This window comes from Solanum stenotomum, chromosome 5 (genome assembly GCF_019186545.1).
Source record: "Solanum stenotomum isolate F172 chromosome 5, ASM1918654v1, whole genome shotgun sequence".
Classification (NCBI taxonomy): Eukaryota; Viridiplantae; Streptophyta; class Magnoliopsida; order Solanales; family Solanaceae; genus Solanum; species Solanum stenotomum.
In genome coordinates, this window is record NC_064286.1 from 43,905,315 (window position 1) to 43,977,403 (window position 72,089).

The 72,089-nt window shown below is 33.8% G+C and overlaps 3 protein-coding genes across 3 annotated transcripts; 1 reads left to right on the plus strand and 2 right to left on the minus strand.

The window, feature by feature from the left end:
• Positions 1-6,707: 6,707 nt before the first annotated feature.
• On the minus strand, positions 6,708-10,418 carry LOC125864023 (putative disease resistance protein RGA3). Its single transcript, XM_049543975.1, has one exon. The coding sequence runs from the start codon at positions 10,416-10,418 to the stop codon at positions 6,708-6,710; it is 3,711 nt and encodes a 1,236-aa protein (XP_049399932.1).
• A 4,232-nt stretch (positions 10,419-14,650) lies between these two features.
• On the plus strand, positions 14,651-23,869 carry LOC125865120 (uncharacterized). The gene is made up of 17 exons (XM_049545291.1): positions 14,651-15,002; positions 16,807-16,911; positions 17,033-17,104; positions 17,210-17,357; positions 19,177-19,259; positions 19,370-19,425; positions 19,515-19,651; positions 19,764-19,854; positions 19,937-20,002; positions 20,088-20,310; positions 21,299-21,400; positions 21,650-21,735; positions 21,829-21,951; positions 22,626-22,695; positions 22,769-22,860; positions 23,090-23,194; positions 23,376-23,869. Exons 1-17 carry the CDS (start codon positions 14,678-14,680, stop codon positions 23,487-23,489), a joined length of 1,998 nt encoding a protein of 665 aa, XP_049401248.1. The 5' UTR covers positions 14,651-14,677; the 3' UTR covers positions 23,490-23,869.
• A 13,289-nt stretch (positions 23,870-37,158) lies between these two features.
• On the minus strand, positions 37,159-39,891 carry LOC125865811 (ADP-glucose phosphorylase). The gene is made up of 3 exons (XM_049546063.1): positions 39,338-39,891; positions 37,884-38,174; positions 37,159-37,529 (listed from the first exon to the last, which is right to left on the minus strand). The coding sequence occupies exons 1-3, from the start codon at positions 39,803-39,805 to the stop codon at positions 37,260-37,262; spliced, it is 1,029 nt and encodes a 342-aa protein (XP_049402020.1). The 5' UTR covers positions 39,806-39,891; the 3' UTR covers positions 37,159-37,259.
• Between the last annotated feature and the right edge of the window lie 32,198 nt (positions 39,892-72,089).

Sequence of the window (72,089 nt, forward strand, 5' to 3'; positions counted from 1 at the left end):
TAAAGAACTTGACTGACTTATTCCATCGAACACAAATCAGTTACAACTAACATCTAACTAACTACCACTACACTGATTATTGTAGCTTAACAGTGTTTAACTAACTTTGTCAACTAACTTTTGAATTCCAAATTACTGTAACAGTACTCCCCCATACAAAAGATCCTTGTCCTCAAGGATCAAAGGATGGAAACCTTGTCTACAAGATGGTAGCAAATTCCCAAGTGGCTACATTAGCGGGAAAACCAACCCATTTAACCAATAACTGAGCAACAACTTTGTTGCCCTTCTTGACCATTCTTCGCTGTAAAACAGACTCCGGAGTAGGGCAATTTGGATTGGCTAGGTCAATAGTCGGAGGATAAGAAACGTGGGAAGGCACTTCATAACACTTTTTTAACAACGAGACATGCACAGTTGGATGAATCTTAACAGAACGAGGCAACAAAAGAGTGTAGGCCATAGGGCCAACCTTCTTAATGATCTGAAAGGGACCATAGTATTTAGCAGCAAGCTTATTAGAAGAGTGATGAGAGATAGTCGCTTGTTTGTACGGATACACCTTAAAGTAGACCCAATCCCCTACAGAAAAATGCCTCACTTCTATGAGGATCTGCCTGTTGCTTCATTCGGAGTTGAGCTCTATGCAAATAATGTTTAAGTAGTTGCAACTTAAGTTCACTGTTCACCAAGGTAGTGTCAACTTCGGCAGAAGCTGATTCACCAGGTAAGTAAGGTAGATGTAGAGGGGGCGGCCTGCCATATAAAGTTTCATATGGTGTGATTTGTATGGCTAAATGGAAGCAAGTATTATACCAATACTCAACCATAGGCAAATAAGCCAACCAATTGGAAGCATCATCACTGCAGTAGTATCTTAAGTAGATTTCAAGGCATCTATTCAGCACTTATATTTGTCCATCAGACTTAGGATGATAAGCTGTAAATGTATGCAACAATACCCCTTGAAGAGTAAATAGCTCCTGCCAAAAAGAGCTCAGGAACACAACATCTCTATCACTGGTTATAGCATCAGGTAAGCCATGTAATTTCATAATAGTATCCAAAAACACATGGGCAACTGATTGAGCAGTATAGGGATGTTTCAGTGGGAGGAAATGACCATAGTTGCTGAGTCTGTCGACGACCACCAAAATCACCTCACAACCATGAGATTTGGGAAGACCATCAATGAAGTCCATACTAATTTGAGACCACACCACCTCAGGAATAGGTAATGGTTGCAACAACCCAAGGTAAGCAGCTAAATCAGATTTGTTCTTCTGACAAACATCACACTTTTGAATGAAATCCTTCACTTCTGTTCTCAGGTTCTTCCAATAAAATAGTGTCAACAATTTCTTAAGGGTAGTTTCTACACCTGAATGACCTCCTAGAGGGCCAGCATGCCATAGGGACATAATGTCATTCCTTAAACTTTGTACCTTGCCAATCACTAGTTTTCTTTTCCTTCTTAATTGGCCTTGCAACCAAGTAAACTGCCTATGAGAGTCAGGATTAGCTTGTAAATCTGCAATCAACTGTGTAAGCTCTGGGTCTGAGTGCCAACTATCCACAATAGCTTGAAAGAGATCAGTGTTGGTTGGGGAAATCACCAAAGCAAGTAACTCAGCCCCGGTAACTCTCGACATTGCATCAACGACTTTGTTCTCAACTCCTTTTTTGTACTTAATAAAATAGTCAAATGGCATCAACTTTGTTAACCACAATAAATGTGAGTTTGTGTGCAACTTCTGTTCCATAAGGTACTTCAAAGCTCTTTGATCAGTCCTTATAATAGACCTCTAACCTAATAAGTACTGATACCACTTAGTAACAGCTTGGACAATGGCCAATAACTCTCTGTCATAAACTGACATAGCAGCATGTCTTGGAGATAATGCCTTGCTAATAAAGGCTATAGGATGTCCCTCTTGCATAAGAACAACACCAATTCCATAACCACTAGCATCAGTTTCAACAATGAAAGTTTTGTTGGCATCAGGTAAAGCTAATACAGGAGATTGAGTCAAAGTTTCCTTTAATTGCAAAAATGCCTCCTGAGCTGTGTGGTGTCATTTGAATTTATCTTTTTTAGTTAGATCAGTAAGAGGTTTACGAATAACTCCAAATCCTTGTATAAATCTTCTGTAATAACCAGCCAAGCCTAAAAAAACCCTTAATTGCTTAAGAGTAGTTGGGACAGGCCAATCCCTCACAGCTTGGATCTTTTAAGGATCGGTAGAAACACCTTCTGATGTGATAAAGTGACCAAGGTATTCAATTCTATGGACACCAAAGAAACATTTACTTTTATTGGCAAATAGTTGATGCTCCGCTATTTTCAAAAAAACAGACCTCAGATGTAATATGTGTTCCTACATAGTTCTACTATATATTAGTATGTCATCAAAAAACACCAAGACATGCTTCCTTAGAAAATTCTGGAACACAGTGCTCATCAAACCTTGAAATGTAGTTGGGGCATTTGATAAACCAAAAGGCATAACTAAGTATTCAAAATGTCCCGAGTGTGTTCTAAAAGCAGTCTTAGGCACATCCTCTTTTGCCATTCTTAGTTGATTGTATCCAGACCCCTTAAGTCTATTTTAGAAAATATTTTGGATACTCCTAGTTCATCCAATAGATATTCTACAATAGGGATTGGAAACTTGTTCTTTATAGTAAACTTATTCAAGTCTCTATAGTCTACACATAGTCTCCAGGTGCCATCCTTTTTGCCTACTAATACCACTGGTGATGCAAAAGGACTGTAACTAGGTTAATGATCCCTTGATCCAACATTTGTTGTACAAGACCCTCAATAATATCATTTTTCACTGAAGGATATCTATAAGGTCTCTTATTCACAGGTTCAACTCCAGAATGCAACACAATCCTATGATCAAATACACCTCTAGAAGGTGGTAAACCAACAGGTTCTTCAAATAATGCAGAAAATTCTGACAATACCTCTAGTAGTGCAGGGTCTTCTTCAAGATCTTTATCAGCTGCTACTTCTAATAGATGCCACTTGTCTTCATCACTTCCCTGAGGAATTACTTGAATCATACAAAGCTGAGACTGATTTTCGGAGTGTTTGGTCAGTTTCCCAGCACTAGGAGTTAACACTTGACTGCCAGACCCTCTGAGTAAATGCTTCCTTCCCTTGTACCAAAACTCCATTGTTAAATTTCTGAAATTCAACTTGATATCACCCAACGTTAATAGCCATAGGACCCCAGCACAACGCCATAAGAACCTAAAGGTAATAATAGCAAATCAACAGAAAACTCTGCTCATTGTAGTAACCATGTCACAGACGTCATCTTGTCCACCCGCATGCTACCATTTGTTGCAGCTACCATCTCAGGTTTAATAGACTTCACTTTACACCCCAATTGCTTGACCAGATCAGGATCAATGAAGTTATAAGAACTTCATGTACCAATTAATATGTGTAATGCCATTTTTGAGTGATAACCAGTCATCTTCAAGGTTCTGAATCCCAAAGACCCATTTAACGCATGCATAGAAATCTCCATGTGTTCCATAGGTGGTCCCAACTCTAGTTGTTCATTCTGTTCCTCTTGTAATTCTCCACCTTGTTCCTGCATTGAATCCTTCCCTTCTTCTAATTCTTCCACTTCCAACAGATACAACTGCTTGGAATTCTTACACTTATGCCCATACATGTACTTTTCATCGCAAAAGTAACATAACCCCTTTGCCTTTGTTCATTCATCTCCTCTATGCTCAAAGTTCTTCTATTTACTGCCTAAGAAAAACTAGAAGTATTTGTACCAAATGTAGATAGCAGAGGCTTATTGTTACCAATCCTTTGGTCTATGAATCTTTTTCCACCCATCTGAGACTGATTAGATATTGGCTGTCTCACAGTAGTTAAGTATGCTTCTTGCATTCTTGCAATCCTGTATACCTGTGATAAAGAAGTCAGATTGGTGATCTTCACAGCAATGTTCAGCTCATGTTTTAACCCTCCAATAAAGAAACTAATTGCATTCTCTTATGACAAATTCACCCTAGTCAGATGTCTTTCAAACACTGATTGATATTCCTTAACACTCCCCACTTGTTTGATCTTCTTGATCTCCTCCATGGGATCATCAAAATCTGTCCCAAATCTCTCCACCATAGCCATCACATACTCATTCCAAGTAGCTGGTTGTAAATATTGTCTATATCTCATGAAAGAAAGATGCCATTGGATGGCTTCTCCTTCCAGTTGCACTGTAGCTACTGTTACCTTTTCCTCTGCAGCTACATTCTCCATGGAGAAAAATTGTTCAATCTTGAACAACCACGATCTCAGATCTTCCCCTGCAAACCTGAGGAATTCCATTCGGGACCATCTTGAGAAGTTTGAATGATGGGTGTTGTAACTGGTAGGACTCCTGGGTCTGTGACTTCTCCCTTCAGAGTGGTGAATTCTCTCATCAGAATGTCTTGCAGTCGAAGGACCATCTTCTATAGGAGTTTTCTCCCTCCCAGATTCTCGATTAGTGACCAAATGTTCCTTCAATTCCATGACCACCTGATCCAATCTCTTCAGGTTTGTAACTTTCCCTGCCAACGTTCTTATTTTTTTTGCCAAATTCTGCATCATTTCCTTCAATTCCCCCATTTATGTTGGAGAATTATCAGCAGATCGTGTTCCTTTCACCATTAAAATCCAAGGATAGAGTAGCTCTGATACTAATGTTACTCGATTGCAGGAATTCACAATGAATTTGAGGATCGAAGCACTGTTTCAGGATTTCTCGAGAAAATAGTTAGTAATGAAGAAGAAGAAGAAGAAGAAGAAGAAGAATAGAAATAGAGATTAGAAAGAGAAAAAGAATTATGTATATTCCATATATAAATGTAACTGATGATTACAATGTCTATTTATAAAAAACTTGACTGACTTATTCCATGCAACACAAATCAGTTACAACTAACATCTAACTAACCACCACTACACTGAATATTGTAGCTTAATAGTGTTTAACTAACTTTGTCAACTAACTTTTGAATTCCAAATTATTGTAACAGCTTTATAGATAGACAATTAGTTATGCTTCATTTTGGATCTTAAATGGAAATCTTGATTCAAAAATCAGAGTAGAGAAACCTTCAACTTAATGGACGGATACCCCGCAAACTAGTCAATTCATTTATGTCCTTCTCAAGGGCTAAAACTGCCACCCCTATCATCAATTAAACCACTGGATTATATGGACTGAAGTTGTGGCAAAAGAAAAACGGAAAGAAGAATTATATGGAAAGAAACACCAAATCAACCAAACTAATGTATCTCTTCCTAACAGCTTACACAATAAAAAGTTACACAGTGTAGACTTCAGCTCTTGGAAATGGTTATCAGAACCCAAATACTCATGAAAGTGTCCCATAATGAGTTTACAGTTGAAGATTTTGTTCTTCATACAAAATAAATGTGTTGGTTCCTCAGTGAAACATAACAAACCTTGTTAAATTTGTATCATGAGAAAAAAGGAACGCAAAAACCATAAATTTTCATGATTAAATCATATCATGGGATTTGGCTTGATTCTAAAATGAAAACTTACCTAACGTGATTGCCTGCTGCTCATGAGATTTGGCTTGTTCTAACATGACCTTGGAACTAGTCATCTATAAAAAAAACATAAATTTCATGATTAAATCATATCAAGATATATGGAAATGTTAGCTGAGCTGTCTATGAGAGAGAAGGAAGCAAACATTAAGCATGATCCTGATGTTGAAATCTTTACGAAGGTAAAGACGTCTCAATAGAATATTTAGTCATACTCTTTCTCTTTGTCAATTTTGATTAGAAATGACTCGATTATTGGTTTTTTGTCCAACAGACAACTTCAATAGAAGGGCAGGGTGCTAGTGTTGTAACAGACTATAATCTCAAGGTAAGATGTCATTTCCTAAATTACAAGTTCAATGAAGAAATGTTTCCTACAATACAATGTTTCATTCTACAAATTTTACAGATATTGTGACTTGGCATTTGTGCTGATACCCTCATTGGAGATGAATGTTTCGAGGCAATGGCATTTCAGGTGGACAATAAAAGCGAGTTACTGCAAGTTAGAGCAAAACCAGATAATCCAGAACCTAGCTACAATAACTAAAGGTTGAGGGAATAAATTAATGTACTTTGAGGTTCTAAATATTTGATGATAACATATCCTACAAGGGAGATGACGATTGGACCAGCTATAGCACTACTCAACGATGAGATTTCAACATGGCTTAGATAGTTCAACAACATTTCAGATAGTGAATTCAATCAGGCAATCAATCCACATTTTTCAAGGAACTACTAAGATCTCAGTCTTGCAGCCTGCACTAGAAACTTATAACTTAATAATTCGATGACATAGTTCTTCTATCAGATGGATAAATTATTTCCCAACGTCCACGTGAAAACATCTTAGAGCTCTTTGAGTACATGGGATTCAAATGCCCTAAAAGGAAACGAGAAGCTGATTTCTTCTGGAAGCTTGAAGAATTCGAAGAAGAACAATTCGTTGAAGTGGATAGGACAAGCAGAATATTGAAAGCATAGCACATATGCAATTGATTCTTAATTTTGTATATTTTAATGTCAAAATAATTGTAGGAAAAAAAATATTAAATTATATACAAAACTTCTTTTCTGGAATTCATGAAAAATAATAATTAAAAAATCAATTCAGATGGTGAATATTCCTCCCGCCTATTTCAATTTTTGGTATATGGGAAATGTTGAACCACTTGGAGTTTGGGCCACTCCGATTGATGCAACTTTCTTCTAACAGTGGGCAGCCACCAATTTGCAGGTTCCATAATTTAGTGAGGCGTAGCATGATATCTCTGGATGGCAGATTCTCTAGTTTTTCGCAGTTCCAAAAACTTAACTCTTGCAAAGAAACAAGATTGCCAAGCTCATCTAAGACAACTTCAAACAATGGAGAATCACGGATCACCACATACCGTAATTTGGGCCTGGCATCTGAGAAGTCCATATGTTGTAGCCGCTTGCACCTCTCTAGCATTAATCTTTCAAGAGAAGTAAGGTTGTGAAGTCTATGAGGAAGACCCTCAATTCTGAATCCATGTATTTGGATCGTTGTTAGGTCAGAAAGTTGCATAAGCTGATAGGGAAGAGAATCCCAGTGCAAGTGTCCCCACACCTCCAATGTACGAAGGGATAATAGATGGTGAATGCCATTAAAAATCAATTGGAATGCCTCAAAATCCACCATCTCTGAGAAAGAACCAATTCGCAATATCCCTAGGCGGTGAAGGCTCCGTACGGGTAAAAAGAAGGGAACCAAGTTGTTACAATTGATGACATTCAAGGATACCAAAGACAGACAATGATTTAGCATTCCACTTGGTAAACTGGTCAATCTATCACAATGACATAACTCAAGACTTTGGAGGGAAGTCAAATAATTATCTCCAGTGGGAACAGGAAAAGAACTGAAATTGGGGCAGAAGGATATTCGTAAGCTCTTAAGAGAATGGAGATTGTACAAGTTTTGGGGCAATTCACGAAATTTTCTACAGAGTGAGACCAATAGGTGTTGAAGAGAAACGTTATTGCGTAGAATCTCATTAGGAAGACATGTGAGCTCTTTCACATCATCCACAGTTAGCTTTACGAGAGATTTCAAGTTGCTACACAAGTTCAATAATGGCATTTCACTGCCAACTCCTTCAATGCTTAGTTCATAGAGGATTTCAAATTTACTTGGAGTAATTTTTAACAGTGGACACTTTGTAATCTTCAACTTCTCAAGCCCAGAAAACATTCTTACTCTAAGTTCATCTCCCTTCCACTCAATAAGGTTACACATATTCTTCAACACTAGTTCTTTCAATGATGGGAACACTTGGATATTGAGATTATTGCTGCTTGATCCATTATCATTAACATCAACACCATAAAATGTTGGTCCGATGGATTCCAATTCAAGGAATCCTATCAGCTGAAGATGTCGAAGGAACTTCAATTGGCCAAGCGATGGAATATCCTTGCACCTTTTGCAACCACTTAATTTCAATACTACCAAATTTGGTAGCAATCCTTCACTGAACCATGAAGGAAATTTAGTTCTTAAATAGTCCACTATTGTTAAGGTTTTCAAGTTTGGATGTGGTTGAAGACCATCTAACACATGCTCATCATTGATCTCACAATCTTCTGATTCATCATGGGACCATAAATATGCCAACTTGTAGATATTTGATTTCTCCTGCAAATATATTGTTCGAGCCTCTTCTTTATTTACGACTAACTGGAGATGTTTGATGGTCAATTCACCTCTAAGGTATTTCAAACGACCTAATTCTTCTATTTGACGACCTTTCTCTAAACCTAGGTAGAAAAATGGTAGCGTCTGAAGACTTGTCAATTGCCCCATATTAAGTGGCTTCTGAAACTGATCAATAAACCTTGATCCCCAAACCGCAAAATAAAGATTTGATTGGTAATGATAGTTGAAATATATATGTCGCAAACTTATCATATTTGTCATTTCTTCTGGAAGCTTCTTGAGTGAAAAACAGCTATTAATTCTAAATGTTTGCAAATTGTAGAGCTTGCAAATGGGTTTGGGCAAGACTTTGATCTTGGTGTCGGAGAGATCAAGATATCTCAAGTATATTAGCTTGCCAATTTTGGCTGACAACACCTTGATTCCTGAACTGGACAAATTTAAAACTCTCAAGAACTTAAAGCTCAATAGTATATCTTCAGACACATAATTGCTTCTCCATAATAGTGTGCACAAACGTTCTGGCGCATTTGTCCTATCTATTTGATCCCTTGGTGAGTCCCATCCAAAGTATCGAACTTGAGAAAGTTTTTCTCCTCCAACGCTCTTTGGATCAGATAGTTTAGATTTTAAGATATCTCTAGCCAAATCATGCACAAGATCGTGCATCTTACAGTGTGTTGTATTCTCTTGCTCATCTAGCTTAACATCTTGCAGCAAGAAATTTTGCAATAAAAGTTGAAAAAACTTGTTCCCAATGTCTTCCATCACAAGGGCCTCTTGACATGGACGAAGAAAACCTTCTGCCATCCAGAATTGGATTAGTTGATCCTTTTCAAACTCAAAATCTTTTGAAAAAATGGCAAAGTAAGCAAAACACTTTCTCAGAAGTGGAGATGGTAGATAATCATAGCTGAGTTTTAGGATTTTCTTTAAGCTATTTTCCCCGTTATCATATTCACCTGCAACAAGGGGGTTGTCGTCAAGAATCGCCTGCCATTCATGTTTTTCCTTGTTGCGTAAGAGGCCTCCCAATACACTTGCAACCAGTGGTAGACCCTGACACATTTTAACAATCTTATTCTCCATGCTCACTACTTCCTCTGGAACTTCCCCATCAACAAATGTTCTTTGTTTGAAAATGGACCAACAATGATCTCTTGCCAATCTTCCCAACATATGAAGATCTACTGCTACTGTGGATGCCACTTGTTTAATACGAGTAGTCACGAGAATGTGGTTTCCTCTGGATGTATTGATTCCTCTCGAGGTGTCTATGAACTCATGCCATGATGTAGAGTCAACACGCCACAAATCATCCAAGACAAGCGAATACTTTTTTTCTCCCAATGCATCTTGTAGCGTCTTGACTATTACATCTCTGCTTTGGACCTCAACTTTCCTCTTTGTCAGTGATTCGAGGATCAGTTCAAGAAAGCTCTTTGTTTCCAACATTTCAGGTAGACACAACCAAACTCTCTTTTCGAACTGTTGTTTGATGTGTTCGTCGTTGAAAATTCTCTTAGCCACAGTAGTTTTCCCTAACCCCCCCATACCCACTATGGGAATGGTGCACAGAACAACATCCCTTCTCATGTTCAAAATCTTCTCCTTTATTTTAGCAACATCCATGTCTTTATCAATAACATCTGAAGCAACTACTACATAATATGTTTCTCGAATTGGTAATATTTGCCGGGAAGGAACCATCAGTAATTGGAGACCAAGATCGTTAGCTAAATTATTGATAGCCCTCAACTCTTCATTGATGTTGTTGATTTTTCCAAACATTTTATACTTACAAGCAGTATGAGAAAAGAAGTTACGGATATTTTGGATTAGTTTGGCTCGGATGTTCATCACTTGTGCTTTGAGAGATTCATATCTGAATTCATCAAACACATTTTCAGCATCTTCAGCAACTCTCTCAAGCATCTCAAGCCATTTTTCAACAGTCTGATCGTCAACTTGTCGTCTTTCAACATCATGAATCAGAGCTTGGATCATGGATACATACCTTGTCAGTATTTTGAGATTTTTCTTGCAATTGTTTAAACTTTTGGCCTCCTCAATAGTGAGAGAAAGCAGTTTGTCAAGAACAACTTTAATAGTAGCACCAATTCCAAGATAGTCCATCGTTGAGATGCTCTTTACAAAGTTACTTTCTTTGTCTACACCAAAATCTTCTCAAAGTTGTTGCAAACGTCTTTTTTGCTAGTTGTTTGCTGGCCTCTACAAGAAACAAAATAATTTATACACAATAATTTGAATAAATAATGTTTTTGTGGATCAACAGCTAATCATCCTTTAAATAAATAATTTTGGGTGGTAGTTGTGTGTTTTTTTTAATTTCTAATGAATGACAGGTTGTTATAAGTCTGCCCCAAGAAAATAAATTGGCATGATACATGAATATGTCATTTAACTTACTTCAGGTATCTATGTCCTTCAATTTTTAATGTGTACAAGCAGACACTTAAATTTACATAAAATTAAATAAGTAGACACATACGTCCTATGTGACATAATACAGATAAAATTCCACACGTATAACACAAATTGTCATGTATGATGTCACAAGAACTATAAGTGAATCTATAAGGCCGCTACGGCTTCATTTTATACACTAATGAAGGTCTTGATCTTAGTTATTTATATTTCAATTATTAAGTATCTGTTTTAGGTATTAACTTTAAGCATTTAAATCTCAAACATTTACGGCTTTTTTATTATTATTTTATAACGACTTAATGATTTCAAATAAATATAAATGAAGATTATAACAAAAATCTAATATCATTTAAATGTTATTCTTGGAAGATTTTTGTAGAGATGTATTTCACTATTCATGGCTAATCACCAGTGACTGTGGTGTCCTTGCTATTATCGACTCTGCCCCCACTATCCATGACCACCATCTTCATCACCATCCACCATTATCGCCATTCATTATAGTTGATTGTTACCATTAGTAGCCTATAATTATTATTACCAATCATCATTGCTATTATAACAATCAATCACTATTATTAATTACCGTCATCATTACTATCTATTATCAACCGCCAACTTGCACTCACAATCATCGTAAGCCATTGTTCCCACCAATTACTATATATTTTTTAAAAGTTGATACAATATTAGATTAATTCGTATTTATCAACTTCATATTTGTTGATACTCATATATATATATATATATATATATATATATAAAATAAGCAATTTTAATTATTTCACATTCAAATTTTAATACAACATCTTAATATTTATATGTAATTTAATATTCAAACATCTTAATTTTGAGAAATAAAGCAAGTGGGGCTTACAGCAATGAAGGCCTCATTTATAATTACTTCATATAATTATAAATATTATTAATAAAAAAATAATATATATATTTATGCTTGTTTTTTAATTAAAGTGTGATAGATGTTATTTAGAAGAAAAGATATATGCTTCTTTTTTTAATTTAAGTATGAAAGATGTTATTTAGAAGAAAAGATATATGCTTCTATTTTAATTTAAGTGTGACAGATGTTATTTAGAAGAAAAGATAGATATTATTTAGCTAAATACTTGAATCATTTAATATAAATACGCTATATGTGGAGGAAAAGGAGAACAATTTGATGATGATGTTGATAATAGAAACATACAGACGATATTGAATTAATTATTGTTTATTAACAATGGATCAAATTATACCATGTGGTCAAATAATTTTTTTTTTAAAAGGCACCAAATTATTATTCAATTTCAAATAGACTTGAATCATTCTTAATATATGTATTTATTTTAACATCTATTAGTTAGTAGTACTCCTCCATTCCATATTAACTTAAGCTTTGAGTCATTTTTTATTTTTCAAATTAATTTAAGTTTTCAATCTTCAAGACTATTTTTAAAATATTCTTCCAATTTTACCCTTTAAGTTAGTATTGGAATTAGTTATTGTAATTAATGTTTAGTTATCTTTGACAATAATTAATAAGGGTAAAAATGGAAAATTATGTTCAATTTATGTCCTAACCTACTTTTTTTAAAGGGTGTGAAACACCTCAAAGCTTAAGTTAATATAGAACGGAGGGAGTGCAAAATTGGGATAGTGAGAAGAATTAGGTGATGAGAACTTATAAATGTCATTTTGAATGTGGATGCTTCTTATAAAAGTATTGTTGAACCCTTGTTTATAGATAACTTTAATGATGAGAAGGGTAGATAATTAAATAAATAATCAAATATATAAAAGTTAATTGGGATATTATTTTTATAAAAAGAATTTAAGAAAATCACATGAGATATATATAAAAAAAAAAATTATCTTTGGGCATTATTTTAACGTTTGATTTTAGTTATCAATTTTGTTGAGTTGCTCTTACATTTTCTTGATCCTACATAATGAAAACCAATTTAAAAGTGATAAAGAGCTTAAAAGAAACTCTAACTTTCCTCACATATTATATAGACTCACATGTTATACAAATCTACAGAAAAATAATTGATCCAGTTTCAATAGTTGATGATGTTTAGACTGTCTTTATTAATATTTTTTACTTATTAGTTCCAAGAGGCACGTGCTAAGTTTAATTTAGTATTTAATAATACCAATTATATCTTGTTGATATATTTAGGTCTCATAATTAGGAACTCTATGAAAATTATTCATGAGAAAGTGATTTTTGCCACGTTGAGAGGATAGGGGAGAGAGGGGAAAATATATAAGATTTTTGTGTAAATAAAATATTAAAATTAATATCATTAACATTAATCTTAAATTAATCACTTCTATTTAATAATTTTAAAAAATATATATCAAATTTTCTTAGTTTTGAAACTTTTTGTCACCTTTAACTATTCTTGTCTATCAAAGCCACTTTGAGGACTAAATTGTCCCTTATCTTTACCTTAAGACTCAAAATGATTCTTATCATTTCATATGGAGCACTAATGAAAGCCGTTTACATGTGCGTCATGCATTAAATAAATACCGCGTGCTAAGTTTAATTTAGTATTTAATAATACCAATTATATCTTGTTGATATATTTAGGTCTCATAATTAGGAACTCTCTATGAAAATTATTCATGAGAAAGTGATTTTTGCCATGTTGAGAGGATAGGGGAGAGAGGGGAAAATATATAGGATTTTTGTGTAAATAAAATATTAAAATTAATATCATTAACATTAATCTTAAATTAATCACTTCTATTTAATCATTTTAAAAATATATATCAAATTTTCTTAGTTTTGAAACTTTTTGTCACCTTTAACTATTCTTCTCTATCAAAGCCACTTTGAGGACTAAATTGTCCCTTATCTTTACCTTAAGACTCAAAATGATTCTTATCATTTCATATGGAGCACTAATGAAAGCCGTTTACATGTGCATCATGCATTAAATAAATAATTTATTATGAGTAGATTTATTTATATAATTATGTTAGTGTTGTCTCTGATCCTTTGGTAGGGTTGCTTAAAATTAAACACAATCAAAATTAATAACTCAAATTGGCAAAATATTATTGGTTTATCCATAATGATTTATTAAATTTATAATTTGGTAAACATAATAGCATATCAAGTTTAGTTTCATAAGTGGGATATGAAAAGAATAGAGTATGCACACATCTTACATACCTTTACAGTTATAAAATTGTTTCTGAATGATCCACCGTTCAAAAAGTTAACAATTTGGTAATGGTTTAGATTTTTTTTTTGAATTATCAATTCTACGACGATTTATGTTTTTTCTTTACGAGTAACCATAACCCGATAATAATTATAATTTTATGCTTAATTGATACTAACAAGCTCTTGTTTTAAACATGAAGCGTGTTTCTGAAATTCTAGACAAAGAATTTAGTATATTTATACAACTAAAAGATGTAGTGTAGTAGATAAAGTTGTTTCTCTCATAACCAAAGGTTTCATATTCTAACCCTGGGTATGCAAATCAAATGGAGCCCTACGCGATGCGATTCTAACATAGCTAGATTCCATTATGGATATCCCGACATTAAGTGAGAAACTAAGTAATTTTTTTAATATATCTGTAAATGGATAAATGGAGCCAATAATACAATGGATCCTGCCAATCAAAATTAATTCATTTGATGACCTTGATAATTAACTTTCACTGTTGCTTAATGAATGGACAAAAGGAGCTAAATGTTGTAAATTGACAGAAAATGTTAGGAAGACTAAAACTGCACCATTTTTACAAAGAAGAAGGACTATTGGTGCTACTTATGAAAAGCTGAGGATCATTTTGAGTGTTAAGGCAAATTCAAGGGACAATTTTGGTCCTTTTCTCGAATATTTTGTTCTGTTTGATCCCCATATAAGAATTAAGAGCTACTTCACTTCATTTAACCTTTAGATCATTGAAGATACTATGGCTACTGGTGAAAAAAATAGTGCTCCATATGGGTCATGGAAGTCACCAATCACTGCCGATATCGTCTCGGGTTCCGATAAACGCCTTGAAGGCTTCACTGTAGACTCTCATGGCCACTTAATATGGCTGGAGACTCGCCCTGCTGAGTCTGGACGAGCTGTGCTTGTTAAAGAATCAGGGGAAGATATTACACCAAAAGACTTCAATGTTCGAAACACTGTTCATGAATATGGTGGTGGATCTTTTGGGGTTTCTGGAGATGTACTTGTTTTCTCCAATTTTGATGACCAGAGATTGTACAAACAGACTCTCACTTCTTCAGGTTAGCTATCCATTAATAATTTTATGTACTATTAAACTGATTATACAAAATAGAATCGAAGTGTTAAGCTTTTCAATGGAACAGTATTAGTGTAGTAGCTAACAAAAGAGTAGAAGCTATTCTAGGGTTGAAGATTGATGCCCTCCATTCCCTTGGAAAAGGGGGATTCGCAGTTGAAGCATCCTTCTCCCTTCATCAAATTGGCGGAATAGCTTTAAATGTCAAAGCCTATATTGTGTGATGAGTAAAATGCAATTAGTACAACATAAAAGCGAAATGATTATTGAACTCAAAATAACATTGTAATTAGTTACCACAAACGCTGATGGGAAGCCATAGAAGTTATAAGTGGCTTTGGTTGGTTTCAATTCTTTCAGTAGATATTCAACGGTGAGGTTCTAGCTTGTTTGATAGCATGATAGAATTTCTTCTTTATGTTAATCTGATCCAATCATCTTCAACTACCTTGTTTACATCTTTTACACACACAATGTTGTTCAAGAAGCAAACCAAGCTCAGGGAAGCTATGTGCCTTTATTTGAATGTTGGATCATCGATCTTTTGAAGGATCACAACAGCATAACACACTTCCCACTAGATTCAATAATCTCTTACCCTCCACTTGTGCTAAAGCTAATTTCCCATTCTCATAGGGGGAGGAGAATGGCATCGGAGTCCAAATTACGAGGGCAAATTCGTTCTTGCTAATACAAGCAGGGCATGCCATTGTAACTGCACAAAAACTCCTTGTTTTTCTTGCAGAAGTCCAGTGAAGAAGATCATGCAATAATCTCATTGAGAACCGTACAGCTTCAGATCTAAGAATTGCACGAAACCACTTCCCTTTAAATCATTTTCATTGCGATGATCCCTCGACATTTCTCTGAATCCCTTAAAACCTTTTCCTAGAACATATCCATAACATTCCCTCCGTTGTAAAGGAAAATCATGGGGATTTGCAAGGAGATAAATTGTTTTTCTAGTGTTACAAGAATAGGGTGTTGATCAAGCTAAGAAGCAGCAACATATTCTTCTACCATACTTTTTAATGTCAATGCTCTTGACAGATTCAGGAACCAAAAGACTCTCGAGATCATTGCCCGTACTAATTGCATCATCAATGTCAGTCCCTATAAATGACTGTGCATCCTCATCGTCATTTGATCTGTTGTTTCTTCTTTCGGAGATCATCGTCAGATCCACAACTGATGTATCAACTACTTCTCTCTCATTTAGTTCTTGTTGTCCAGTTGGATTTTACAAATAATTGCATGTCTTTCTTCTTCTCCAGCCAGCACCTCACCATTTTCCGACTCCTAAATTGTTGTTTCTTCGGTTGCCGGAGCCTGAACTGCGAGCTCATCTTTGTTTGCCTGGTCAGCAAGGTCTTTTGCTAGAAGGAGCTGAAGATGCCCTAGTTCTTTTTTTCACGTGTATGGCTCATTTGTCTACATACACATGACATAAAAAATTAAACAATTATTGATTTGTTCCAACAACTACTGTAGTTATTGGAAATTATTATTCAAAGAGGTAGGACGCAACAATCCCACAATAATAGAGAACTCTAAACAACTACTCCCACCACAATAACAACTTCTTGTTTGAAATCCCTATTCTCTACTCTATCCATACTCGGCAGTTCAATTCTCCCCAAAACCCTAAATTCCTGGCCCAACAGTTCAAATAAGAAATAGAAAAAGAAAAATACTGTGATGAACTGAAGTGATGAAGTAGCAAGTCTATTAAATTTCACAGAAGTTGAGTGATAGGGCAGATTGAATTGATAATTTGTTAATCATAGATTCAGGTCCAGTGCCGATAACTCCAGATTATGCGGGACCTCATGTAAGATATGCTGATGGGGTCTTTGATGGTCGTTTGAACCGTTATATTGCTGTAAGAGAAGGTACATATATCTTTACTTATAATCACAACATGTTTTATTTAAATAATTCTGGAAAGGATATTTTATCTACGGTCTTGTTCGCTGTAACTGTATATTCTTGCTCTTTTCTGTCTACAAATAGATCATCGAGGGGTTGATGCAAAGCCAACTAATGAGATTGTGAGTGTGGTCCTAAATGATAACACCACTGAAGGTATGTAAATTGTAAGTTGCAAAAGCTTTGAGGTAATTGTGAATCAATTGATCTATTATGTTAAAATGATGAATTTCTGCTTCTGCTTTTATTTATGAATTTCAGAACCAAAAGTCTTGATTAGCGGGAATGACTTCTATGCATTCCCACGGATGGATCTGAAAGGGGAACGTTTGGCCTGGATAGAATGGAGCCACCCTAACATGCATTGGGATAAAGCAGAGCTTTGGGTCGGGTATATATCTGAGAGCGGGTGAGTAAGTCTTCTTACATTCTCTCTACTGATTATAGAAAGTCGTAAAAAGAATATTATTGAATTGTTGTTATGTCTACATTATTACATTGAGACCCTATTTATAGACCCTAGAATACAATCCTTTACCAAGTAGGATACTATTTAGTATTCCTATTTCTATTTCTATTCTTATTCCTATTCTAATAGGATTGTATAAATCTATTCCTATTCTAATAGGATTGTATAAACCTATTTCTATTCTAATAGGATTGTATAAACCTATTCATATTCTAACTCTCCCCCTCAAGCTAGTGCATACAATTCATGTACCTAGCTTGTTACAAATGTAATTAACACAAGGACCGATGAGGGGCTTGGTGAGATATCTGCAAGTTGATCACTCGCCTTCACAAAATTGACAATAAATTTCAATGTGCTTGATCTTCTCATGAAATACTGAATTTGATGCATAATGCGGATAAAACACAGAATGATAAAATTACAGTGTTGGAACTTCCCAAACCAAGCTTGCAAAGACTGTTTCAGACCATAGAGTGACTTACGTAATCAACATACAAGGCTACTAAACTCCCCCTGAGCAACAACATTAGGTAGTTGCTCCATATAGACTTCTTCACAATGCAGCAAACATTGTAAGTGCTCAAAATCTAGTATAAAGTACATGGTTCATGTTGGAATCAATAGACAGTCGATATTAAATAAGTCACCGAAAAAACTGGCCAGAACATGCTCATATGCCGGAGTATTAGATTTGATGGCTAAAAGTAGTCACAATCTAAGAAATAAAATTATATGGGTAGGGTCAGAATGATGTCACAACCCAACTAGAAAATAGAAATAATATAGGATAGTTGGAATTGATGGAACGACCCTATTGAAAAAAGAGAAATAATATGGGTAGGGTTGGAATGATCGCACAACCCTACGCAAATCAGATTTGAGGAGTCACCGGAAAGACGAATGGAACTATGCAAATCAAATCTGAGAAGTCACTGAAAAGACACATGATGCTATGCAACTCAGATATGAGAAACTAGTTCGGAAAAATCCACGGTACTACACAAATTAAATATGAAAAGTAGTCCGGAGAGATGTACGGTGCTACGCAAATTAGATATGCAAAAAAAAAGGTAGTCACTGGAAGGATGTCACGGTGCTACACAAATTATATATGAAAAAGTAGTCACTGGAATGATGACACAGTGCTACACAAAAAAGTAGACACCAGAATGATGACATGGTGCTACAAAAATTAAATATGAAAAAGTAGTCACCGGAATGATGGCACGGTGCTACACAAATTAGATATAAGAAAGTAGTCACCGGAATGATGGCACGGTGCTACACAAATTAGATATAAGAAAATAGTCACCGGATAGATACACGGTGACCCAACTTTTGCTAACAAAATCATTGGCCAGATGGGCAGCATATATGGGTGCCACCCTCCAGCAGCGGAAGCTCTTTAATTCTCTACCAAGTTCGTAGAGGCTCTGATACCATGTAAGAAATATAGGAAAAGAATATTATTGAATTGTTGTTATGTCTACATTATTACATTGAGACCCTATTTATAGACCCTAGAATACAATCCTTTACCAAGTAGGATACTATTTAGTATTCTTATTTCTATTCCTATTCTTATAGGATTGTATAAACCTATTCCTATTCTAATAGGATTGTATAAACCTATTCATATCCTAACAACAACGTTCTCCACATTGCTAGTCAGATGTTCTTCCTGCTTTTGTTTTCATGCACATTGAATCCAATTTTGCTATAAGTTGTTAACAATTGGTTGAATTAACTAATATAGAGACATCGAGAAGCGAGTAGTAGTTGCTGGTGGCTGTCGTGCTCTGGTGGAATCGCCAACTGAGCCTCTATGGTCGTCCAAAGGCAGGATAAGTTCTAATATTCTGCTGTTTACTCCCCATTCCAAAAGCAGAATAACTGCCACCTTCAATATGACTTTGAATATCTGAAGCTGCCTCCTTTAATTATTGCAGGGGAACTATTTTTCATAACAGATAGAAATACAGGGTTTTGGAACATATACAAATGGGTAAATACACTACACCTCAAGAGTTTTACGAATTATGCACTTCTTGGTGTTGGTTGATAGTTCATCTTTTTTTATTACTTCTACATCAGATTGAAGATAAAAATGAGGTCCTTGCAATTTACTCTTTGAACGCTGAGTTCACAAGACCATTTTGGGTTTTTGGAAATCGATGTTATGACATCATTGAGCGGAAAGAGGAATCAACAATTATTGCTTGCAGCTACAGGTCACTCTCTCCACTGCAATGGCATCACAGTTTGTTTCATTGTTTCCCCAGCCTTTCTTCGAGTTAAGTTGACATGTCTAATAAAATCGCTTTCATCCATGATGGCTTGCAGGCAACATGGAAAGTCATATCTTGGTGTTATAAATCAAGCTAAGAACTCTTTCTGTTCAGTTGACATTCCATTCACTTACATATCAAATATTGTGAGTTGCAGCTTATATTGTTTATTTTCTTATTGGTGTAACATTCAGAAAGTGTAACTATCTGCTTAAAACGTTGGTTTAGGTCGCAAGTGGACAGATCCTTTACATTGAGGGTGCATCTTCTGTTCTTCCTACTTCTTTAGCAAAGGTTATCTCTTCTTTTCTGTAACGGTGTCTTTTTCAAATATCTATTTTCCACAATTTGACTTAATGAATTCCATGCTTTGCAACAGGTGATACTAGATGATCATATGTCAAACGTTGTAGATTTCAGTATCATGTGGTCATCTTCTTCAGACGTTGACAAGTACATACCATATTTTAGCCGCCCAGAGTTTATTGAATTTCCAACAGATGTGGCTGGTCAAATTGCCTATGCATACTTCTATCATCCGTGTAATCCAGAATACAATGGTAGTCAAGAAGAAAAACCTCCACTGTTGCTAGAAAGCCATGGTATATGATTCGTAATTCCTTAAAGTCATATTCATAATGCACCAAGTACTAATTTAGTTTTCCATGACATTGATTGAAGCGCTGAAAAATTAAGGTACTAGGCATTGGACATTAAAAGCTTGTTACATGGCAATGCTGTTTGCCAGTTTCACATCTTCAAAATAAGAGTCATGAATGGAGCTGTCAATGAAAGGAAATACAACGTTTTTCTTCTCTTTTCGTACTGAAAAGTCTCTCTTTTTCAATAGTTAGTGGCTTAGTGTGAAGGGAAGTGCTTGTCGTCTTCTTAGCTGTTTTCTGGCAGAACATATTCCAAAGGCTGACCTTTCTACAAGTCTACTAACCATTGAGAGCGCGCGCATGCACACATGCTCATGCAGATACACACATGTATTGTGAATACAGGGCTATCCAGATAAGTGTGTGTGTGTGTCTTTTCTGTGTGTCCAAGTGAGAAAATAATTCTGTTTTCTCTTTTATCCTTGTCAACCATTATGTTGCTTCATGGTGAGACTGATTTTATCATCTCAATGGCAAGATCACTTCATTTCTCTATTTAGCTTTGTTGATAGTTTCCAGATTCTAAATGTGCATATGATTCATTTATATATAAAATTCGGTAGCAATATGAAGACTTGTTTAAAATAATAACCACATTTACTTCTAGCTCATAGTTTGATCATTAAAATGTGGAAATTATGTAAGCCATTTGCTGTTCGTAATTGTCATATGAAAGAACGTACTTACACCTTACAGCACTTCCTCAATTGAGCTTGAATACAGTGAATGACTCCAGATTATTAATATGCAATTCTGTGGTTTGGTTTCATAATATCTCTTGTTTGGTTCAAGCAAGGAATATAGCCAACATAAACAGAGAGATGGAAACTTCCAAAGATGCTACGAGTAACTGCTTCATTAATCTTCTATTCATTCCGAGTATGCACAAGGTTAACTGATTTTGAACTGTTGCTCATGTGTGTTACAGGAGGACCAACAGACGAGGCACATGGAACCTTAAATCTTAGCATCCAATATTGGACTAGTCGAGGATGGGCATTTGTGGATGTTAACTATGGAGGAAGTACGGGTATGTTATCAGAGGTTGAGCAATTTATTTTATTAACTTCTATATTTCTTGGATCCGGACAAACTTTTCATTTATTGTTTATTGGTTATCCAACTCTGCTGTATCTTATCTACTGTGCATAAACTTTCCAAATTTATCCTATATTTCAGTCCATTAAGTTCAGATACATTACACTCCATTAAGGTTTTAAAGTTTACTTGTCCCTCTCTCTACATAAGAAAACTAAGTCTTCATAAATTTGAATTCAAGGTTATGGCAGGGCATACCGAGAACGCCTTTTGGGGAAGTGGGGAATCGTTGACATCAATGATTGTTGCTCTTGTGCTGAATATTTGGTAAGTTAAAGTAAATTGTCACTTGCCCTTAATTGTTAACTTTTCTCATTTCTTTACGTTAAGAGTTTTAACTAGGAAGCTTTGTTGATTTAGGTGGATGAGGGGAAGGTTGATGGAAAGCGCCTTTGCATAACTGGGTGTTCTGCTGGCGGTTACACAACATTAGCTTCTCTTGCTTTCAGAGATACATTCAGAGCTGGCGCTTCTTTATTTGGAGTAAGTCAATATGCAACATCAATCTAGTATTAAGGAGCGCATGGTTGTTATTATGGTATACTAGTGCTAGGTTCAGCCGAAGTAAAATGCTTTCACTCCATGAACCATCATGCAAGCGTATCTAAAGGATAAAACGGGAAAAAGGACAATGAGATGGCATAATTTGAAGTTTAAGTGATGGTTAATCATATTTACTAATGTTTGTTTTCCTTGGGAATAGCTGGCTTAATTTAATTGCATTTACTTGATTCTCTATGTCCTTTCTTGTAGGCTATGCAATGTTTAGTTTCTATGATTTCTGCACTGTTTTCTTCTTTTTTGTACTTGGATTTGTTGCATTTCAGCTGGGGGTCTTTCGGAAATTGCCTCTCTACCTCCACGAGGTAGTGGTAAGGTATGTGTGCACTCTACCCTCCCCAGACTCCGCTTGTGGGACCTCACTAGGTATGTTGTTGTTGTTGTTGTTCTATGACTGCATCTCCTTTTGAATATGCTGAAAAGTTTATTGGAGAACACTGTTTACATTATGCTCAGTTTTTCAGCTCTCTTGTCACAGACTTTTACCTCCTATGCTCTACTGCACTAGTGGACTGGGGGAGGGGGTGAGTGGTTTGGAAAACATGATTCTGGTGGAATTTGGTCACAAGCTGACACTCTTTCTGCTGTTTTAACAGATTGGTGATTTGAGGTCATTGAGTGATCATATGCACAAATTTGAATCCCACTATATCATTAATCTAGCTGGTAATTATTTATTCACAACTAAATAGTTACAACTATTTTTGGTCACAATTTAACATTGTTGTTCCTAATACAGGTAATGAAATCGCTTTAAATGAGCGGTCCCCTATCAACTTTGTTGATCGATTCTCTTGCCCCATAATAGTGTTCCAAGGATTAGAAGACACGGTAAACTGTTGCAACTTGTGCTTTTTCTTTTTTTCATTTTACTCTGCATTATTAATGGCAGGAAACTGCTGTTGTTGAGTAAGTAACATTCTTATTTAACTAAACTCTTTTTAAGAAAGGAAATTGAACCGTATTATTCAATTTTGCGATGAAAAACTAGTATCTTGCATCGAACAACTATACAATTATTGAAGCACCTTGTAAGGAAAATAGAAACATTTGTTTACAGGTTGTCCAGCCAGAACAGGCCCGAAAAATCTACGGGGCCTTGAAGAAAAAGGGGTTACCTGTGGCTCTCGTGGAATATGAAGGAGAATCTCATGGATTTCGTAAGGTAAGAACTAATCATCACATGTATGTATTTACTTCTACCATTTCTCCACATTGATAAAACATTTTATGATGCTACTGCTACTTATTAATGTGGTTTGTCATTGCGCAAAGTAATAAAATGTTGTTATGCTCAAATTGAAGCATGGAATTTGGGAGTTCCTAACTGACCAGATTTTTCACAGGCGGAAAGCATAAAATTCACTCTGGAGCAACAAATGGTGTTCTTTGCTCGAACAGTTGGACAGTTTGCCGTGGCTGATGATATAACTCCCACACACATTGACAACTTTGATTAAGTACAACCAGTATCGTGACTGTCCTCATTGGGTGAGAGTGTGAGAACTCCAGTTGCCATTTCCATCAAATCTTGGATTCCGCCACTTAATAAGAAACTTGCAGTTCGCCCTTGTCCACATCTCCCTATAGATGGTGCTAAAGAATCAAATTTTTGAACTATGCTGTGTTGTTAACCAGACAATAAACATGAATTATGTTTAAACTTGAACCTTTTCTCATTTATGTCCTTTTTGTTGTTGGAGTTGAACATGACCTGTGAAACAAACTGGTATTAATTCCTTAGTAACGAGGACGGAATGTAAAACTCTCATGTTTTATTGTACTTTTAGTGTAAACAAAAAATAACGAGTTGCTGTATACAAGAATTTACTCAGTGATCCAATGATTTCACAATTGTATGTGGCAAGTTTTATACTTTTGACAGATATCATTATAGCATCATTAGCTACATCCCACTCTATATAACAAACTCAAGGATCGTTTTCACTCATGTTTTGCATTGCATTGTTATGCACAATTAGTTGGACAGGAGGTGCTTTCTACAGTTTACTATTACAAAGATCATCAATTCCCTTTTAGGTTAACATGACTAACCTTTTCGTACATAACTATGAAATTCTCTAAAGCTTGCTTTAACTGAAAACATTTGGACTATACTCAACCAAATTTCATTATACCGGTTATCATTTACAAAAGAGGGACTCAGACTAGGCATACTAAAAGTAACAATAAGTAAAAGAGGTAAAAAGGTGCACCTCTTCACATATCCAATTTGGTAATTTTCAAAAGTTGAAATTAACTTATATACTACTCCCTCTTTCTCAATTTATGTGACACATTCAAACTTCGAGTTTCAAAAAAGTCTATCTTTGACCGTAAATTTTTCGTATATTTTTTAAATATTTTGAATTGTCAATAATTGTGACTTAAAATACTTTTTACGTAGTTTACAAATATATAAATTTCATTTTAAAAAATTCGAAGATTCAATGAGCAAATTTTTGATCAAAATTAAAGACTCTTGAAAAATGAAATGCGTCACCTAAATTGGGACAGAGGAAGTACAATGATTAGGTGTATTTTAACCTGTTCAAACTAAACCAACATTACATGAATACAAATCTATAAATATTTATAATGTATAGGGTGAAATTCAAACTGGACAGATGGGCGAATCATAAGATGACATGTGGAAGAAGCAATCAGTCAAACATGAGTCAACATGTAGTCATTTTATGGGTCTAGAACCTAAATAAGCCACAAAAAAGATAAAAGTTATCAAAATAAGCCACTATTCTAGTAAGTAGCTAAAATAGGTTTAGTGGAAGAAAAAATTATGTTTTATGCAATATTTCAAACGTTTTTCGTTAGTCTCATAACGTGTATATTTTAATAAATAACAAAATTATTTTTTACACCTTGTAAAATGAAACTATTTCTTACACTTTGTAAAGTGGAAGAAAATCTGACACTTTAAGAAAAGTTACTTTACCTTTTCACTTTCTTCTTCTTCCCTTTCATTTTCATGGTTCACTTTCAACTTCCAAACGATTTTTCAATTCGAAGATGTTAATTTGATGGTCCCAATCCGACAACTGAAGCGACCCAACACTAAAAAATCAAAATCTTGAAAGATTAGAGTAGCACAACTCGACAACACAACAATTCGACCCTACAAATTATATAAATTAGATTTTTTTTTCCACCTCATATTCATCACTTTGAAATGATGTTGTAATTTGTTCAAAATTTCAACAAGTCTTATACAATGTGCATTCAATTACTAAATATTAAGTTAGAAAAAAAAATCTTTAATTCGAATGAAACAAAAGGAATTACACTGTTGAATTGGTATTGCAAAAATAGTGTTTCGCCACTGTTGAATTACACCTTTCCATCTCATGTTTTTTTTTTTTGTAATATTTAATAATTGAGAGTCCTTATGGTTAAATTGTGGTGGATCCATCCTCTTATTTTTGGCTTGACAATTTCACACGAGTAGTAGGTCCCTAAAGTTGACATTTTTGTACTCAAGTTCATACAATATGACATTTTCTGCAAAACAGTAAATGTAATATCTAGAATTTGTTTTGGTAACATAAATGATAAAGCCTTATATGTGTTTTATGGTATGTGGCTCTCAAAAGCCCATGATTGATCTATTTCTCTTTCTCTTTAGGCATATGTTTCTTTTGGTTAATTTTTTTCTATTTTATTTTCTTGTGGTTGACTCGACAAATAACACATTGAATTGACTTGCTGAAGTTAGAGATTCTTTAACTCTCGCATAATTATTTGTTTGAAGATAGTTCACGGTTTAATTTGTCAAGATATAATTATGTTGAACGAATTAATAGAATTTTTTTTTACAGTATATAATTGAGCGTGTTGTGGATCCCTGGATCGATTGATCATACACTTCTTCTCTCTCAGCATGAGCTTAAATCAGAATTGTTATGGAAAGGTGAGATATCATTTAGTAGCCTTAGGAGGATGGTGCGCATGAATGATGCCTGAAATTTATTTCATTTGCACCGACCTCATGGACGTGTTGAGGAGATCTTACGTAGGTCCGGACTGTATGATGTAGTTTGTGTGGGCAGGATGCAGTATGATTGTGCCCTTGTTACAACTATGGTTGAGCGTTGGAGGCAGAGACTCATTGCTTCCACTTACCTTTTAGTGAGGTCACGATTACATTGCAGGATGTGCAGGTCTTGTTTGGTTTGTGCATTGATGGTGATGTTGTGTACATACAGGATGCTGCACGGAGGATTCGTCCATGGAATACTTTATTAGAGACACTCACAGGATGCGCCATAGCACCTACTGATATGGATGGTGCGAGTCAGGTGAGTATACATAACATTACCGTCTACTTGCGAGATCAGTTGCAAGTAGATTTGATAGGAGATACTGAGTCACATCATGTTCTTATCCCGATTAGAGACCAGCTAGACTGCACGACGGAGGATCAGGTACATCAAATAATTTCTGCAACTCTTTACTAATTTTTAAAAAACAACATAAATTACATATAAAAGTAAATTATATAAAAGTAATCAATAATAATTTTATTTGTATCCTAAGAGGTTAATGTTGATTTTATCTAATTGTTATATTTCAAAAATAGTTTTGATAGACACCATATAATGAGATTGTACATACAATGCCTCGTTGTTGTATGGTCGATGAGCCTTTATGGATGGCATGTGTGCCTATGCTTTGCCTAGAGATTGTTGAGGTGCACGCGCCTGATAGAGTAATGTGTCAGTTTGGTCGTCCCCAACACGTACCTGGGATTCCTAGTTGGGGAACCAATCACCACGTGCATGATCAGCGTAGGAGGCATGGACCGAAGGTTCTTGAAATGTTAGATAAATATTTTCGTGATTGGGGTAATCGACATCAGAGTTTAGCGGTTGAGGTAGATGATGTACTAGCGGGGCAGGGTATAGATTGTAGTACATGTGGTATGGAAGGTTGCTTATAGGTAAGTCTACATTAGAGGTTGATGTACCATCGGGATTTGTTCATTCCGCTGGTACTAGCATTACAATGTCTAAAGGACTATTTAAGTTGCACAATATTGCATTACAGTGGCAGAGAGACACTGCCTGACTTCACATGGTGAAAAGGTATCTCAGATTGTTATGGATACATTGCTTGAGGCCGGAATACAATTTAGAGAACCATTTTTTGAGGGGAATCCTTTGTTTGAACATGTACGTGCTAGAGGAGGTCGTTTCGACATTTACTGAGGATCCCAATGTGACACAGGTGTATGCTATTTATTATTTATTTATTTTAAAATATTTATATTAGTTATTAATGCTTTGATTTTATATTAAATTAACTTTTAATTATTAGATTCATATTACGGGGCCTTCATCCACCGTGGAGGATGTCGTTCTGACATTTACTGAGGATCCCAATGTGACACATGTTTACATTCTAATTCTCCACCAGTTCCAAAGTAATAGTATTTGCGTCTATTGTTATATCCCATTTTAACCGGGTCAAAATAGTGTACAACATTTTGGAGATTTCTAAAGTTAATTGACTAATTTAAGAAGTCGCCACCTAATTATTAAGGTGAATTAGGACACCTAAATTGATTAAAGTCATGTTTAAAGTTAAACTTCATTTTAAGGTCTACCAAACATGAGATTCTAGGTAAGGGTTCAACTTATCTAAAGGGAAGGGTTAGACATCCTTTAAGATCCATTAACAATGGTTAACCAGCCGAACTTAACTAATTAATTAGGCTAAGTGTAAGAAAGTAAAATTATTTATAAAAAGCTAACTTTTTTTTAAAAAAACTTTAGATTCAATAATTGAAAATATATTTTTTATGAAAAATGCATATAGTTGGAAATGTGTGGAAGTAAAATAGTTTTGCTAAAGTTAAATTAGTTTATTGAATAATGATGACTTGAATCCGTTTGAATTTAATAAGAAATAGGAATTTTATCAAAACTGAAGTATTAGAAGTAGTAAAAGAAGATCTAGTAAACTTAAATAAATTTAGAGGGAAAAGTTTAAGATTTGAATAAATTCAAGAACTTACAAGTTAAAGAATAAATTTTATAATAAAATCTGTAAATGTAAACCTAAAAAAAGAAGGAGTTGGAACAGAAAACGCTATTGTGGTTGTTTTGACAAAAGTATTTGAAACCAAAATTAGCAATTGCAAGAAAATTTCAATAAGAAATATTTCTAACTTAACAAAGTTGGTTTCTTAAGCCCTTTTTGTTTTTTTAAAGAAATAACGGCTCTCTTTTATGTGATAAAAGCAAGTGTTCATAGCTACTGTATGAGGGTCAAAGGGAATTCCAACTAAAGCCTAGCTATTGGTCATTACATATAAGGGAACACGTAACACATAGACAAAGATAAAATGTTAATCACACCAATACAATCAAATAAAACAAGCTAAAATAAATGAGAAAATTAGTAGTTATGCTCGACTTTAACAGAAGGAAAGGATCTCCTCTGTTACTAGAGGTCTAAACAATATGAAGCTAGGAAGAATAAGGACGTGCCGACTCCATGTATAAGATAAGCAAGCTCCATGTGAAAATGGTGTCGTTGAGTCTCATAATGGGACTCTTCGGCTCCGGCGTTCATACAAAAATAGATAAACAAGATAAAAATGATTAGAAACCTTGAGAGAACATAAGAGCTAGATAGTAAATAAACTACAAATTATAAAGTTAACATGATTTTAAACTCATACCGAACAAACACTTCTTTTCATTAGTGATACATTACACTTACTCTAATTCATACAGTAAGAATCAAGTTTTCAGATGACATATTCTCAACATAATCACACTAGACAAAATCTTAAGTTAGTGATTCAGGAAATATAATATGATATCTACAACAAAGAAATAAGATTCTTGATTCCAATTATAGCCACATGTACATGTTAAAAACAGAGATTAAAAGGAACTAAGAAATAGAGTTGTTGAAGCAAATTAGATACTAGAAACTGATTCATGTATGTGAATTGTTTTGGCACATAGAGCATATTGGCCTTACAGTCCCACAAGTTTATAGTACAGAAGAAACAAAGTCATTTTCTAGTTACACAATTACACCACTATGGAACCAATTCTGGTAAGTGCCAGTCCAATACTTTATGCTACAGTTATGCTAATAACTTAGACTCCATGACATGCAATCTTTTCCCAGTTCCATACCCATACACTGCACACTGGTTAATGAAACAAACTGACATCTCAAACGCTTATAACATGATGCATTCAAGGAACAAAGTAATCACCACTACAAGGTTTGAACTATATATCATCGTTCGTCATTCTTTTTTTAAATTCGGAATAACAAGAAAATGACATGAATTCCTAAACTAATACAAGCACAATGAATAAAAGGGTAAAATATAACAAGGAAAGGGGGCCGATATTACCGATTGTGGTGCAGTGAACCAAGTCGTCGATCAAGGATCTATACTCGTTCCTCCCACAAAATCAGCAAATAAAGACTAGAGTAGACTCGTTAGATGATATTGAAGTGTAAAATAGTGATGTTCTTGTGAATGTTCAGCCTTTGAGAAAATAGTTTTGATAGTGAAATGATAAGAAAAAGTCTCATGTTCTAAAAACCTCCTTTAGATGAGAGTTTTGAGATGCATTTATAGGAGAATCACAACTCACAAGGCTTCTATTCTCATATTTTGAAATTCGAATTCGCACAGATGAGGAAAAGTCACGGGTTAAGATTTGGCTTCAAAAAGAGCCGTTTGAATCTGCTAAAGTGATTCTCTGCATAGAAAATCAGATTTTCAAAAAGTCTTTTGGCTTCTTCTGTTGACTGACCGGTTGAAAATGAAATAGAGTGGTTCATAGCACTACAGTTTTTGCACAAAAATGGAAGAACATAGTCCTGCCATGGTGAGATACGAAATGAAATTTGTATAGAATAGGAAAAGAGGAAGAAGACAAACAACACTCCTAAGAATAGGTTAAAAGGTTATCCTTTTGAAAAAATCTGATATGATTTCAAAGGGCTTTACGGTTTGGGCCTATTTGAATCAAATGGGCTTTATTGATTAACAAGAATTGGACTTCGTTTTTGGTTATTATAATAGCTGAATTTTGTAGTCTTTCCTTCTTTAAATTAATTTGTTTGAGCTTCTAAGTTAATAACTAGTATAATATATATTACGTAAAAAGTTTAGAAAGTAAGAAACTTGAAATAAAGTAATGACATACTTTTTTAAACAAGACGACATTAAAGTACTAATAGTAACGTTGATAATAAAAAGTATAATTTTGAAATAGTGGAACTGATAATAAAAATATGATAATCGTTAAAAATAATAAAAGTTAAAGTAATTACGATAGTAATAGAGATAAATAGAAAATAATAGCGAATTATAAAGTATTCCACTTATTAGCAATTTAGAAGCTCAACGAAATAAATTAGAAGAAAGGAGGGACAAAATTTGGTGTCAACACCTATCATGGCCTATTTGTTTGCACGTTGAGCACTTGCGAGTGAGTGTACTTGCTGGAACGTCCATTTCATTATGTATACGGGTGATTTTATTTACACCCACTTTTCGTAAATATTTTTTATTTGCTATCATAATAAAGGGACTATCGGGTCAATACTTTTCACCGCCAAGTGGATTGAATTGTCCGGAGTAGGCTTTTTTGTAGTTACGCACGTTGAATTCTTGTGCCATATGCTCCCATGCTTGATACCCAATTTGGTCAAATCCCTTTATTGCATGAGAACACAGAATGTGGTATGATTGCCATTTACCACATTGACATATTTCTTGCGATGCATTTACAATGTGCTTATTACCACCACGGTCATGATGCATATCTGTCTGCACCTCAAATATGTTTTCCCTTTGTTGGTGATAGTTGATGAGTGTGTGACGCTATGACTTTTTTCAATTATCCTCAAAAATCTTGAATAATTTAGGCATCCATGTGTATTGCCTAAGATATCTGGACCATCTGGGAGATGATCAAGATAAGGAATTTCATGATTACAAAATAGACTAATGGACATTGGTCTTGGTGACCGATTGTGCATCAAAAAATCATCATCACTAGATGATGCCTCAAATGGAACATTATCTCCTGATTCCTCAGCATTAGGCAAATCATCACTATTACTAGCTGAAGGTGAGTCGTAATTTGAAAGGTCACGATCATCGATATTCACAGGATCAATGGGCTCATCTTGTGTGATATTTTTTCTATATGTGTAAAAAAGTATAAACATTTGTCTCATGCAATTAACTTACTTAAATAAAAAAAAATCAAGTATTGGACATACCGATAATCATTTGCATCAAAAGTAGGCAAGACATGAAAATTTGAGGATGTCCCAACATTTTCCGTCATTTCAAAGTGTGAGGACTAACCAAAATAATTATCTAGTCCATAACTTGGAACAACAACAACAACAACAATAATATTAATAATAACAACAACAATAATAACAATAATAACAATAATAATAATAATAATAATAATAATAATAAAATCATATAAATTAATAAATAATTGACAAAATCAACAAATAATAATTGAAATATAATTATTGAGCATTACCGGTCACTTTCATTGATAGTTTCGTTCTAATCAAAATCATATCGACCGGTAAAAATATTTTGATAATAAGTCATGTTAGGAAAATCAGTAGATTGAGTTATCGGAAATCCATCAACGCTATTACGATTTTCTAATCGGGGATGGACATCGACCGATAAAGGAGAACGTTGTTGACTAGTCTTAGGCTCCTTCCTAACATAGATTTCAAGTATTGTTAACTTGATTTGATCTATGTAGTCATTTGGAACCCTCAAAAAGTCGGTCAACAATTCGTCATGATAGATAATCCACTCTCCAAAATTTACTTGTCCTTGTGATAAAAATGAAGTAGGCTATTTTTCGACTATAATCAAATTATAATCAGTACTATTTATACCCATTCTTTGATGAAAGAAATTATGATATCGGACATTAATTGAATATTTAGCATTGGGAGGACAATTATAATAAACGGTATTTCCGTCATGTATAATTTCGCCATCCCAATAAATGGAAACTCTAACTTTTGGTTTAGAAGACATTTATTTGTGATTGAAATGAAGAAAACTAGAAGACTAAAGATGTTGAAGGTGCTATGTTTGAACATCCTTAAATAGAGCTTGGAGGAATTTTCAGAATAAAAAATAAAAATACATAATGTAATAATTTTTTTCATTTTTATGATATGTCAAATTAATATAATTGTATGACAAACACTGCAAAAGCTTCATAAAGAGATACAATTTAATGCAAAACGTGAAAAATATTCCTCTTTGTAAAACATAATTTTTTCTTTCATTTTATAAAGTGTACGAAAAATTTCCACTTTACAAAGTGTAAGAAAAATTTACACTTTACAAAGTGTAAGAAATAGTTTCATTTTACAAGGTGAAAAAAATAGTTCCGTTATATATTAAAATATACACGTTATGAGATTAACGGAAAACATTTGGAATATTGCATAAAACATAAGTTTTTCTTCCATTAATCCTATTTTAGTTACTTACTAGAATAATGACTTATTTTGGTCACTTTTATATTTTTGTGGCTTATTTAGATTCCGAACTCTCATTTTACAAGAAGTCAATAAGGAACATGTTCAATACGAAGTCATTTGGATCTGATGTTAAAGTGAAAGCCCATATAACATCAATACATATATCAATCAACATGTACGGATAATGTTATTATGAAATTCACATGATTTTCGAGACTTTATTTGTATAAATGTAGTTAGAAATTCCAGATGATAATTGAATTTTCTAAATTCATTATTCGAATTACAATTGCCAAATAATAACAAACAAGTTTAATTGAATCAATGTAATCAACAAAATAACGTTTAAATTGCACTTGTAGACTGTATTTATATTTTAGATGAAGAAATCAAATCAAATTTTGGATTGAATCGTGAACTATATGTATTGATGTTCAACGATGAAGTTCAAAAAAGACTACTAAAAAGGAAGATTTGTACATGATTTATGGAAATCTTCCGTTTTTAAATAGATTTTGGAGGCGCCAATTATACCAATCATGAGTAAATCTGTTTGTAAATCTAACAAAATTTTAGAGTGGAATACATTTATGAATCAAATAGCACATTAAACTATACCTACAAATTTTAATTAGGAAACTTTAGTTAATGAGACTGCATTTCTCTCTAAAGTCAACTATTTCTAAAATGTTCTCCTAATTTTATATTTATAATTTATTTAAGTCCTAAGTATGTAATGTTTGTCTTTTCATTATGGGTGCTTAGGACCATAGAATCGTAGAATATGTTTCCATGAGTCTTAAGTTGATAACAATCTGAAAATGGAAAACTGAGTTTGAAAAGTCATGTTAGTGAAAAATAGTGATTTGCGATTTTAAGTCAGTTTTCGTCTTGCCTTCGCCATAAATTAGAATATTCGACCCGAGAATCTAGGGGTAACTTTTCCAAGGCTTAGGGTTTTTTCTCTCTCATGAGGTAAGTGCTTCTCTTTCATCTTTTCACTCCGTAAATTCAATTTCTTCCTAGAATCAAAGGGTATGTTTTACATAAGATTTTATGGGTTGATCCTTAGGATTATTATTTTGGTGGAATAGCATGTAGGGCAATATAATTACGCATGTTTAATTTTCAATTCTAGATCGTTAAATTCTATCTTCTAGTGGAATTATGAACCTAACATTTAACTATGATATTGAGGAACCTAGAAGAATGATAAAAATGAATTATTTGAGTATATTAACCACTTAAGAGAGGTTAATGGGGCTAAAACTCCATGAATGATTAAAGTATCATTATATTTATTGGTAAGCCATGGAAATCTCTAATTTAATGAAATAACATTATACTAATAGTTTGACCCTCTAAAAAGGTGAAATTAGTTGGGTTTGAATTTTCAAGACCTTCGTTTGATGAAGTAGATGATTAAAGAATCATTATATTTATTTTGTCTTAGACTTTGAACATTCTGAGGCGATGCGAAAATAGATGGCTTCAACGATTTAACTTGCTTATTCTCAGTTTTCAATTGAAGTAAGTTGCGATTTACTTGGAGTTATACTTTCTTGTAATATGAGCTGTATTGCATGTTGATTTTTTCTTCAGACATAGTTAGTGTTTGTTATGATTGAATTAATATTTGCTGGTTTGAATAAGCATGTAAACTATTGAACTTTCTATTTCACTGATGTTACGGAATATGAACTTGTGATTATTTAGTATTTATCGTGTTATCTTGAGAGGTAACTGGAAAGGTTAGTATATTGAGATATTCAGATACAGTGAGAATGCATTTACTATTCTGATGATAAATGACTTGAGTATGGTGTGAGCGTACGAGCGAGCAATTATGTCAGCGGTTTGATTGGGTACCACATCGATATGGTACATGTTGATGGACACCTAGGATCCCTTGTAGGCAGGGGCGAATTTAAGTGCCAAATTTGGGTCACCGGAACCCATGGTCATCCGGCTAAACTCGATATATCATTTGTATTATTCTTAAAAATATATTAAATATTAGCTAAAGGAACCCATGCCCAAAATGACCAGATGGTTCACTGGTCGGAGGGCTTATTATCGAGGTGGTAGTCGCTGGTTCAAATCCCTCCAACGCTCGATTTGTCCATTTTTTTAAAAAGGTCTATTTTGTTATATAATTAATAAAAGAAATGGCATTACAACTTTAATTAGCCGCATAAAATAGAATAAAAATATATTTCAATTAAACGTCTTCTCTTTAGCTAGCTAATTTTTTGTCTTTGTAAAATTTTGGAAATCTAACGGAAATAAAAAATAATAATTTTAAATTTATTATTTTTATTTTAATTATAAAAGATTCATGTAGGTGTATATTTGATCATTTTCACATGAATTATTTTTTAACTTATTTAATTAACATTTTTTGAGTTTCTTATTCTTATTTCTTTGTTTTTTCGTTCATTTTAGTGTAAAACTAAGAGAAATCAAAAGAAAGAACTGTGAATGGAAAAAGTAAAAAAATTAAGAAAAAAGTTTTAGAACAATTTTTTTTTGGGCTATAGTGGAATTTAAATATTATTATTTTTGTGGCTATATTGAAATTTAGTTTTTATATCTATAATTTTTTTGGAGCATCTAAAATAAATTTTACAATAAAATTAGTGAAAATAAATAAATTTGACCATTAAAATAATAAATTCAAATTAGTTGTTGAATAAAATAATATATGACAAGGATCAAATATACCCCTATATTAATTTAGGGATATATATGAGTTACTTTCATAACAAGGTGCATGTCAACTCTAAATCACAAAGTTGAGGGCAATATTAGGCCATTTTCCCTACAATTTTAGATATTATCTTTAAAGTAATAGTGCACCCCTTGAAATCCGGGATTCGCCTCTGCTTGTAGGTCATGATTAATTAGACAAGATTAAGACCCTTTGATATATGTGTTCAAATGAAAGTGAGACTTAAGATTTCTGAGAGTGTTAGATTTTACCGCAAGTTGCAGAAACTATACAACTGCAAGGCTAGGATGAATATGATTTTTATGATTTTATTGACTTATTTGTATTTTGACAAGTGTGTTGATGATTTATATTGATTGGTGATTGTTTGCTCATCACTTGATGATGTGACATGCTAGTTAAGATCTAGCATTGATAAAGGATATATTATATTCTAATTTCTAAAGAAGGGGATATACTAATATAAAGGGTTACACTTATATTTTCAGAGTGTTGAGTCAGATACTATGTACTTATTTGTTCAGTAGGTGATGGATTGTAATATGCTAGAAAGATGATGTGTAACTATATATATTTACATGCAGATATGTTAGTTATTTATGATGATTTCAATGACTTGTGACTTGACTATGAGGAATGAACCTGTCTATTGCTTTATGGAGGAATTTATATATCGCTACTAATCTTAGTCGACCTATTATGCCTATTCATACATAGTGTTTGCATTGATGCTACTCATGCACTTTGTTTGAGCGCAAACTATGAACCAAAGGCATCTACGTATTCCTGTATTTAGCTCCGTTACTTTCAGATCAGAGGGTGAACTACTTTCATTCAGACTGCCGCAAATCTTTGTTGATTTTGATGTCTTCTTTTCAAACATTGAGACTATTTATGTATTCGTTTGCTATTCTTAAACAATTTTAGTTAGAGTTGATGAAACTATTGATCTAACGAGCAAATGATAGCTAAGATGATGAAGAATTGTGAAACTCCATTGAAAGAGAAAAGAGAGAATGTCTCAAATTGTATATAGAATATGAATGAATTAATTGTGTATTACAATTGAGTAACAACTATTTATAAAGCTGCTAACTCTAACTAACTCTAATTATCAACAACTAACTAACTTTAATAAACTATGGTGACGTGGACAATAAAACCTTCCATCCTCTTCTACAACTATCATCGCAACAAGAGTTTTAGCACATCAACTTTCGAATTCTATAAATGTTTTGTTTAGGCTTTCATTGTTTATTTATTTAATCACTTTGGAGACTTCTACTTATGTCGTTTTATTTATATGTCTTGTTTAGATATTTAGATATTGCATGAGATAGATGCTTAGTTTTGATTCATCCCAGTAGGGATTGGTGTGAATGTCGATCACGACAGCATGATTCGTGAAAAAGTACAATTTATACTAATCTTATTATATCTAGAATCATCCTTATACAAGTATAAATAGGGGTACCCTTTGGAATTTGAGCAACCCGAAATAAACCCATATCAATCCAATTCAAAGCAACTAACCTTATTCAAGAAGTCTTCATCTATAACCAAGTTCCTCTATCTAAAATCTTTGTTCTCTTTGCATACCTTCTCTTCTTTAGTTAAACCTTTCAATCCCAATGAATGATTTTGCACCGACAGAAGACCTCTCCAATTATATTTTTCTTCTGTTATTCTCTATATACATTTGGAAAAAGGAAATAATACAGTCTAGAACTGAGAAAAAGAATGAGGAACGATGCAAAGCAAGAACAAGTTAAAAGAAATAGAAATGGTCAGACTGAAGAAGGAAGAAATGGAAAGTGAAATTAAATGAAGGAAGAGGGACAAATAACTATGATTGAAACAGGTGCCATCGAAACAACATATGATGGATTCACATCCTCTTATTTTCTTAGCTACCGTATCTAAAGATAATACATACATAATTAGATTTAATATATTTCCTCTAAATATTGTTATTGGAGATTCTCACATCCCTTAGAATTTTGGCAGCATCCTCTGGGAAAACAGGATTTATGTAACATCCCGTTGCTATCTCGAATCCACCAACTCCACTCAAATGGGGAGCTATTTGTAAAAACCAGTGTGTGGAAGGTGCATTTGAGGGGTCATCCTGAAATGGGGAAGTATGAATCAGAAGGTTGAATGGTGGATTGTTCAACTGCAAAGACATCTTCAAAAGCATGAGTTTCAACAACCCTCCAAGATCGACTGCCTGCATATTTGAACGGTAAAAAATTAGACAAGCTATTCAACTGAGTGGTTGTTGAGAAAGAAAAACAATTTGAAAATTAGTACGACCAAGAACATTGTAATCTTTTTCTTGAATCAGTTTCCCCCTCCTCAGCCACATATGCTACGAGATATCTTTTATCTTTTCACTAATCAGCAATTCTACTTGAAAAATGACAACACTTTCATGGTTAACTTGACAGAAGTCGTAATCCATTAAGGTTGTAAGTTTCTCATGTAGAATTTGCAGATAACTGACATTAGTAAAGTTAATCCAGGGTAATTTCACATCATTTTCTCATGAAAACAAACCATGGACAAACAAAGCTTCCATTACCTTCTCACTATCTATTTCATTAAAATGAGAAGAGTGATCACGAGGAATTATCCAAATCTCAAAAGCAAACGTTGCAGCGAAGGGAACCAGTGATATGAAATGGGCTGATTCAGCAATTAGCAATTCATTTGGTTGAATATCACACAGGCTGCATTTTCCAGTCTGCTTGTAGTATTCCATCATACTGTCAAGACGGGCAGAAACTGTTGGAGGAACAATGGGAAGAGCAATCATCTGACTGTGAGAATGGCTCATCGAAGCACCAGCAGAGGCTCCATGGTTTTTGAACACCTTTAAAAGCCAGTGAGTGAATCAATATTATATAGTGCAGTAGCCTTTGATGGTACAAACGTGCTGACTACGAACAAACCATTAGTACTCAACAAGAAAGAGGAAAAAACAATAGATGTTGTTACATGCTGCAGATCCTTTGCACATATTCAACAACAACAACAACAACATACCCAGTGTAATCCCATAGGTGGGGTCAGGGGAGGGTAGTTTGTACGTAGACCTTACTCCTACCTCGTGGAGGTAGAGATTGTTTCCGAAAGACCCTCACCTCATGTAACGCATATCAAAGCAATTTGGACAAAAAAAATACAAAAGTAAAGAGGACATAACAATAATAGGGAAGGCATAACATAGCATTCAGAAGATAAGGGACTTACAGGGAAACAATGAAAAACTTGACTTTATAACCACCTTGCATCTAGAGGCTGAACATTGGGAAAAAACAGAAAGTCACCCGATTGCCTTACGGAACTTAACTTGGGTGATTGTGCTGGAATCATCCCAACATAATGATCGAATTGGTATGAAGAAAGATGAATGTGAAGACTGTCAGATCAGCTGACAATTGCCAGTAGGCTGTCATACTGCTACTAAATCTCCGTTGTGCTCATTCATCTCTAGTTTCATGATACTTAATCAGTTCTCTTGCATATATTTGGGATGACTAGAAGATTATCAATAACTAACTAACTTAGGAGTGCATTTTTTAGAGAATTCAGCGAACAGGAATCAAATACGTAATAAATATGAGAAGCTAACAAAGAGAACATACCCGTTCTCAAAAATAGATTGTAGTTAGGATGCTCAACTTGATACCAAAAATATGCTACACTATTTACAAGTTTCAAGTGTTCTTTCATTAAATAGTTCAAATTGACAGTCCAATGTGATATTTTAGATATTTACCCTATCAAACAAACTTCATTCAAATACTACATTGCTTTTCTCCTGTCACTAAAAATACAAACTCAAAATAATCTACCATGCCAATCAACCAGTTCACAAAAAATGGATGGAGAGTTACGTATCACATGCTCCTGCTCAGATTAGCATAATCTACCTCTTAAGTACTTCACCTAAATACTTATTAAGAAACTGTTTTAACTGTAATGATATCCCTCAAGGGATTGATAGACAATGAAATGGGATCAGAATAAAACCTGAACATACTTGATAGAATCACAACTCCGGAGCTGCTCGATCCTCTTCTTACAAGCTAGCAGAACCTCCCCAACTTGAGCCGGAGAAAGATCACTCAAATTTACTGAATGAACCGGCGATTCAATAACCACATCGTGAAATCCGAATCCACTAACTGCTACATCACCGACGAGCGAAACTGGATTTTGGAAATCCAATTCTCTGCTGACTGCCGGATATAGGTTTTGGATAACTCTGATTTTCCAATCGTTAGTGGAACCTGCTGGTACACGGAATATCTCCGGCGCACACTCGTGCTCGTGGCCGGCGCAAAATGGGCATTCTGTTTGATTGTTCGGTTGTGGATTCGATTTGGCCTTGAAGTCCGACGGTCGGCGCGATCTCGCTGGAGAGAACAGTACCCACCTATTGTGGATTTTGTCTTTCCGGATTTCGGGGCTCCGATTTGGCGTTTCTGCCTCCGCCATTTTAGTTTCGGGGTTCGATCTAATTTGGGGTGAGGATTTGTACTACTGGAAAAGCTCACACTGTGACAAATATTCGGATCATTTGGCGCTGAATTTTTTTTTATAATATTAGAGATAATATATATAATATTTTATTTAAGTATTAAATTGATATAAACGAATAATTTAAAGTTTTTTTTTTTTGCTATTAATCTTATTATATTTTATGTTCTCTTCTTCTTTTTTTCTTCAAGTTTCTCCCAGATTATTTATATAAGGTGAAAATAGATTTTTAAAAAAACATGATCAAGTTAGCTGGAGACACATGAAAAAATAAATATGCAATAGTAAAATATCGTAGGAAATGAGTTTACTTCACTTCGGAAAATAAGACCGGATAGGGATATAGCATCTAAAGAAAGATTGGATAGATGAGATTAGTAATTAAAAGATTTGCTCCAAAAATAATGCTAAATGTTATTTTTTTATAATTAAATTCTATTCATTCAATATATTAATAGGGAAATGATTCTCGGTCATTACATCCCGATGATAATTCACTCCTATAAAATGAGCTAGACGTTCATATTGAAAGGGGTCCCATTCTAAACTTTACAGCTAGCTCAGACTACTTGCTAAATATCAAGATTCTGTTGTAAATAATTTATTTGTGGATGTCAAGTGATAACATCACCTTGCTACAATAGCAATATGTATTTGTGGATGTTAGGTATTAACATCATTACTTGCTACTATAGCAATATTGTAAATTTTGAGTCGTGGATCGTCAATGTGGACTGACCCGATCCGAAATTATTGTCTATAAATGGATAAGTGTTAATTTTAAATAGGGGTGGGAACAATTACATAGTAACTACTCCAACGTAAACAATCCCTTTTTTAATACTCCCTATGTCCCTAATTACTTGTCCACTTTTCCTTTTTTAGTTGTCCCAAATTACTTGTCCATTTTGACAAATCAAGAAAGGACAATTTTTTTACCTATTATAAACTCAATTAATTACTTTGAAAAATGTAGAACTTCTTGAAAAATTGAAGCTTTTAATTCATCCATTTCATAATTAATAGGGGTAAAATTGGTAAACTCACTTTGAAAAATGTAGAACTTATTGGTAAACTTACTGAGGGAGTATACGTTTTACGCTTTTCAGAAAAGAGATTGATAACAAAAACAAAACATAAAACTCAACAAATAGGTGACATCTTCTTCTAAGAAAAATGCATCCAACAAAAGGGGCATTTAGTTTATAAATCATTATCTTTGTTTCCTAGTGATACGAAGATGGATCTGGAGCAAGTCATTTAGTTCGTGAAATTCATTCTATTGCAATTAGAGGCGAATCTAGGATTTCAAGAAAATGGATACATCATTGATTTAAAGATAAGATCTAAAAATTTATAATAACAATAACTAAGCGAGCAAAAGATAAAAAAAAATTACATTACCACAAAAAATATCATCAGTTTACAATTGTACTCGGCGAGACTTCATATTTTGAAAACAATCTTTAATAGCATCATTACTTACATTTTCAAATATCTTATGCTCTATCTTACAAACTAAACAACCATTCAAAAAATTCTTCACCAATGTTACTACGTAGATAATTTTTTATGAGCTTCATTAAGGAGAATGCTCTTTCCGCACTTGCAGTAGCGACATGCAAAGTCAAAGTCAGCTTTACAAGTAAATAAACAAGAGATCAAGTTTGATCCAATTTAGTTTGTGTCATCATCATAGCAAGATCCTTAATCCCCTTCAAGTTGAGAAATTTTCTATCACACTCTCGAGTATAGACAATGAAACTATCAAGCTGATAACTTAAATCTCGAAGTTGATTATCACCAAACTCACTTTTATAATATTCGGTCAACTTCATCATTCTGCTCTTACTGAAATTGGCGAATGAATCAAAACCGAATTCAAACTATCCATGCCAAGGAATAAGTCACTAGTCACAACATTAAAATGATTATTGAGCTCCTGAAGTTGCAAATCAATAATTGCATAAAACACTTCCACACAAAAGAGATGTAAATATGAAACCTCTGACTTCTTACGCTTCAATCTTGGATAGTCTTCATTCATTTCGGGAATCAAAATATCACGTTTACCACAAAATGAATAAACTCCATCCATCAAAGACTCCAAACCACTCTCTCTCATTGTTTGTAATCTTCTCCTTGAAAGATTAAGCAATCCCATAGCATTGACGATATCTAAATCTTTCTTTTGTAAAGCTTTTCTCAATTCATTTGTAAGAAACAACATCTTGAACATCAAATGCAACACAAAGATATATAGATTTAAATTCTTGAATTTTATCTAAAAGATTACTTGTTGCAAGATTATCAAGATCGCGTGGAGAATCTTCTTTCATATCTTTAAGCACATTAGCAATTGAAGAAATTATAATCATGAAATTTCACAAGGTCTTGAAATGGGATCCCAATGAGTATCACTCGATCGATGAAGGCCACGTTCTTGATTTAATCCTTGCCTGCCTAGTAAGAATTTCTCCAGATTTAAGCAATTCGTCCAACTTCTCAACTTGGTGTTGTTAAATCCGTCATTTTGCTTCTATTCTGACCTATTAACAAGCTCCAGCGACTTGCTTTTTGGGTTTCACGCGTGTCCTTCCCCTCTTGCCATTGCTATTGCAAATGCAGAGCTTTCTTCCCACTAACAATTACCAAAGGAGGAAAAATGGCACTCCATTTTTCCCTTTTCGGTTTGCTGCTGCTTCTTCTTTGTTTTTTCTTTACTAAATTTGATCATACTCATAGTACCGTATAATATTTTGCTACATTTTCTATATGTATGTATTACTTTTTTTTTTATCCAATTGCCATAATTTTGGGGGAAGATTGATGAACCCAAGGTGTTCGATGATATGCATGGAACAACTAAATAATTATGTAAGATTCTTTGCAATATCCTGAACAAACGAAATATTGATGAGTCTTGTCGCTCATCCCTCTGAATTATTTTCCATGCTTTTGCTTTTGGGGACTCCAGATGTAGATTTTTATTTGAAAATTAACCGTTTTAGTTTCAAGGTTATTGAAATTTGAAGGGATAAGACACAAGTATCTCCTAGACTATGACCGAAATCCCAAAAACACACCTTAACTAAACTAAGGTCCTATTACCCCTGAACTTATTTTTTTTTGTAATTTTGTACACATTTTATCTTACGTGGCACACTTAGTGACTCCACACAATTGAGGTGAGTGGAGATATTTGGATGTCACGTAAGCCAAAAAGGTGCACAAAATTACAAAAAAATGGATTCAGGGGTAATAGAACTTAGTTTAATTAAAATGTGTCTTTAAGATTTCGGTCATAGTATAGGAGATACTTATACATTTTCAATGAACGTGTTCTCGGTTTTAATAGGTTCCTGCACAAACCAGCTTTGATCACAGAAGAAGATAAGAAACCGGACAGAGTCGCTGCTGAGCTATGGAGACTATGTACAGTGCAACAAGTAGAAGATCTCAAAATCCTGATAAAGTTTTTTCCAATATGGACTACTGATTTAGTTCCTCTTCTTGGAACCCATCGTCTCCAATTACCTGTGAGTCCACTCTCAGCAATACTCCTAAATGTTATGGCCAACTAAATCAAAACTTATAGTTGAAATAAAAATCTAGAAATTACAATGGAATAACCCCACAATGATGAATATACAAACAAAGAAACAATTAGAAGAACAGCCCATCACAGGAGTACACAATTATTTATATTTCAAAAAATTGAAGATCCCTAGGCTTTACTACAATACTATTTATTTAAAAATATTAGTCATACTTGGATTGACTTTTCTGTTATTTTTGTTATTTAGGCTACACTGCATTTAACAAAGTTTGACGAAGCAAATTTGTGTAGATTTTTGAGAAGTCATCTGCTTGATTTTCAATGTACATGTCAATGTTTTTTTGGCTGATTTAGTCATGGGTTCGATTTGACAGTAATTAGCTGATCGAAAATAAGTATGGGTGGAACCGATTGGAGTATTCATGTATGGCAAGGTGAAAGAAATTCTGCCTCTCATTACTTGTGTATTTCTAATTCAGAAACAAAACTTCCAACCTTTAGCATTAACTGGAGTAATAGTGTAAGTTTGATTGCACTTTCATTACCATACCATCTTGCTTTTCCTGGCCTGCTATGAGAGCATATATCGCAGGGTGAAACAAATTTCACCTCTCATTTATTTTTACTATTTTTCTAATTCAGGAACAAGACTTGTAACATTTAGCTTTAACTAGAGTGATAGTTTCGTGCATGTGAGCACAATGCAGTTTCAAGATCTAATACTCTAAATCAAGTAATCGAAAGCTGGTAAAGATTAGCTTAAATATTTATGAATGTTCTATTATAGGATATCCTAATGTGAAATCTTAATTAGTATAGCTTGAATTGTTTTGCAACTATCTCATAAGATTTGCATCATTCGGCTAACAACCTGTTATTTGGCATATGCTTTGGCAATTCCCCAGTGGACATTATGGAACAAATTGCCACTACAATGGCAACAACACACTGAAAATTCAATGGTGAATCGTTCCAGATTGACCACTAAAAGGAACAAGATATAGCCTTCAAACAAGAAGTTTGTAGTACTGCTTCCACAACCATGGGCTTACTCGAAAAAACAAAAAACACTATATGTTTTAGCCTTTCTAGCAAGCTCCCAGTATAATGTTCTGCATTTCTTGCAAACTAAATGTAACATACTTGCAATGACCGGGTTTCATCGTTATGGAAAAGTCAACGGGAAAATTTTTTGGACCGAAAAACTTTTTTGTAGTAACTTGGAATTTCCTAACCTAGTCCAGATTTAGACGAAATTGGAGTCATTAAGATGTAGGAAAATCTGGTAGCAATTGGGCGATCTAATTATGATTTTGATTACATGAGTAGTTAGATAAGTCGTTAAGGAATCCGTACGACTTTACAGAATTAAGTTCGGGTGATTAGAACTCCTGGAATTGATCTTAGCGTGAACGGTATTTTTTTGAACGTCGTTGGTTAAGGGTGTGTTGTGAAATGGGGGTCTTGAAATTATTAAAATAACTCACTGTTTCGTGTAAGCCACTTTGGCGGTGGTTTTGGTCGCTCTGGCGAGCCCGCTATAGCAGGGTGAGGGCCGCTGCGGCGGGCCAAACACGACTTAAGGTCGTAAATAAATCCCAAAACGTCTTTATTTTGTAATTTTTGATTTTTAGAGCTAAGGAACGAACCCCAGACGATTCTTGGCAGTTTTCACCTATCACGCCCCGAGACTACCCCCGAGATGCGGAGACGGGACCTAGGACCACAAATGATCCAAATCTAACCCTATTGGCATGATCATGAGCATACTAAAGATAAGTTGAATAATAAACTGATGCGGAAGCTATAATCATAAATAAAATTAAAAAAATGGGGAATACCCATATACTATAACTGAGATATATGAAAACTGATGAGTTTAATACAAAGAAGATATTAACTCAATTCTAAGCTGAATCTAACTATGTCTAAAATAAGCCTCTAAACTGATTAGAAATGTTGGGACATGCCCCAACTAGATCTAGCAAAACTGAAACTAAAGGACTAAAAGTACTGAAAAGATAAACATATCACGGTCATCGAAGAATGAAGACTCACCACTGATATGCTATTGAACTGACGATCGGGAAGTGATCTAAGCGTGATCTGAATGCTGCAGGATAGAATAAAGTTGAAATAACATATAACTGAACAAAGCAAATAAACAATGATATACACCCTAATTTATAACTGAGCTAACTGAATGCAGTGACCAATTTATAACATGTTAAAACTGAATGTTGGATATACTGATAAATGGTCAATGCAATAGAATCCGACTGAACTGTGGGAGCTACTAGAGCTAAATGTGGAATCTGATGTATACGCCCCATTGAGAGGACGCAATATACCCTGCCAGAAGTATAGAGGCATGCTGGCGTGATCACTGAAATGATTCCCGCAGAGGGGACTTACAACCTATGTGGCTAGTAGTTCTGGGACTATTTGGGTACGCTGAACCCTAGTCCAATTCGATGTTATGCTACTCCCAATGGATTGAGTAATTAACACATTATGACTGAATTTCTGTAAGTTACTAGATAGCTCAAACTGAATATGCAAACTCAGTATGCAACAATTAAACTGATATTGAGGCATTAATAACATAGGCATGTATAACTGAATAACTGAAATATCTTACCTAGCATGTGTAATTCAAGGACTAAAGAAATACATAACTAGGGTTCTGGAATTCATGCAATAAACTGAATATTAACATACTAATCTGATTTGGATCATTCTAACAGCTAAGAACCCAATAATTCTAACATTCAAGAAACCCTAGGTCTAGTCATAATAAGGGAATCAAGAAACTGACTGAAAACTAGGGACCTAATGGGTGAAAGGAACCCACTAGTGAAATCCCACATACCTGGTGACGAATTCCACGAAGAAATCTTTCAATTTCGAGGTTGGAACTGATGGAACCTTGTTGCATTCTTGAACTAGGGTTCTTGACCTCTTTTCTCCTCTTACGCTCTAACTTTCTAAGTTTTGATTAAAGAATTGACTTAGGTAAGTTCTAGTTATGTTTTTAGGCTTAAACTGACTAAAACCTTATAATTTAGAGTCTAGACGACGTAGCTTAGGGGTTAAATGAAATAGGAAAAGACCAAAAGTCCCCGGACTTAACTGTTGTCGGAGTGACCGATAGACGGGACCTACGGGCCGTAGGTTGGGGTCGTAGGTCAAGTCTATCGATAGGGCTTCACTAAAATGAGCATAACTTCTTACTCGGAGATGCGATTTTAGCAAACTCGGTGGCGTTGGAAAGAGAATTCAATTATCTATAATATAGTAGGTCATTTGACAGCTAATTCCTTTTTTGATAAGAATGATGACCATTTGAAATTGATCCAATTAGTAATTTCCCCCTAATTGGTTGCTGACCTTCACCAACGAGCAAACTTACGGATGGTGGATCAAACGACAGTCCGTGCTGGTCGGCCGTCGTTCGCGTTAGAGGCTGGGTAAAGGGGGCCTTGATCCACGGACACAGATCACAGACTGTAATCTGGCATACGGACCATGGGTCTATCCGTGGATCGAGACTTAGCCAAATTTTCTAAGCTGGGTTTGTGGAGGGGTTACAGTGGTGAACCCCGGACCCACAACACGAGCCGTGGGTCAGACCATCGTCCGTGGGTGGTGACCGTAGGTTGCACCTGCAACTTCTGAAAATATGAAATTTAGTATGCTTTCAGATAAGGGGTGTTACACCACCATTCTTGAGGCTGGAGATAAGATTTTAACTTCCCGAATCCATTTTCGATCCATAGAATGTAATCTAATGGGTAATTATCGATGGGGAAATGTTTTGATCTAAAAACTATGGTGGAAAAATCCTAATTTGGATACTTGGGATCATGGGTATGGCCTAGGGTTGATAATGTTGATTATAATCCGGGTAATTAGGCCTCGTTTATTGATCGTTGCGTTAATTATATGTTTTTAGACCACGAACAAGCGGAAAGAATCGGGAAATGGAAGATTCAAGTGCCTTAGGGAATTCAAGCTTGAATTCGAGGTAGGTGATGGTTGTGATTTCATGATTGTGTGATATATGTTTGTTCTTGCTTCATTATAATACGTGTATGTATGCGAATGTTGCACTATTGAACACACTACTTGTGGATGAGGATAAATGAATGATGAACGCCATGAATCATGACTTGATTGTATGATTTTTGAGAATATACTTGTGATTGTGGCTTGTTGAATGGATCGGATGTTGCATTTCAACACACTAAATTGGATGGGTTGCCACGTTCTGGCATAAACATTAGATCGATTGCCACATTCCTTCATAAACATAGGATCAGTTGCCACATTCCGGCATAAATATTAGATCGGGTACCACGTTCTGGTATGCTAACAGTATGGGTATGGTTTCCATGAGAAGACCATTGATTTGACATAATTGTACATCTTGATAAATGTGAAATTGTTTGTTTTTCGTAAATGATATCTATATTGTGTATATTCGGTGTATGCATGTTATTATATTGTTGTAATAACTTATGTATGTTGCACTTAATGGGATATCAGTGTGATCCTACTAGTACACTGTGGTTGTGTACTGATATTGCACTTGCTCTTTCTTTGTTGAGTACAAGACACGTTCATGTGGCTATTGATAGACCTCAGTTAGGTGACTATTGAGGGTGACCGAATTCAAGGGTGAGCAGTTCTTTCAGGCTGCCATGAATCTTTCTTGTTTAAGTCCACTCTTTTTGGACTCCGACTTTTGTTTAAGGTGTTGTTTAGTTTCGGGGTTGTACCCCTTGTTCTTAGACTTATCGTTAGTAGAGTTTTGGTACAATGACTTTCAGGTTCTAGGGGTTGTTCTTCCGCATTAGTTTGGTTAGTTGTTTGTTAAAACCTTAGAGTTTATGGGGACTCCATTTTTATTGACATTTAAACCTGCTTTCATATCTTTAAATGCCTTAGTGTTCATAATATTTGTTAGTTGGGCTATAGTTTTGGTTCTCCCATCGGAGGGTTGGTGTGGGTGTCACTCACGACAGTCTGGATCGTGACAAAGTTGGTATCAGAGCCCTAGGTTTGTTGATCTCATTGTACCAAAACGAGTCTAGTAGAGTCTTGCGGAACAATACGATGACGTTCGTACTTTTCTTCGAGAAGCTATAGGACTTTAGGAAAAAACTTAATTCTTTCTACTCCTTCGTGCTACTTGAAACCAATTGATATCTGGGTGATATAAATTAGTATCTTTCCTCCTTCACTCTATGGTCCGAACTAGAGCAACAAAAATGGTAACACCATCACTAGCAAGAAAGCATGTGTATAGACTACCGACAGTTGAATAGGGTCATCATTCCGAACAAGTATCATTTGCCTCGAATAAATGATATTTTTGACCAATTGCAAGGTGCATATGTTTTTCTCTAATATTGATTTAAGGTCTGGTTACCTTCAGTTAAAGATTGAGGTGGTTAAGAATTGGGTTCGACCAAGTTCTATGATTGAAATTAGCAGTTTTGTGGGGCTCGCTAGCTACTATTGTCGCTTGTGGTATGAGTTGAGTCCAATTGGTATCTCCCGATTCCAATTGGTATCTCAATGAAATGAACTAGACATCGCAGTTCCGGCTAAAAGGACACAAGAAAATTAATTGGAACTGAGAAGGTTCCAATTGGTATCTGGCCTTAGGGGTCATATAAGGCATAGATGATCAGTAATGGTCGTCTATGGAATGAACTAATTAAAGAATTTGGACTTATCTGCAAGTTGTAACTACTTGAGTATTGTGGAACTTGTTGTGAAAAGAAGGTCACAACTAAGTTCGATGCAAGGGTCTAGATAATGTACAATGTGATTCGTAAGAAAGATCTGGACGTGTCTTATGATTGAGTAATAACTGTGAGAGTGTCTGGGTGTATCCTGGGATGTATGGGTTATGGTGTTGAATTAATAAGAATGACTTAGATTGTGTATCGTTGGATTGACTCAGGGTAGACAATGATTATCCTAGTTTAGAGGATTATCCTAAATTGCTCAGTAAATCTGAAACCCGTTGGGAGAGTTAGAAAAGAAAAAAACCCCAGAAAAATTTATTGCCTGGGTACTGTTTCCGTCAGAGCCTCTAGGGCGGGATCTTTCCGCCAAAGCGGAAATTCTCCGGTAGAATGGGATAGGGCGAGACAGAACCTTAGCCTTGTCTCTTCTGTTTTTTTCAGGTCTCCTTATAGAACCTAAATCGAATTCGAACTAACCCCCACGATCTAATTCAGTGTTCAACAATCTAATATAAGTTATAAAGTGTGTTAAAATTATGGAGAACCTGGGCATATGAAGAGGAAATCAGCGAGGACGTAGAGGCTAGGGAAATAGTAATACTGGCAGATGAGTAGTGCAGCCAGGCGAGAAGGTTGCCCGTCAAGATGACAGGGCTCAATTATATGCTTTTTCGGGCAAGACCGAGTTTGAGGTGTGTGATGCAGTGGTCACTAGTGCTACTCTTGTCTGTGCCCGTATGACTATTGTTGTGTTTGATCCAGGTTCTACTTATTCGTATGTGTTAGTTCAATTGCCTTGGGATTTAATGTGGTTTGTGATATACTTGATGCCCCCATCCACGTTTCTACCCCAGTTGAAAAGTCAGTCATAGTCACACATGTATATCGTGTTGTCATGTTGTGTTTATGAATTTTCAGATTTGGGTTGATTTGGTTATGCTGGATATGACTGACTTGATATAATCTTAGGCATGACTTGGTTGTCCCCCTATTATACCGGGCTTAATCGTAATACTAAGTCGTTAAATCTAGAGATCCCCGGTAGGGAAATATTAGAGTGGGAAGGGGTGTACAAGCCTAAGTCAGCTAAGGTCATATCGTTCGTGCGGGGTAGGAAACTGGTGGGGCAGGATTGTTTGGCGTAATTGGCTCATATTCTGGATGTTTAGGTTGAGTCTCCTTCTAATTGAATCTATTTCCTGTGGTGTCAGAATTTAGAGAAGTGTTTCTTACTGATTTGTCTGGTATGCCTCCGGATAGAGATATAGATTTCTACATTGACTTGGAACTTGATACTCGTTCCATTTCCATCCCACTGTATCGTATGGCTCCGGCAGAATTAAGAGAGCTTAAGGCTCATATCCAAGAGCTTCTGGATAAAGATTTCATCCGTCCTAGTGCTTCCACGTAGGGTGCTCCTTTCTTGTTTGTTAAGAAGAATGAGGGTAGTATGAGGTATGGTGATTTTATCTTAAGCCATAAATGAGTGGATTGATACCGAAACGACAAGCTTATGGATAAAGAAAGTCCCATTGAGTATACTTGGGTGAAGAAAATTTAAGATTTTAGTAGGAAAGTGAGTATAAAAATTGGGTTAGTCCTTTGAATTTGATAAGTTTACCTGAGTTTGAGGTGTCGTGTTAATGAAAAGCTTGACTTCGTAGTGATAGTCAAGCCTGACTGAGCGTAATGGTCATAAGAGTTCGTGATGGATTGTGACGGGATGCAACTATATAATAAAATTGTTGGTGAAGTGAATTTATGTATAGTAATTATGACTTGCGAGTATCTAAGGTTGTAGTTTTCTAATATTGGTGAGTAACGTGGTTGTATGGAAAATTTTAAGAGATGGTGGGACACCGTTCGAATAAAAATTAAAGAGCTAGAGTCATAACGAATAAAAATATAGTACAAGGTAGTACAACCTTTAAAGAGAGGCGAGAGCAAAAATATATTTTTTATTGCAAAGGCTAAAGAGATATCTTTAGAGGGGTAGATATTGGGTTCAGAGACGCGTGATTTCATTAGTTTTGTTGTGGCTATGGTAATAGTGTCACGGATCCATCAGGTTGGTCAAAAACTATCACAAAAGACTTGAGAAAGGAGTGTGCAGACATTAGCTTGAGTATGATGACAATGCTTGGTTTTGTTTTTTTGAGTCTAGTAATGAGTATGATTGAAATTTTAGCAAAATATATGGTAAGATCGATGGAGATGCGATCAATGATAAACGGAGATCCATGAATTCATAAAAATATTCAAGGTACAAGGTAATGTTGATAGACAAAGGGATTGTGTTATATGGTGGAAATTACAATTTAGATTTTACATTGTGAGTCTACATTCGTGGTGATGTATTTTGTCAAGGTATGAATTGGCAAGGTGAGAAATGATCAATTGTATCCGGTATTAAGCATTTGAAAGGACTTACACCTAGGGCGAGTCGTAAGTTTACTACTATTGATTGTTAAGTACCTAAGAAAGGTTTCATTTTTTAAAAATTGTTGGTTTATAATAAGGTAAAAGGTCGGAGTGTTGATGATGGTTGTTAGTGTTGTGAGTATGATTCACTAGCTATGCTCTAATGTGTTTTCACTTTTGTGGGTGGATCCCTAGTGGTGGATCAGGGGTACCAAATCCTGTGATGTTCTCTTGGTTGAGTGGGAAGATTGGGAAGATTTGGTTATTTCGAATGACATAATTGGTGTTGTCTTGGATTTGTTAAAGTATTTTAGTGATTCTATATGTACCACCTTGCTTATGAGAATTTATAGAAGAGATACCATACGTATTTGTGGTTGTCCGACAATCTTAATATTCCTCTAGTCGTCGAGGTTATGTATCAATTATGTGTGGTTGAATATGGGGATCATTGGGTACAATTCTATTGTTCTTAAGAGGTAATCTACAATTACTAAAGCTAGCATTTCGATAGTGTTGATGGAAGGGTTGTATGCTTGGACATATCCCTCGATGAGTATCTGATTTCTAAAGATCAAATTTGTTATAACTTAAGTTCATGGGAATTTATGTTGTGGGATGGAGATATTGTTAAGAACTATGATTGTTTGAGTATTATGAGTGTGTGTTGGTTGATTCAGGTTCACTTCTATTTGTAGCGAGTATTGACTTGGAATTTTATCATGCTTAAGTGCTAAAGGATTCATCCGGATAATTGTGTCAAGGTCCTTGATAACATGTTGTAGACGTGTGTACGATCAACTTTGGTGGTTGTTGGGAATCACTTTTGTTGTAGTTAAGTTTACATACAACAATATTTATCACTCGAGTATTGAGATGACTTCATTGAGGCATTGTATGAGAGGATGTGTAGGTGTTCAATTGGTTGGTTTGAGGCTGAAGATGTAAAATCTTTGGGAGTTGATTTAGTGAAGGATGCTCAGGATAAGGTGAGAAGTATCCAAGCTAAACTTCTAGCATCTGAGAGTCGACGAAAAAAGTATGCGGAACAAGTATCCCCAGTGATTCGACGATTCAGATACTACTCTACTCTTACTTTAGCCAGTCTTTCCTAGTTGATTACTCGGGGACGAGAGATGGGTAAATTGATATCTATTGTAACGACCGAGTTCCATAGTAATGGAAAAGCCAACGGAGAAAAAATTTGGGCCGAAAAACTTTTTCGTAGTAACTTGGAATTTCCCAACCCAGTCCAGATTTGGACGAAATTGGAGTCATTAAGGTGTAGGGAAATCTGATAGCAATTGAGCGATCTAATTATGATTTTGATTACATGAGTAGTTAGATAAATCATTAAGGAATCCGTATGACTTTATGGAATTGAATTCGGGTGAGTAGAACTCCCGGAATCAATTTTAGCGTGAATGGTATTTTTCTAAGCGTAGTTAGTTAAAGGTGTGTTGTGAAATGGGGGTCTTGGAATTATTAAAATAGCTCACTGTTTTGTGTAAGCCACTTTGGCGGTGGTTTTGGTCGCTCTGGCGGGGCCGCTGTAGCGGGGTGAGGGACGTTGTTGCGGGCCAGACGCGACTTAAGGTCGTAAATAAACCCCAAAACATCTTTATTCTGCACTTTTCGATTTTTAGAGCTAAGGAACAAACCTCAGGCGATTCTTGACAGTTTTCCACCATTCTTGAAGCTAAAGGTAAGATTTTAACTCTTCAAATCTGTTTTCGATCCGTAGAACGTAGTCTAATAGGTAATTATCGATGGGGAAGAGTTTTGATCTAGAAACTGTGGTGCAAAAAGCCCTAATTTGGATACTTGGGATCATGAGCATGGCCTAGGGTTGATAATGTTGATTATAATCCGGGTAATTAGGCCTCGTTTATTGATCCTTGCGTTAATTGTATGTTTTTAGACCACGAACAAGCAGGAAGAATCTAGAAAGGGAAGATTCAAGTGCCTTAGGGGATTCAAGCTTGGATTCGAGGTAGGTGATGGTTGTGATTTCATGATTGTGTGATATATGTTTGTTATTGCTTCATTATAATACGTGTATATATGCGGATGTTGCAGTATTGATCACACTACTTGTGGATGAGGATAGATGAATGATGAACGCCATGAATTATGGCTTGATTGTATGATTTTGAGAATATACTTGTGATTGTGATTGTGGCTTGTTAAATGGATGGGGCGTTGCGTTCCAACACACTAACTTGGATCGGTTGCCACGTTCCGGCATAAACATTGGATCGATTGCCACGTTCCGACATAAACATTGGATCGGTTGCCACGTTTCGACATAAATATGGGATTGATTGCCACGTTTCAGCATAGACATTGGATCGGATACCACGTTCCGCTATGCTAACAGTTTGGGTGTGGGTTCCATGAGAGGACCATTGATTTGACATAACTGTATATCTTGATAAATGTGAAATTTTCCGTTGTTCGTAAATGATATCAATATTGTGTATATTCCGTTTATGCATGTTATTATATTGTTTTAATGACTTATGTATGTTGCACTTAATGGGATAGCTGTGTGACCCTACAAGTACACTATGGTTGTGTACTGATACTGCACTTGCTCTTTCTTTGTTGAGTACAGGCATCTTCAAGTGGCTATTGATAGACCTCAGCTAAGTGACTATTGAGCGTGACCGGATTCAAGGGTGAGCCAGTTCTTTCAGGCTGCCATGGATCTTTCTTGTTTAAGTCCACTCTTTTTGGACTCCGACTTTTGTTTAAGGTGTTGTTTAGTTTCGGGATTGTACCCTTGTTCTTAGACTTGTCGTTATTAGAGCTTTGGTACAATGACTTTCAGGTTATAAGGATTGTTCTTCCACATTAGTTTGGTTAGTTGTTTGTTAAAACCTTAGAGTTTATGGGGACTCCATTTTTATTGACATTTAAACCTGCTTCCGTATCTTTAAATGTCTTAGTGTTCATAAAATTTGTTAGTTTGGCTATAGTTTTGATTCTTCCACCGGAGGGTTAGTGTGGGTGCCACTCACGGCGATCTGGATCGTGACAATACTATGAGGCAAAATTGTGTTAATATTAGATTTAATTATCTCTTCTTTAGTTGTGTCTCAATACTTAAAGCACGTGCCTTGCACGGGTGCTCTTTATCTAGTACTAATCACTAAGGCAGTAAAGAGAGGAGCTTATTGTCGTCCTCCTATCTTATGTGCTTCCACACAATTAAAATAAAGCTTCTACACATGCACCAATTTTGTAGTAAAAAGAAGGGCCAACTTGAATAACTTTTTTCACATATTTCTCCCGCTTTTAATTTATTTATTTTACTTTTCTTTTTCGTATGCTATGTGTTTAAAAATATGAAAATATATTATTACATATCAAAATTATTAACTATATACATATTATTTTTTAGTTCAAGCCAACTCAAAATCTCCTATAATTTGAATCTTAACAACATATAAAAAATCTGTCAGCCAAATAGATTGGAACAAAAAAACTACATATATTACTGAAAGTTACATAAAAATAATACTATAAATTACAATAATAAACAACTTTAAATATCTATAAACCAAATTATATTTGTATGCTATAACGTATAGTTTGTATAATTGTACTCCATAACAAAGTATATGTTTGCTATGACTATTAATATGTATATTTCGGTATACATATACAAAAGAATCAATTGTATAATCTGTTTCAGTATACATATACAAAAGAATTAATTGTATAATTTGTGTTTGTATAAAGCGAGAAAGAGAGAAAGACAAAAGAAAACTGGGCAAGGGAAGATCTGTATTTGTATAATTATAAGTGTATCGGACGAAAATATATGTATTTGTATTTTTGTATACAATTTTCTCTCGCTTTATACAAACACAAACAAAATTTATATATTTGTGTTTGTATAAAGTGAGAGAGGCGAGTAAGAGTGGCGAGCGAGATCTGGGAGAGTGACGAGCGAGATTCTCTGGGGAGAGAGACGAACGAAAAGATATGTATATATACAGTTTTGCCTCGCTTTATACAAACACAAACGCATTTTATACATTTGTGTTTGTATAAAGTGAGAGAGGCGAGGGAGAGATTGCCCAGCGAGAAATCAAGAGTGGAGAGCGAGTAATTCAGGGAGAGAGGTGAATGACAACTGTTTGCTATGGGTTACAATTAAATCAAACTATGGTTATAGCATTTAATTTGAATTAATAGTTTGCTATTTTATACAATTTCCGTATAAATAATGCAAAAAATAGGAAAAAAATATGAGTTACTTATTTTATAAATCTAAAAAAGTTTTAAAAATTTAACTAAAAACAACCAATTTTTAAACTGGAGTAACTTTGGAAATATTAGAAGATGTCACTTGAATGGAAAAAATGTAATCCGGGTACCATCAAAATTAGAATCAAAATGTATTTTAAGGATTACAAATCTCTTAAAACACTTTAATGAAAAAAATTCAACTCATGTACCGTCAAAATTGGAGTCAAAATGTATTTTAAAGATTGTAAATTTCTTGAAACACATGAATGGAAAAAAATCTAACCCATGTACCATCAAAATTGGAGTCAAAATGTATTTTAAATATTTTAAATCTCTTGAAACACTTGAATGGAAAAAATTTAACTCATGTACCATCAAAACTGGAGTTAAAATGTATTTTAATAATTTTAAATCTCTTGAAACACTTGAATGGAAAAAATGTAACTCATGTACCCTTAAAATTGGAGTCAAAATATATTTTAAGGATTATAAATCTGTTAAAACACTTTAATGGAAAAAATGTAACTCGTGTACCGACAAAAGTGGAGTCAAAATGTATTTTAAGGATTGTAAATCTCTTGAAACACTTGAATGGAGATAATATAACCCATGTACCGTCAAAATTGGAATCAAAATGTATTTTAAGGATTGTTAATCTCTTAAAACACTTTAATGGAAAAATGCAACTCATGTACCGACAAAAGTGGAGTCAAAATGTATCTTAATGATTGTAAATCTCTTGAAACACTTGAATGGAAAAAATGTAATCCATATACCGTCAAAATTGGAGTCAAAATGTACTTTAAGGATTGTGAATATCTTGAAACACTTGAGTGGAAAAAATTTAACTCATGTACCGTCAAAACTAGAGTCAAAGTGTATTTTAAGGATTGTAAATCTTTTGAACATTTGAAAGGAAAAAATGTAACTCATGTACTGTCAAAATTGGAGTCAAAATGTATTTTAAGGATTGTAAATTTCAAAGAAAAATACATAATAATCAATTCATTTATATACTTGACTTAATCACAAAATAATAAAAAAATATCATCACCTATAAATTACACAACTTTGTTCCCAAAGTTTCTCAAGCTTATTCTGTCAAACCATTTTCTTTCCCCAAAAACTCTTGTAATGGCACAAACTAAGATTATACGCCGACAGAAGATTGAACTGAAGATGATAACATCTAAAGCAAAACGCATGGTAGCTTTCAAAAAGCTATGGGCAAGTGTTGTCAAGGAAGCACATGAACTTTATATTACAATGGGAGAACATATTGCTATTGTCGCTTATTCCCCGTCTGGCAAATCATATGCTTATGATTCCTCCAACAGTTTTGATACAATAGAGAGGTTCCTCAATGATGCAAATGCTTCTGCGGTCAAAGAGGGTCATTGATTTGATTGTCTTTGGAGAAGGATTTATCTATTTTCTTTTATTTAGTTTTTATCTTCAGTGAAGTCAGTTTATTTCAGTATGTGAGTCTTTATTTGGGTCGTTGTTGTCCTTTGATTTTTATTTGCTTAATCATTTACTATTGTGTCTTTAGTCCTCCATGATCTTATACTATGAAGTATAAGATCTTATGGTAGATTTTCTATTCTCCCTTAATTTTAATAAAATAAATACTTCTCTGTTAAAGAATGTGATGTCAACTCGTAAATATATGTTTATACATTAGTCTATTATATCACTCCTCTAAGTAATTGAGCTACAAAATTATATGAAAACTCTACGAAGAAGCCAATTCACTATTGATTAAAAGAAATTAAAAAAAAACTTATTTACAAAGAATTTACAATATAAAAGCTTTCTTTTAAATAGTATGGCTATAAAGTAACTAGTCTGTGTTAGGTTTTCTTTACACTTCTAAGAGTGTTCACGAGAAATTGTAAAATTGCCCAGTCTAAATTCAAATAAAAATAAAAATAGCATTCTCTTAGTTTGATTTAGTTTTGAATTTTGAAAATCGATAATATTTTATTTAATTGTGATCAAAGTAAAACGCAATATAAGAATTGAACCAAACAACCTGTATAAATACATAATTAAAAATTATAATTACATTTATGTATATGTATTTTTCATATCTAGTTACAAAATATTTTCAATGGATATTATCTTTTTGAAATCTTGGGCACTTTTTTAGTGTGTATAATTATCTCGTTTCTTATATTATCTTTAGAGTGTAAACTATAATGGGCTTGTTCAGACATCATCTCTAGCCATATTATGCATATGTCGATGCAAATCTCTGCTTTTATAAATATATAGGCCTGTGGCAGTACGAGCTCAATATGCATGTGTGTTATTTTTTTGTCCTAATTTTTATGACATAGATAATATTTGGAGAGTCAAACATAAATTGTATATGTTTTTTAATATTTTAAGTTGTTAAATATTGTAATTTATAGTACTTTTGTCATGATCCAAAACGAGTCATTAGTGACATCCACACCTAACCTCCTAGGTGGGCGAACCAATGAATTCAACCCAACTTATATTAATTGTTCAACTTACGAAATCCAACCATAATGCGAAAGCTCAAATCTTATTAAGGTAAAAAAATACAAATCCACTAAAGTCTATTAAACATCGTTTCTCACTGAAAGTCATCACGTCAAGACAACTAATTCTCAAATACCAAGTCTAAGAGTATCAAAGATACCATAAATAAATAAATAAATAGTTTGTGTCCGAAAACTGAGGACATCATGACACGACCGAGAGAATCCAACATGAGCTAGAATGAATAGCTCGCCCTAGAACCTGATGTGTTGGAGATTGGCTAGAGCTGAGGGCGAGTTAAAGCTAGTGGTACACTCGTTGTACTCCACAAAAGGAACATGAAGAAAAATACAAGTAGGGGTCAGTACAGAGAAACATGTATTGAGTAGATATCATTGGTCGACTCAAAACAGAAATCAATATGCATAAAATAATAGTATAAAATTAACTATAGCACTTAGCAGGTGACAAACAACAAACAACATGAACAAGTGACAACGTAACAAAGCCAATATGTAATCAATCAACACTATGAAGAACACACATGATGACTCAGGCCTCCCTACCACACTCTTTTGGGAAATGAGATTGAGAACATTTAAGTTATTTTGATATATTTCTTTTAATGTTACCGTGCCGGAACGTGACACCTGATCCAATAATATTGTGCAGGCTCGTGGCACCAAATCCAAATATATCGTGCTGGTTCGTGACACCCGATTCAAATATATCGTGTCAGCTCGTGGTACCCGATTCAAATATATCGTTCCGGTTCGTGGTACCCGATCCAAATGTAATGTGTCGGTTCGTGGCACCCGATCCAACAACATAGTTAATTCATCATTATTTATCATCACTTTCCACTTCATTAACAATATTTCATCAAGCCTTCTTTATTCAATGCATCACTTTAATAGAGCAAGTTCAAGATTATGAATTTCGCAGTCTTGGGATTACAGACCAATATCAACAACATATGAATTATCCAAACCACAACAACCAAGTACATAGAAAATTTCACAATATCACTTAATGACTATCAATTACTATTAAAAGTCTCTCTATCACATAGAATAAATCATAACCTACCTTCACTGAAGAACCGAAGTCAAACAAGCTGATTCCCAATGTTTTTCCTTTCCTCAATGCCTCAGAATGTTTCCAATCTATCAAGTATGCATAATTCATAAGTTAACGAGTCCATAGACACCCATATTATCATATATCTAGCCTAGAATCAATAACTCATTCAAATCTATAGTCAATTTTCTAAAGTTCAAGTCTAAGGATAAATCTCAATTCCTCCAATTATCATAACTTTAATGATATTTAAGTAGCCTATTATTTAACTGTCTCAAATATATAGTAATCATTAGCACCTTGCGGCTAATAACTGAAGATAGCAAATTTGTCTCCCAAAAGTCAACCAGTAATCACCTTAGCCCACCTTCATTTCATATCCAACCATAATATTATCCCCTCAAAGTTCAATTATGCTTTGACTTAGTTTCCAACTTTTCCAATTCAATTTTATCTAATTTCCTTTAACAATCCACATTATACTAATAATAAAATAACTATGGCATAAATCAATAAATATATGGATTAGACGAGTGACTACCTGAAGAACTCACGGCTTCTCTGCTTAGTTGTCGCATGGGTAAGTTTTCTTGCTTAGTTTATTTACCCTCAATTAATTATGAACCAAAATTGCTGAATTTATTAACTTTATTTCTACATATAGGCCAAATGACATAGGATATTAAATAAATTTAAGACTTGGCCCATTTACAGCCAATTAAGGGTTAGTTATTTAAAAAAGGAAAAATTACATGGTTAAGCAAATTTATACTAGTTAATTAGTCATCATAGCTATAATTTGCTATAATTATCACTCACGACTAACATTAACTATTAATTACGTGGGCTGACTTCGAGTTTGTATAATTGATCATGTTTGTATAATTCGCCACATTTGTATAATTCGCAATTTAACAATTCTTCGTTTGATGTGTATTTGTATACAATGGTTTGTATTTGTATATGAAGATGACTTCCTTTGGTTTTTCAGTTTTATCACCATATACATTCAATCTTTTTTCGAATAACTTTTTAAAGTTTGTATACACGTGTAGTTTTTGGATTTTGTATAATATAATTTATATAACGTAATTTGTATGATATAATTTGTATAACTGCTTAAAGTTCATATGGTTATATTTGTATCAATTTGTTATTTCGAGTTTTATCATATTTGTTATTGTACTACTCAATTATACAAAAAAATCTGTGAATAATACAAACGCACTTGCGAGTTATACAAACGAGATGCGAATTATACAATCTCGCTCTTGCTCGCCTCTCTCCTCCCTCTCCCAATCTCGCTTGCATCTCTCCTCCCTCTCCTAATCTCGGTCGCATCTCTCCTCCCTCTCTCAATCTCGCTCGCCTCTCTCCTCCCTCTCCCAATCTCGCTCGCCCCTCTCCTCCCTCTCCCAATCTCGCTCGCCAGATATATAAATACATATGTATACCAGTTACATATATACAATTATCTAACCGATATACCTGTATAATTCACCTCTCTCCCACTCTCTCGCTCGCCTCTCTCCTCCCTCTCCCGATCTCGCTCGCCACTCTTCTTCCTATAACATGTAGCTACGAATCATAATTAGCAAACTATAGCTATGGAGCGTAAATAAGCTATTTTTGAGTGGCTATATGCGAAAGCTCCCCTTTAATAAATATCCATCAACTAAATAATCGTAGTTAAACAAACAGTTCACAATTCTTAATTCAAATTTACGGGAAGGTTCTTTTATGAAAGAAATAGGTTTAGTGTTCGAAATGACATAACGGTTCATTACAAATTTATACATTATTTCCAAATTTATTTTGTACTCCCACTATCCCAATTTATATGGCACAGATAGAATTTCGAGAGTACTCACAATTTTTTATATGTTTTCTTAAATATTTTAAGTTACTAATTATTGTGATTTATAGTACTCTTTACATAATTTTAAAATAGTATTGTTATTTTATTTGTCCAATTTTTGTGGCACGCGTAGAATTTGAGAGTCAACCAAATTTTTATTTTATTTTTAAATATTTTAAGTTAATTATTATTATTTATAGTAATTTTACGTAACTTTCAAACATATAATAGACCAAAATAAATATGACAAATAAATTGAAACACAGAGGGTACTTATTTTTCAGAAATACCCTCAGCTAGAAGGCATGTCGATGAATTGTTTGCTTCTAGTCAGTAGTTGCCTCTATATAATTAAAATATTATAAGTTATAAATTATTGTGATTTATAATACTTTTTATATAATTTACAAATATATGATATATCAAAAAAAAAAAGATAAATAAATTGAAATTAAAAAAATACTGAATTTTTAAAAATTCCTCAATTAAAAATAGGCATATCAACGAACAATAATCTTCTCCTAACCGCTTTTATATAGTAGTAATGTGGAAGAAAATTTCAGCTTTTGCTAATCTGTGAATTCTACTTATAGTCACTGGTGGTGACATGCTTTATACCCTAGATATGCTCTTTAATTCTCTAAACATTAACATTCTTTATAATATCGTTTTTCCTTCTCATTTTCATTTCATTTTAGTTTACTTTATGACTTATTAACTATATTTTATTTTCACTTTTTCAATTATGGTGAATCTCCAACTTATCTAAGCTAAGAAACTCCTTAATTAATCGAATTGACCTCTGAAGTTTGTAAGCATCTATTGTTAATCGAATTTGTCTTTTACATCGTTTTAGCATAGAGTTAATAGCTCAAAAGGTCACTCAACTTTGATAATTTATCTAGTAAAGTAATTGAACTGTATTTTATATCAATGAAATCACTGAACTTTGATTTTTATACCAATAAAATCACTCAACCAAATTTATCATTAAAAAAGTTGACAAAGCAAAATAAATTATTTTTATGCTATATAAATATAAACTTTATAAATATATAAAATTAAAGAAAACTTATCAAAATTTTTTTTTACTGATAAACTTAATTAGTGAAAACTATATTATGATATTAGCAAGAATCCTCTGCCTTATCGTAGCAATAGCGGGGCAATAACAGTAATTATTTTTCGATTAGATCCAATTTAAATTCTGATGGCTGAAAAGTGGTGGAAAGAAAACTGTCAATAATACGAAATTTGAACAGAGAGGCGTATCTAGAGGGGTTTCGTGGGCTCACTTGAAACCATGCTTCCCTCTCTAGATTATATATAGTAGTGTTATATTTTTTTAAAAATATTTAAATATAGAGGTGTCATGAACCCACGCTAAAAGTAGCATATCAATATGATGATGACTAGGTGTACCTCTCTAAATACAGATAGAAATTTAAATCTTATATATCTATCTATCTCATTTTTGTTAGTAACACCCCTCCAAGTGGTTATCGATAACACTTTTGGCGTTTCAATCATTTTTTTTGTTGTTTTCTTTAATCTTTCAAAATTTTCAAGTGTGTAATATTGAAAATTCCTAAAAAAAACTTAGCACGGTAAATTTTTTATATAATAAATCAAATGTGTATATTGAAATTTAAAACTAGTATTATTTATGTTAAACCTATAATTTTTAAAATTTAATAGTTTAGTGTTAAGAACATAAATATCAAATCGATCAAATTTATATCTTAGATACATCTTTTCATAATAGTGCCCCCATCCTTTTGAAATCGTGGATACACCAGAACAGTGCCTTAATTAGTATATATCAAGTTCAAACATCTCGATTGAATTGCCATTGATGCTTTTGGGTGATGCTAACAAACATCTCGATTTATTTATGAATTCTCCTAAAAAAACATATTTTTTTACCCCTGAATATTAGTTTTAATTTTTCAAATATATAAAATGTTCATCCATTTTTGTTCTTTTTATTACTTAGCAGAACTGTGACTTCTTCTCCGAATTTGACAATGGTTTTGTTTTATTTTTGTGATGGTTACAGTGATTCGGTGACTAAAACCTTGATTTAGGGGAGGAAATGGATGGTGATATATTTTTTTAATGATAAATTAAGTTAAGTGATTTTATTGATATAAAAATTCAAGAGTGAATTTATTGATACAAAATAAAGTTTATTAATTTAACTAGATAAATTATTAAAATTGAGTTAGCATATAAATATCTCTTTTAGGTCTACTCTTGACCTTTTGACTTTACTTCATTGTTGATAGGTTTAATATGAGAAAATTGAAAATAGTGAAATCATATTTTAAATATAAATTTGATGTTTATCTGCGAAGCCGCATTTTAAATATATAGTTTACTAACCCTCACAAATAATTGTAGCAGTGATTTTCACAAGTCCTACAGTTACATATATTATGATTGATTTGCTGTGTTTTTTTGACAGTGATTTTTTAGGATGATTATAAACCTCCGTTAGTTATTTTATCAAATTCTGAATACATTCATTTTGTGACAGTTGTAACCTCCGTAATTTTTGACAAACAATTAGCATTTCGCTATTTATACAATTAGATTACAATTAATATGAAATTTTATAATTAATAACTAAAACTTGTACATTCATGTATAAGAAACAAAATGTATTTTAAGGATCGTAAATCTCTTGAAACACTTGAATGGAGAAAATGTAACTCATGTACCATCAAAATTGAAGTTAAAATGTATTTTAAGAATTGTAAATCTCTTGAAACACTTATGTAACTCATGTACCGTCAAAATTGGAGTCAATATGTATTTTAAGGATTGTAAGAGTTCATTTGGATTGGCTTAAAAAGTAGCTTATAAGTAAAAAATAAAAAGTTAAACTTGAATGATTTTTAAGTAAAAAAAAATAAAAAGTAGGGGAGACCTACTTTTAGTTTTTGACTTATTTTAAGTCAATTTTTTTACCTTACCAAACACTTCCTAGCTTATTTTAAGTCATTTTAAACTAATTTTAAGTTATTTTTTTTTTATCTTTTTCAAACACTTTCAGAAGTCAAAAATTGACTTAAAGTAGGTTTGACCAACTTTTAAGTCAATCCAAACACCCTCTAAATCTCTTGAGACACTTGAATGGAAAAAAATGTAACTCATGTACAATCAAAATTGGAGTGAAAATATATTTTAAGGATTGTAAATCTCTTGAAATACTTGAATGGAAAAAAAAAGTAACTCATGTACCATCAAAATTGGAGTCAAAATATATTTTAAGGAACGTAAATCTCTTAAAAAAAAACTACATAATATACAATTCATTTATAGACTTAACTTAACCACGAAGTAAAAAAAATTAATTATCGCCTATAAATTACGTGACTTTCTTCTCAATGTTTTTCAAGCTTATTTAGTTAAATCAACTTTTTTTTCAAAAGTTCTTTTAAGGACAAAAAATAAAATTATACGTCGACAAGATACTCAAACAATGATGACAGAGGCAACTTTCAAAACGGAAATGGCAAATCTTGTCAAGAAATCACGTGAACAATCATTGATAACAGGAGATCAGGTTATCATTCTTGCTTATTCCCCAAATGGCAAACAATTTTTTTATGATTCCTCTAAAAATTCTCACAAAATTGATAGGTCTCTAATTCAAAAAGTGAAGAACGTTGTTGCGGCTAAAAGATGATGTGAAGGCTAGGTCATTGAGTCACTGGAGAAGAGTTTAATTTATCAAATCTTCTTTTATTTAATTTTGGTTTGTCGATTAAGTCCATTTGTTTCGATATTTAAGTCTTTTATGGGTCGGTTGTTGTCCTTTAATTTGCAGTCATCTTATGATGTATTTTCTCTTCTCTCTTAGGGTATTTTAATAAAATGAACCCTTCTCTATTAAAGATTGTGACTTAAACTAATGAAATAAATAGTTTACTGTATTTCTTGATGACATCATTTTTAAAAATAATTAAGCTATTTAATTGTGTGAAAACTCTATGAAGTGACATATTCACTATTGCTTTAAAAAGAAATGAAAAGAGGATCATTTACAAAGAATTTACAACATAAAAGAAATTTTTCACATCCGGATGCTTTTTAGAAAGAGCCACAATTGTCAACTGCAATTGGTGAGCAAAATAATGAATATAATATGTAGGTGGAGCATCTTGCAAATTCAAAGACTTTAGGCCATTTTTTTCTCCTTGCATATTACTAGCTCCATCATAACTTTGTCCACGGAGTCTTGATAGGCATAACGAGAGATACAAAAATAAAGAGTAAATTAATCTTTGCAATGATCTTGCGGATGTATCACTCACATGAACAATACCCAAAAAGCTTACCCAAAAAGCTTTCTGTCAACTCTCCATTTTTGTTAACATATCGTAAAACTAGTCTCATTTGCTCTTTTATATGAAATGTCCTTTGACTCATCAACTAGTATTCCAAAATAATCACCATCCAAGTCTTTGATGATAAATTTAATTGTGTTCTTTAGTACAAACACCCACAATCTCTTTTTGAATTGTCGAACAAATCATCATATCATTTTTTGGAGCATGTTGTAATATATCATTTTCCACATCCGGACGATTAAACTCATGAAATTTCAAAAGTTCAAGAAAAATACCTTTGTAATCAGATGACCACAAAATGGTAATCCGTTTCTTAGGAGAAACCTTACCACATCGATTGAGGCATTTAAACGAATTTGATAATCACTTTTGTTTTTTCACTTTGCTTGTGAAGAGAAGATTGAATTGATTGACGTTGATTCGCAAAATCAAGCATCCTATTCAAACATTTGTTATGAATACTATTCACCTCACCAACATGCAATAGAATTTTTTTCGGACCATGGTTCCAATTTCTAAACCATCTTGTGTAAATAATTTTTCCACATTGCCATGACTTTCAAATTTATTTTTGAAGAGATAGTAACACAAACAAAATATAGCATCATCATTGATGCTATATTCCAACCAAGCAGAATTTGGAACATTAAACTACTCAGGATTAAATTGTCGATTCCTAGACCCAAATGTTATTTTAGGATATAAGGATATACACAGAGTTTTGGTTGATAGCCCCATTAAAATATAATGTCTCTTCAATACATCTGGAATATTGGAGTCATATTCAAAGATGAATTTTCTTTCTTCGGGATTCCGTTTAAGAGATCCAACCCCAAGAATACAACCAACATTCGAAGAAGAAGGTGTAATTGTCTCTCTTTGAGCTTATGGAGCTACATGTGAACTAATAGATGGACCTACTAGAATGTGGTTGGTTAATAAATAATTTATCCATTTAGATATTCAAGGATAAATGTTCCCACAAATTCAAATAGCTATTCAACTTAGTCACAAATTTAACTAGTAAATTTAAAATAAAATAAGAGAATCACATACCTTTCACAATAAAAAAATAAGGGAATCACACCCTTGAAAGTTCAAATAAAATAGAGGAATCACAATCCTTACAAATCTAACTAAAATAGAGAAATCACACCCCTTTCATATTTAACAATAAGAAAATCACACATTCATAATAAAAAGAAGACTTATACCTCTTTTGCATTCAGAATCACATATTCATAATAAAGAAGAGGAATCACACCCCTTTCACATTAAAAAAAAAGGGAATCACACCCTTCAAAATTAATACTATAATATAAAAACGCATTCCTTACAAGTTACATCCACAAAATATATAAGTTTGAGATAACCAATTCATTAGCTCTTGATTATTTCCTATTATAAGTAATGGCAAGAATTTTCTTTTTATGGAAACCCTAAATTTAAAGTCATGTATTTAATTTTTTTTTGGTTATTTTGTTTATTAAAAAGATAATCATGAACTAAAAAGAATTTTACCTTAAACTTTGACAATAATGATTTTTCTAGATTCTTGACTTGAAGTTGGAGACTTGGAGCTTGTTTGCGTTGAAAATAAAAGACAATTTTGAAGAGAAAAGAAAAAATATTGTTGGAACTTGAAAAGTGGGTGGGAAGAAAACCTTTTGAAGTCTTTTGACTTTATAGCTTTTAGAATTTAGCTTTTTGAAAAGAAAAAAAAAACGTGTTTTTATTTAATAAAAAAACAAATTGAAGAAAATTGTTGCTAGCTAGGATCGAACTTGGGACCTTAGTGTTGAAAACAAGCCTTCAAACCAATAAATCATCTACCCATTTTGAGAATGGTTCCGCAAGCTTGTATTTAATATATTCTTTAATAATTACAAATAATATATCGAGTTTAGTCGGATGACCACGGGTCCGGTGACCTAGTTTTAATACATAAATTCGACCCTGACTGCAATAATCAAAGGTACACAAATCTTGTATCAAAATATTGTTTAAATCTATCAATGGTATCAGAGCATGGTTAGATTGTTTCTGTTTTGCGTTATTTTTTGTTCGAAACTATCAATAAATTTGAAATCTGTTGTGTTTCGCATTCAAAGAAAAAAATTCGCCGTTTCCTTTATGCAATATATCAGAATTGTATTCATCCTTTTGTTTTTCCTTATTATTTGTTTTGAATCAGATATGTGGAAATAACTGATTCATGAAATATATATATTTTTTTAAAAGAATAAAAGGGGAAAAATGAATAGAATAAGCGAGGTCATGTACATTTTTTTGAAAGGATAAGTTAATGGAGAGAAGAAGTAGATTCTGTTATTGATTTATACGTTTTTGTTTGTTCATTTTTTAACGAAAATGTAGTACTTGTCTTATGTGTACTATTATACTTTATTAAAGGAGAATAATTTTGTCTTTAAATGAAGTACTAATCCTATGTATACTACTTTTCTTTATTAAAGAAGGATGAAATTTTGTTTTCTTTAGTGGTAAGGAAATTTTTTTATAAACGTGATTTTGTTTCTTTTTATAAAAGAAATCTGTATTTTCTCATTAATTCCTTTCGTGAAATAACATATACAAATGTTTGCCTAAGTGAATATAGGGTTTTTTTAGTTCACTTCTTAATTATAAGAAGGAAAAAAACTTCCTTGAAAAAATGTGTAAAGGTTTTTTCTTATACTGAACTCTTTTTTTAAATTTTTTTATTTTGTTGGAAAACATTGGAAGAGTAATACAAAAAAGGGAAAAGAATTTTTTTTTATGTAGTACTGTAAGTTATCATGTGCTTATATTATTTGTCACTTTTAAGGAAAAAGTGGAATACAATGAAATGACATCCACTTTTTAAGGAAATTGAACAGTAGTACTAGCATGTGATGGTCTTCCATTCTTTAAAGAAATTAAAAGAGTACTATTTTTCATTTTAAAGACATGTGAAAATTATATAAATAAAGGTATTATTTTTAATATGGTAAATTTTTTTTTTTTTGAGTTTTGGACTTTAATATTTATTTATTTTTAACTGTCATATGCTGATATTTGAGTATATACAGTATGGTTTATATAAATAATTTATTTGGCCTTGAAAGAAATTGTTTAGTCCTTATGTTCCTTAAACAGTTCCTTGTCTTCTATGAGAAATTTGTGACATACGTTGTCACATTAAATGGTATTAACCATATTTTTATTTTTGTTCCCATTTCAGATATGGATGAATGAGAACATGCTCAAATTACTCCAAGTGAGAGTTCTCAAAGTCGAGCAAAGGAAAAAGGTAGAAGAGCAAATCGTCGTAGGACATGTTTCCTAGGGCGTGAAATTATATGAATTGGTGTCCCAAAGGCGACACAAAGTCTGTTAACGAATCAAAGGGCAATTCGAAGGAAAAGAGAGAAGAAATTTAAAGAGTTTGAGTTTTTGAAGATGTCCCCTAATATTTCAGCACATGATTTTATTCACATTTTAAAAATAAAATGGACTGAACTGGTTGATTATAAGGAAATTTGATATTGGAGAGCCTTAGCTTATTTAACAGACGCTCTACATGAACCTTGGGATAGTATATTGACTGAAGTTTATCATGATATTTGGTCCACTCAGCCTTTTAGGGTGTATATTTGTTGCCCTGAAGACTTGTGAAAGGATTCTAGTTGTCACGGCCCACACCGTCGTGATTGGCACCACACTAACTCTTCGGTGGGAAAACCATTACTACAACCCAAACTGAACAACTCAACCAAAAACTAAGACATTTAAAGATACGGAAGTAGGTTTAAATGCTAAAGGAAAAATAGAGTTCCCATAAACTCCAAAAGTCTAATCAAACGATTGCGAAAATAACATCTAGAACCTGAAAGTCAATGTATCAAAACTCTAACAAGGATCATAAGTCTAAAGGAAATGGACACAACCCAATTAAACATAAGAAAATCTAAAGAACTAGTCTAAGTCCAAAGATGTGGACATAAACAAAAAAAGAACTCATGGCAGCCTGGAAACTGACTCACCCTTGAATTCGATTGATCACTGATCTTCTAGACAAGGTCTGTCAGTAGCCGCATTCGATTGATCATTGATCTTCTAGACGAGGTCTATCAGTAGCCGCATGAAGATGCCCTGTACTCAACAAAGAAAAAGCAAGTGCAGTATCAGTACACAATCACAGTGTACTAGTAGGATCACACGGCTATCGCAATAGGTGAACATATATAAGTCATTATAACAATAATAAACATGCATACACCGAACATATACAATATCCATTATCATTAAGACAACGTACAATTTCACAAATCTCAAGATATACAGTCATGTCAAGTCAATGGTCTTCTCATGGAACTTATACCCAAACTGTTAGTGTGCTGGTACGTGGTACTCGATCTAAGTTAGTGTGTCGGACGTGACACCTGATCCTATATATGCTCCAGAACGTGGCACCCAATCCAAGTTAGTGTGTTGGAACATAACACCTAATCCATTCAACAAGCCATAATCACAATCGCAATGTACATTCTCATAATCATACAATCAAGTCATGATTCATGGCATACAATTATTCAATCATCCTCATTTAAGATTAGTGTGATCAATAATGTAACATTCACATACATACATGCATTATAATGAAGTAATTACTAACATACATAACACCAACATGAAATCACAACCATCACTTACCTCAAACAAAACTTGAATCACCTAAGAAACTTGATTCTTCCCTTTTCAGATTCTTTTGGCTTATTCTTGGTCTACAAACAATCAATATAACGTGATGATCAATAAATAAGACCTAATTACCCAGATCATAATCAATAATACCAACCCTGGGTCAACCCTTGATCCCCATACCCAGATTAGGGCTATTTTCACCATAATTTTCGGATCAAACCCCCCCATCGATAATTACCCATGAATTTACATTCTATGGATCAAAATAGATTTGGGGAGTAAAAACCTTACATTTAGCCTCAAGAATGGTGAAAAACTGCCAAGAATCGCCTGGGGTTGTCTCCTAGATCTCAAAAACGAAAATTGTAGAATAATGGCATTTTTGGGGTTTATTTCCAACTTAATTTGTGACTGGCCCGTTATGGCGGCCCGCCCTGGTGGGATAAATTTTACCCTGGCGGCTTGCGCAGAAACAAAACGTCATAATTAGAGTCTCAAACTCCCATTTCACAACACACCTTCATCCCATGACACTCAGAAATTACCCATTCACGCTAAGATCAATTTCGGGAGTTCTACTCGCTCGAATTCGATTTCGGAAAGTCGTATGGGCTCCTTAACGTCTTAGCTATCCACTCAGGAAATCAAATTCCTTGTTAAATCACCCAATCATTACCAGAAATCCCTAGACTCACATGACTCCGATTTCGTCCAAATTTGGACTAGGCTAGAAAATTTAAAGTTACTACGAAAAAGTTTTTCGACCTAAAATTTTTCTCCATTGGATTTTTTATAATGATAGAAATAGGTCGTTACACTAGTCTTTAAAAAAAATTAGTAATTTATTATTGCTTATTTGCTTTACAATATATGGATTATGTAGTTTGTTTTTCCTTAACTTAAGTTATTAGACTTAAAAAATACTTGTTATTAAAGTCTTCAATATATATTAGTGTACACATCAAGAAATTAGTTTCAAATTTTGGTTAAATATTTGTTCGTAGATGATGATTGGATGCTTATGTGTCTTTTCGATTTTACATTAAATATGAAACCTTTATGAGAATTGATTTGCTTGAATGTGTATGCCACATGCATAATTGATTAGAAATTTTTTCCTTATTATATCTCGTAACAGACATCGCATCAAAAAATATTATTGTTGAAAAATTCGACAGTGGCAATTTCAACATTTGGAGTCGTAAAATATTATATGTACTAGAAAGAAAAATGCTCTAGAAGGTATAAATCAAGTTTTGAATCAACCAGAAGAGGGCAACTCTGCACAACACATAAGGGATATTATAGCTTACAAAGCTTGGACAAAAAATCAATTCCACTGCACATGGAATAATAGTTAGTTCTATGGTTGATGACCTCATACATGAATGTGAGGAATTTCCTACTGCTCATACTATGTGGGCACATCTGTGAGGAACGTATGGGGGTATGTCTGTAACCCGCCTCCGACAGTTGAATATCAAATTTGACAATTACATGAAGCGTCATGATCAAAATATCAAACAACACCTTAGGGTAATGTCAAACATGATAGCTCAACTCAAGAGTATTGATAATGTTCTTTCAGATGAGCAATAAGTTTAAGCAGTGATTCAGTTTCTTCACAATAATTGGAAACATTTGAAGGTTAACTTGACCCATAATGATAGCATCAAAACTTTTTCTGATATTACCCACCATGTTAAACTTGAAGATGAGTGTGTTGGTGCTACTAAAGTTGCTTCCAATACCT

Excerpts from the sequence above, each read along its gene's own strand:
- LOC125864023 (XM_049543975.1), bottom strand. The coding sequence starts at position 10,418 with ATGGACTATCTTGGAATTGGTGCTACTATTAAAGTTGTTCTTGACAAA.
- LOC125865120 (XM_049545291.1), top strand. The coding sequence starts at position 14,678 with ATGGCTACTGGTGAAAAAAATAGTGCTCCATATGGGTCATGGAAGTCA. Across the intron at positions 16,912-17,032 it reads TTATATTGCTGTAAGAGAAG|ATCATCGAGGGGTTGATGCA; the intron begins GTACATATATCT and ends GTCTACAAATAG. Across the intron at positions 23,195-23,375 it reads AATCTCATGGATTTCGTAAG|GCGGAAAGCATAAAATTCAC; the intron begins GTAAGAACTAAT and ends GATTTTTCACAG.
- LOC125865811 (XM_049546063.1), bottom strand. The coding sequence starts at position 39,805 with ATGGCGGAGGCAGAAACGCCAAATCGGAGCCCCGAAATCCGGAAAGAC. Across the intron at positions 38,175-39,337 it reads ATTCTATCAAGTATGTTCAG|GTGTTCAAAAACCATGGAGC; the intron begins GTTTTATTCTGA and ends TGGCTTTTAAAG. Across the intron at positions 37,530-37,883 it reads ATGAAATAGATAGTGAGAAG|GCAGTCGATCTTGGAGGGTT; the intron begins GTAATGGAAGCT and ends TCAAATATGCAG.